Source organism: Anastrepha obliqua, chromosome 1 (genome assembly GCF_027943255.1).
Source record: "Anastrepha obliqua isolate idAnaObli1 chromosome 1, idAnaObli1_1.0, whole genome shotgun sequence".
In the NCBI taxonomy this organism is placed as follows: domain Eukaryota; kingdom Metazoa; phylum Arthropoda; class Insecta; order Diptera; family Tephritidae; genus Anastrepha; species Anastrepha obliqua.
Window position 1 is genome coordinate 40622628 of NC_072892.1, and position 60948 is coordinate 40683575.

The window sequence follows — 60948 nt, forward strand, 5'->3', positions numbered from 1 at the left end:
TCTTACTAGCTCGTGGGCTACCTCCGTTCCGGGAAATTCCGGGAATATTTCGATACCTTTTAACCGTAATTGAATCTACCTAGAGTTGGTTGCAGACTTTATTCAAAAGTAATCCAATTATACTCAAAAAACTAATAAATTTCGTTCATTTCTTAGCAACTTGCAACATTTTTAAAGTGCGCTGCATAATATGTACCTATATATGTTGATATATATGTGCATATGTATGTATATATTTGCCCTTCTATTGTAATTTTATCTCCACAAATCACAAAAACAAAAATTCCTGCAGCGCTTGCAGCCCTTTTCTTTTGTTTGTGCCTTAATAACATTTCTGCTAATTCGCCAAAAATTCCCCAAAGGCCCGAAACCAAGCAATCACCCATGCGTACAAACCAGAGAGGTCAATTGTAGTGAGAGAATGATTGATAGCGGGATTTCGGGATATTTTTAATATCATATCGAATTCTCGGGGTTTGCTCCGAATAAGGAAAGAATTAAGTGAAAATTCCATCAGCTTCCAGTTATTTCATAAAAATTAAATGCATGACGTCCTGTTATGATATAAGAAAATGTTGAAAATTAGAGTAAAACAGGTTACTTGTAAAGGGTGATCAGATTGAAGATACTGTTTCAAATAGGGTTTTTTGACATATCATGTCAAGTCTATATGCTTTGTTAAATGAGCTTCGGTTGTGGCATTGGAGGCCACGATTACTAAAATTATTCACGAGATACCGACCGAAATCCTCCAGCGAGTCATTCAAAATTTGTGTTTACGGATGGCCAAATTGCGGCACATTTGCGGCCAACATTGGAAGGGATTATCTTTGAAAAATAAATGTCATGAATAGTTCTAGACAAAAAAATAAAGATTGTTCAATCAATTCGATTTTTCGTTGTTTTATTTGAATTTAAAATTCGATACCTTTAAATTGTTCACCCTTTATATTTAGACAGATGAGATGGCTTTATTTCTCTGTGCTAAAAATGGTAACTTCTTCTGAGTGTAAGAAATGTAGCTCCATGACTCGCATCTGTCGATTTAATGAGCAGTGCACTCTGAGAGCAGGTCAAAAATAAGACTTGAGTAGCAAATCTGTGGGCGATTGCAGCTCTTCTTATCAAACTTTCCTTGGTTTGTCGTTTTCTAAATTATTGCTAGAATTTGATGCACCAGTCTAATATGTTTCAGACCGCAGCCAAGTAGGTCAGACCCAGTTCATTAGCGATGCTTCGTTGTCTAGGTTGAATTTTCCGGTAATTGTACCAAAACTCGATTACTTCCCACTTAGGTTTTAAAGTCGATTTTTAAGTTGAGACTGAGATAGTGTCTAAAAGGGCGTTAAATACTCTTAAATAATCGATCTTAAGCCTCTAGTCTAAAATATCGGACACTTGGGGTTTATTTTGATATATTTAAAATGCCTGGATTAGAATAGCAAAGCATAGCAAAATGTTTTCATTTTATTGCACATAAAATGTACCAACGAAAAAGCCATTTTGCAAGTAAAAGTTTCATATTGAGTTTTTGCACAGAACAAAAAGGCGAGTTTTTGTGGACTGATTTAATGTGAGAGCAGAATCTTATTCCAAGACTTTCCTGTACTTTAAACAAAACAAACTTGCGATTTATTCCGGGACTCATATCTACTAATTCTAGTACTATGTGCATGTTTTTACACTAGGGCAGGTCAAATTCCTTCTCTACATCGTTCCTGGCAGATTAGGATTCTAAAACCAGTTATAAGAAAAAGAATTCCAATTCTTTTTAGAATGAGAATCTGTTGGAACGATGTTGGAAAAAATCGCTCCATACATATTGACCCGTCCTAATATACATATGTATATACCAGCGGCCGCCGTAGCCGAATCAGTTGTTACGTAACTACCATTCGGAATTCAGAGAGAATGTAGGTTCGAATCTCGGTGAAAGATCAAAATGAAGAAAAAGTTGTTTCTAATAGCGGTCGCCCCTCGGCAGGCAATGGCAAACCTCCGAGTGTATTCTGCTAGGAAAAAGGCTCCTCATAAAAATATCTACCGTTCGGAATTGGTTTAATTTGTGGAACAACTTCACGAGGAACACCACAAATAATAGAATGAGTTCGGCCAAACACACAGAAAGGGTGTATGCGCCAATTATATACAGTGGGGTGCACAAATGAGTACATGTTTGTACTCCGTACACTTCCAAGTGCATAACAGTAACAACAATATATATATATACTAACAACAGTAACAACAATATATATATATACTAGCAAACCCGGCCCGCTTCGCTGGGCACACTAAGATAGAATAGATATGGTTTAGAACAGAAAAGATATGGTTTTGGTATAATCAATATTTTTTTTTTCTATTTGTTTTTGAGTAAATATAAAATATAAATTGAAAATCAAGAAAAAAGAAGATTGTTTTTAAATATCAAATCAACGCAAATGAATAACTAAGAAACAATCGTCTTTTTTCCTGATCATCCATGAATTTTTCGTTTCAATTTATATGTTTTACTAAGCATTGGAGTTTTTTAACCATTATCCATTTATATTTTTCAAAAAAAAAAAAACGAAAACAATTTTTTTTTCCACGAACACATAATTTCATTTCAACATTCGGATTTCGCATTAAATTCTCAAATTTCGTAAGAAATTATTCACTGTTCCAAATCCACTCCAAAAAAACTCACAAACAATTTTTACACTTTGCACTTACGTCTTCTCCTTATGGCATCCAAATCAGAAAGAAATATTGACACATTGTAACTCACACTGTCAATTTGACAGTTCAGTTCCGCCCCAAGCGTTAAAAAAGTAAACGACATTATGGCTGGTTCAAAAGAACGCTGTACGCGTTGCCAGTGTTCCGAATTACTACCAAACTTTATGAAACCCATTTTCAATACTTACTTAACAATGTGTGTAAGTTTGGTTTAATTCGGTGCAAAGACACGGCGGGTCCACGTTTTGGCATATATTTCGAGACCCTAATCATCAATAGGTATGAAAATTACCCCGTATTAAAGCACTTATCAACAGCTTTCATTTGATACCCATATTGTACATACACAACCAAAGGTTACCCAGGTCCACGTTTTGACCTATATCTCGAGACCCCAGTCACGGAGCGGCATGAAAAATACTCTGTACTAAAGCATTCACCAACAGCTTCCATTTGATATCCATATTGTACAAACACATTCTAGGGTCCACGCGTTGGTTTCTATCTCGAGACCCTAGTCACGGAGCGGCATGAAAAATACTCTGAACTAAAGCATTCACCAACAGCTTCCATTTGACACCCATATTGTAAATACACATCCGAAGGTTACCCGGGTCCACGTTTTGTCCTATATCTCGAGCCCTATCCACCAATAGGCATCCAAACTATACGTAAACCATCTTCAATACCTACTTAACAATGTGTGTAAGTTTGGTTTAATTCGGTACAAAGACACGGCCGGTTAGCGAACACACACAAAAAGTTGACTTTATTTTATATATAAGATATATTAGGGAGGGTCGATTTAAAAATCGCTCATTGCTCTGTGAAAATCGTATTCTAGGGATCGAAATAAGAAACTTTGCCGAAGGAACCATACCTCTAAAACGAATTCTGATGTCCCCCAATTTCAAAATATCACCATTTTTGGTCTTTACATGAAAAAAATTAGCTAAATGGCTATGTTTTTTCTTTATTTTTATTTATTTATAATAATATTTATTATTTATTCATAATAATATCTATTTTTTCTCTTAAGAAATGTATTTAGTCAGAACATATGTAAATGAAAAAATTAATTTAAGTGAGTTATAGAAAAGAAACTAAAAAGTTCGACACAAATTGGTGGACATCAGAATTCGTTTTAGAGGTATGGTTCCTTCGGCAAAGTTTCTTATTTTCATCCCTAGACTATGATTTTCACAGAGCAATGGGCGATTTTTTTGCCTCCCCACAAATCCACCTGGCGTAATGTATATATAATATAAACCAGCCCGAGACGGTAGTTGGCTTTTATGAGCGTTGCTTCAAAAAACATTGATATCCCGAAATTTCGGGGCTGGCATCCCTAGTGCAAGAGTTGTCAGTGCCAGCCCACATGCGTACCAAAATGTTGCACGCTTATCGTGCAACGCACACAACATTTATATGTTGCATAATCACAGTCATCATTTTGAAAATGAGCAACCTGCAGCCGCAACAGCAACAACAATAACTTGCCATAACAAATGGCAATCAATGCACACTTATCCGCGGCCTTTAATGGACGTCTTTGATTGTTTTCGCATGCAATCTTTGTCTGTTGTTGTTTTTTTTTTAGTTTAGTTTTCTTTTTCTAGTTTTGTTTTGTTTTATTGTTTCACTTCTTTTATGGCATCTTTACATGCATTTTTGGCAATTGCTTTGGACACTTTTGCACTGCTGCTTTCGTTCACTCTGACTCGCTGCATTTCGGACTTTCGCTGTTGACTACTGATGTTGCTGTTGATTAAGTTCCAACGAAAAAATTCTTGCTGCTTGCTGTGTTGATTTCTCCGAGTTATTTGCTGGTTTCGCTGCTGTTGGCTTTCAAATGATTTTTGTTGTTAGCCTTGTGGTTGTTGTATTCTTTTTTCTTAGCGCATAATCTGCTTTCGGGCTACGCCAATTTGGTTACTTCGATAGGGTTAACCACGCACTCCAGCCCACTGCCACTCCGCCTTTTGCTGTCATGTCAAGTTATCTCGGTACCAATGCACTGACAACATAATATTATGGCCAATTAGTGGCCAAAATTTATACGCAACCTGCAATTCGCACAAAAGTTTCGGCTACCCATTTTTTTTTTTTTGTTTTTTTTTTGTTTTTGTTATTACTTATTCTCGTTGTTATGTTATGCGACTGTAGAAATAAAGGCGCAGGCGTTGTTGCAATGCAACGCAGTCGAATATTCCTTGGTCTTTCTTGCACTTCTTTTTTCTTTTAATTTCTTTTATTTTCACTCTTTTTCAGTACTTGTGCCCTCCAGCATTTCTTACCTTAATTAGCGCTTAATGCTGCAATTTTGTACAATTTTCCACAACTGTTGCAATAGCGCATAATTCGTTCAATCCTACGCGCCGCCACAAGCAACGTCTGTTTGCTTTTTGTTGCTAATTAATTGCTCTATTGCGAGAGTGGCTCAGCGTTCACCTTTTATCCGTAGTCGATCGTTGGATCTTGCATTTTCTTCATTATTCGCTTCACGTGATTTTTTTTCTTACTACTAATCTTACACATACATATATACGCATATTAATATCTATTTATTGCACATTTCAAATCAACATTTGCCACACATTCGAGCCACACCTTGAAGCATCAGCTAGTTGACAATCAATTAAGTCAGTCAATGGCCAAGTAACCCAATTCATTTAGAATATGTCGCCTCGCGTACAGCTGCGCACACGATGTGTCACAGATATAATAGCGATCAATCAATCAAATCAATCACGTGACTTGCATTACCAACAGTAAAGTGGACACGTGAAATCCATTGAGAAGCAGAGTTTATGGTATGCTATTTAAATCTGTAATGGTGTCCATCAGCTGGATCGGGATTGGCGCGGTGGTGGACCGAAACTCTTTTTAGAAATAAACTAAACTAAATAGTGTTTGAGTAAAATAAATCCATTATTTAAATGGTTTAAAACTATTTTATGGTCGATCTTTAGCTCCTGGGCGATGCTACGACTACTAAGTTGCCGCTCAACTCGATTATTTCTGTAATTTTATCGATATTTTCGACATTATCGAGATTTTCTTCAACATCAAAAATGCCTGAACGAAATCGATGAAACCAAATTAAAGGTAATAAGCTGTTACAGTATCGGCACCATAAACACCATTCACAATTTCAGCGGCCTGGCTTTAATTTGCGCCTTTATCAAATCATCAACCCTGCGACTAGGAGTTGCCTCCATAGCTATGTGGCCTTGTTCGTTACTACCTACCATCCAGTTTGTTTAGGATCATGCTACAAAAATTGGAGAAGTTTTTTTTCATATACGAAAAATTAATCATCCTATTTTGTTTTTGAATAACTTTTTTATCAAATAACGAAAATGATTATGAATGATGGAAATTTCTATTTTGACCTTTACACGCTCTCCATTGGTTGTTTGTTTGTATACGGCACCTGCCTAGTCCACTAGTCTCAAATACGACACCATTCGCAAACATTAAATAGATAGGATGATTAATTTTGTGCCACCTCGTAGCTTTCGTCCCTCGGCATGCAAGCACAAGCTTCAATTCCTCTTTTGCCCTGAAAGCTCTCCTATAGATCCCTCTTTATATAGGACAGCAATAAGATGCAAACAAAGAAAGCTCGAAAACACCTTAAAATGGTGTGATCCAAAAAATATATAAAGTATGGGTTGGGGAATAAGTTCATAGCGATTTTATATGTTCTTTTCTTTTACAGCGATTTGTTTGCTGTTTAGCAAAGGGTAAGTATTCATTCAATTGAACTCTTTCTGCACTACGAAACTATGTTAATTGTATTTTTGAGTTGTTTCATTTTTTATTAGTTTTGAGGATTAGAAATGGAATACCCAGAAGGCAAAAATGAAAAGTTTCGACACCTGCTCTTCTTTGCTTTTCATCGAGGTCAAAAAGCTGCCGAAGCAGCCCGGGACATTTTTGGCGTGCATGGAGAAGGTGTCATAGGCGAGTCTATAGCACGGAAATGGTTTGCAAAGTTCAAAAATTACGACTTTGACGTCGATGACACGCAGTGGAAATGAAATCACTTATGAAGGAGAACGATCGCCAAAGTAGTCGCGAATTGGCGGAAAAAATGAACTGCGATCAGAAAACGATTCTGAATATCCTTAATTCAATGGGATTTACCGAAAAATTGGGAGCCTCGCGGGAGAAAGTCGCGTTCAAACTGCTTCTCAGCATCTCGCCCGCCATCGAGCAACGCGCGGTCATAAACCCGGCTTTTTGTACCGAATCGTCACGGGAGATAAGAATCGGTGCCTATACATCAATATGAAGCAAGGAAAGAAGTGGGTGGCTCCAGGAGACAGGCCAAAGTCGAGAATCAAGCCGGATCTTCATCCAAAGAAGATCATGGTATGTATTTGGTAGGACTGGGAGGGCATGGAGCACTGGGATATGCTCGAAAATAATTCCACGGTCAACAAGGAGTTCTACATTGCCCAGCTACACCGCGTGAACGAGTCTATTCGACCGAAAAGATCTAATCGACATGGTCAAACTATACTTCTTCACGACCACGCCAAGCCCCGTGTTGTACAAGTCGTCAAAGCCGCACTACAAGAGCTCGAATGGGATTTCCTTCAGCATCCGCCGTATTGTCCGGACCTTGCACCGGCCAATTACTATCTTTTCCGCTCCCTGTCAAACCATATGAAGGGTGTTACCTTCGATAACAAAGAGGTCCTTAAAAACTGGTTTAAAAACTTCTTGGACACGATTTTTGGCGGAACGGCATCAACACATTGGTCGAGAGGTGGGAAGAGGTTGTAAACAGCAACGACGAATATGTAATTCATTAACTTATTAATATAATTATTTTTGTTTTTGTTTACATAAAAATTTGCGCTAAAAACGATACGAGCTTATTCCTCAACCAATACATACATATACATATATGTAGATATAAATTAGCGGGTAGGTTTCCACTAATATGAAAAATAACTGTCTCTCTCATGATCGATTATACGCATAGAGAAACGATAGCTGACAGTTATCGATGAGTCGAGTTTCTTCGTCATTCCTATAACTGTGATAAGAACCATTCATAGAAAAGTGCCTCCGTTTGGCATCAATCTTTATTAGCAGTGTTCTTTTCTGGTTGCTTACAATTAACTAACTTTCACAGTGCATGAACGCTATCAATCCGAAAAGGTTTCGTGTTGAGAAAGTTTCCAGAACCTCGCGAGATCTCAAGAAGGCCTCGCAATTTTACTAGTTACTTGAGTACTTGAGATTAAAGTTGGTATACTAAAGGGCGCTAAGAATTCTGCAACGTCTATTGAGCGCTCTTATGAAACTACTGTTGTTCTCCTCAAACAACAATTCGAATTTAATATATAACAACCATAAGTCCAACCATAAGCACACTCAGAAAAGATTAGGGAGTTACAAAGGGCGAAGAAAAAGAAGAGCACTTCACGCAAGGATCTAAGTGGAATACCTGTTTTCGAGGTTTAGTGATGTCTTATGAACCTTATAAACGAAGGGATTAGAGAATAACAGGAGAAACACTTTTTTTGAGGTAGAATGCTATAGGTATACAGGGTTTGATTGAAAAGTAATGACCCTTATTTTTTTTAAACAGTTTTATGAAACCTTTTGGCTTATACAACTAATATTCTTCAAAATAGGACCATTGAGCGTCAATACACCGCTGGTAGCGATCCTTCCACTGCAGGAAACATTTTTTAAACTCATCCGCCGGAATCGCGTTCAATTCGGCTGGCAAAGTTTTTTGGATCGCCTCGATGGAGTCGAAACGCCTCCCCCTCAGCTTTCTCTTCAGGCGCGGGAACAAGAAGAAGTCCGGAGGGGACAGGTCTGGGCTGTAGGGCATGTTCGTCACTTTCCAATACTTCACGACTCTTTTCCACACGCATTTGCTTTTGTTCATCAGTCAAAACCTTTGGAACCAATTTGGCACACACTTTGCGCATTTCAAGTTTTCCGGTCACGATTTCCCGCACATTTTAATAAGTTAAATTTAACTCTTCACTGATCTCACGTAGACTAGCACGACGGTCAATGTTCAAAAATTCACGAACCCGGTTCACATCTTCGTCTGTTTGCGCCGTCGAAGGTCTTCCAGATCGCGGTTCGTCTTCGACGTCCTCCCGGCCTTCCTTGAACGACTTGTGCCACCGTTTTACCTGGCCACTGGACAGAGATTGGGCCCCGTAAGCCTCCTTGAGTAGCCCAATGGTTTCGGTACTCGTTTTGTTTAGCTTTACGCAAAATTTGATCAAGTAACGTTGCTCCAATGATCGCCGCATTTTCGCCACTGCAAAATCCTAACACACTTTTAAAACAGCTTTCACGCGCGGAGCGATGTTGACTGCACCGCTGTTGCCAGCGAACTGGGACCGGTTTCTAGTGGAAGGGAGAGGTCCAATCATTTTCCCCCACCAGCCGATTCGGTTGATCGCTTGGCAGACACTCCGCGCGGGAAGGCTCATTACTTTTCAATCAAACCCTATATGTGATGTCTTTTGGGAGTAAACTAGGCTAGACTTCTACCAACTTTGGCCAACGACAGTTAATATCAAGGCTTAGATAGCATTTCTGCCATGTAAAGAGTTGAAGAGTGTATTTTAGTTTCGCACGAGAAACCATGCCCTATCCCGGGTAAAAACAAAAATAAAACAACCTCATCTTCGTTCTCCCGTTTGAGACGCATTATATGAGACTTGGCTTTGTTTTAGCGTTGGATGTTTTTATAGCTCATTCCTTACTTTAGCTCATCCGATTAAAGACAGGATAGGTTCCCTATTGCAGACAGTAAAAAGCACTCACTTATCATTGTAAGAATAATAGCAACATTTTTATTACATATGTATATTCTAAATGAGGTCCGACCCCTTGCAAATGGCAATAAGTTAAATGAAGATTTGAGAAAACTCTCGGCAGTCGATTGATTCCATGGTCAAGGGTTTCTCCGGGCTACTCTTTCTAGGTCAAAATTCACCTAGGGCAGAATGCCTCGCAATCACTGAGTAGATTTACCCAATGAGATCTGCTAGGATTCTCAAGACCAAAATTCAGATTTTTTGGACATCGGCAAATCTCTTAGACTATCAGCGTGTCGTCCATAACCATTCGCTTGAAGATAGTTGCATTGAGCGCTTCGCTGTCACCAACGAAATATGGAAGAGAGTTGCAAAGAAAAATATATATTCATGCAATTACAAATCGGAAACCATTTGTTTTTTTCAAATACTCTTCCGGCAGCCAAAGCCGGAAGTACACGGGCTCGAAACCTTGAACGGAACACGATATAATAGAAAAAAGTTTTTTCTAACATCGGTCATCCCTCTGTAGACAATGGCAAACCTCTAAGTATATTTCTGCCAAGCTCCTCATAAAAACCATTGACCGTTCGGAGTCGGCTTAAAACTTTAAGTCCCTCCATTTGTGGAACAACTTCAAGACGCACACTCCAAATAAGAGGCTCCTCATCTCCCACACCCAATAAAGAGTGTGAAAGCCAATTATATATACATATATATTCCCTCAGATGATATGATATGGATTCCACTTCGAAAAACCTCCTCTTAAGAAAACACCATCCACAAACAAAAATTGTTCACCTCTTCGTGAAGACGGAAGTACAACCCAGAACAGGAGAAACTCTGAAAGAGTTATGTCTAAGCTATAGTATGAGTAGAATAAGACTCATTATAGAATAAGACTGATGAATATCAGTGCAATGCGATGAAAAACCCCATTTTAAAATTGTAACAACTCTTCGGACGTAAAAAAGGCGTTCGACGTCTTTCTGTTTCAATTCGTTCTGCAAACAACTTCGACATCTGTGGATCGTTTCCAAGATTTTCAAACAAATAAAAGGAGATTATTTAGTGTTGCCCAATAAATCTGCAAGTTCTCGTTTGGTCTGCTATTTGGTCGTCTGAGATATTTCTTATCGAAATCACAACCTGTTCTTCTTGGGCTCGTCAATAAATTTACCTATTCTAGTCAAGGAGCACTATGAGATCTCTTGTTGAGAGCCGTTTCCTTATTGTCATCGAGTTTGCAACGACGGCACCGAGTATTATACGTCTTTTTACCCTAAGAGTGGTGGTTAGTTTGAAAATATCCCTTCTTAACATTTTAAGAAAGTTCTATTTGCTTTTGATTTGTCGTAGTTAGGCCAAATCTGTGTTCCTCCTTCATTCGGCATTCGTCTCAGTCAGGCAAGTGTAGTTCCCTTTTAATCGCTCTAAATGGACAGACGAATGTCACTGTTTCGTATTCATTAGGAAAGACTCCGCTTTTGATCATTTCTTTAGCTCTCTAGTTATAGTTGGTATTCCTATGGCCGGGAACTAAGACAAATGTTATATCTATTCAAGCTTAGCGTCAGTGTGTACTTTTATGGTTATTCTGGAATTTGTAATTCGTACTTGCATCGACGAGAGTGCTGCTTTGCTATCTGATAAGATTCGTACTTCTTGCATTTCTGCTCTGTTGTTTTCCAATACTCTATTACAGATGCATGCAACTCACGAATAAACTACAGCACCTACGGATTTGCCCAGTTTCAAGTACTTTTATTTTATTTTATTTTTGTTTTTTTAATTTTCATCACTTTTTTATAAAAATATAGTTCATTCTGCAACAAGCACCGTATAAATCAAGGTTTCAGAATTTCAAACCTGAGAATTGATAAAATAAAAAATTTAACTTTTAATATAATAAAGTACAAGTTTGAAGTGAAAATCGTGCATTCGTACTAAAATTTATTGGGCTAAAAGACTTGGAAACCAATGTTTTTTAAAAAAAATTCTGAATAAAACGGAAACTGGCGATGGATAAGTCATACACTGAGGAAACCACCAGATAGCATCACGAGAATGGCACTGGACTGGAACCCGCAAGAGTTGTTTTGTTAGCAATAAGTTATGCTTTGAAAAAAAAAGGAAAAAATATAGTCAAAATGCTTAGGTTCTGGATTCTTATCCAGTTACTATTGAGCTGATCTCAAATAACTTCAATATCCTTGCCTGGGCAACCTAAAAGCGACAAAGATATCTGGTCCTTTTTCAAAGCTTTGGAGTATTTGCAAATTCGAAATCTGATGCAAGCAGCCCAATCATCACTTATTTTCTCTACTATCCGACTTCTCAAAGTTTGCATACTAAAATCCCTTACGCTCAATCTTCTCACACGGAATAACATCTGTTCTCTCTTCAACTAACGCGCCCAATTGCAGCTTGTCTCTTTTTTGCTTTAGGTCAAAATAGTAGCATCAGAGTTTGTCTCAACAGGCTTGGCCCACACTGCTAATAAACCATCTACAATGACAATAATTCCCAAGGAATTTTACATTAATTTCATTGTGAGAATCGATAAATTCAATTAATGAAAAAATCCAAGTCAATCACATGGTTTCCTCTGTAAATCAATCGATGTAATGAACAATCAATCAATCAATCTAACAATCAAAGTGTCAAAGGTGTTGCCGCGTGCGCTAACAGAACTAATGGAATACAGTAACAAGAAAAGCGAAAAGCGGAAAGCTTTTCGAGTGAAAAGTAGAAAAGAATTGATGAAAGATAACACCCATTAATTCAATAATTCCATACACGAATGTCACAACAATCGATTTAACTAATTTGTTAGAAAAAAAATAAATGTGAAGTTGTAGAGAAACTAAATAAGAAAAAAAATAAGGAGAGTAAGAACAACGGCGGCCGCCGTAGCCGAATGGGTTGGTGGGTGACTACCATTCGGAATTCACAGAGAGAACATTGGTTCGAATCTCGGTGAAACATCAAAATGAAGAAAAACATTTTGCTAATAGCGGTCGCCGCTCTTTAGGCAATGACAAACCTCGGAGTGAATTTCTGTCATGCAAAAGCTCTTCATAAAAAATATCTGCGGTTTGGAGTAGGCTTGGGACTGTACGCCCCTCCATTTGTGGAACAACATCAAGACGCACACCACAAATAGAAGGAGGAGCTCGGCCAAACACCCAAAAAGGGTGTACGCGCCAATCATATATATATATATTGTATATATATAAGAACATAGAATTTTTATAAGTAGGAAATGAGAATTTACGCTACATTTTCTGCAGTAGCAGAGGTGCTGATACCGGTTTGAATCGTATATTTTAACGCTTAGGTTAGGTTAGGTTGACCGGGCTGGCTGAAAGCCATCACATACACCTTTGGTCCGTAATGGTACATTTTTCTAATAGCGGTCGCCCCTCGGTCAGGCTATTGTAAGCCTCCGAGTGTATTTCTGCCCTGAAAAAGCTCCTCATAAAAATATCTACCGTTCGGTGTGGACAGTATTTTAAAAATAGAAGAAGACTTGTGGAATATTTTGGCTTCACTGGAGCGAAGAAGCATTCCCATCATGTATGGATCATAATTTCATTAATGTGGCTGTCTCAGCTAAAATTTTCATGATGGTTTCTGAATTTAACTAGGGTTATCTCTCACGGCCGTCATAGCCGAATGGGTTGATGCGTGACTACTATTCGTAAGACGTAGGTTTGAATCTCCGTGAAACACCAAAAAGAAGGAAAAGTTTTTCTAATAGTGCTTGCCCCTCGGCAGGCTATGACAAACCTCCGAGTGTGTTTCTGCCATGAAAAAGCTTCACATAAAAAATTATTTGCCGTTTGGAATTGGCTTGAAACTGTAGGTCCCTCCATTTGGGGAACAACATCGAAGGATAAGCTCGGCCAAATACCCAAGGTGGGTGTAAGTGCCAATTATATATGCATATACATATCTCGGATGATATTCGCCTTAAAAGTTCTCGAAACGGATTAAAACGTTGCGTTGGTCATCGCCCCGATACGCCAAAAGTATTTACGGTTCCAATTGGTAGTGTGGAATGGACACATTACCCAACTTGGTGTGGTTCGAGGCCTGTGCAAACCTCTGCGGTATATTTAGTCCAACACTCGGTTCTAATGCAACTTCACATCGATCCAATCTCTCCCCATGTTTGGCCGCAATAAAAGGTCTTCCCACGGCAGTCGATCTTACTGAAGCTTAATTTCCTAATGAAAATCCCTTCTAGACTGAAATGGCTTGAAGAAGATCCAACACCCAACACACATATATATATACACGGACGGATCTAAAATGGACACCGGTGTAGGATCAGGGTTATATTGCGAAGAGCTTTCTATCAGTGAATCCTTTAAACTACCGGATCACTGTAGTGTTCTTCAAGCGGAAATAAACGCTATTCATGAAGCCTTAAAATGGTTAGAGATGAACAGAATATCATCAACAGATATCTGCATTCTATCAGACAGCCCAGATGCCCTACGGGCCCTGGATGCATTCCAAATAATATCAAGGAGTGCCTTACGTTGTCGCCAATCTCTTAATGAGATGACCAAACAATATCGTATCATCTTATGCTGGGTTCCAGGCCACAGGAATATACCAGAGAGCTGTAGAGCTGACCAACTTGCAAGAGAAGATATCTATATGCCAAACATAAGTAATGTTTTGGAGGAACGTCTCGCAACTTTTAAGCTTCTCATTAAGAACGCACTAATCAGTTTTGCAAATCAAAGATGGATTAGCATCAATACCTATGAAATTTCTAGGCAAGCATGGCCAAGGCTAAATCTACGTCTGTCCAAGAGTATTATAAAATTGAGTAGACTCGGCCGCCGTAGCCGAATGGGTTGGCTCCTCCGAGTGTATTTCTGCCATGAAAAAGCTCCTCATAAAAATATCTGCCGTTCGGAGTCGGCTTGAAACTGTAGGTCCCTCCATTTGTGAAACAACATCAAGACGCACACCACAAATAGGAGGAGGAGATCGACCAAACACCCAAAAAAGGGTGCACGCGCCAATTATATATATATATGTGCGAGTGTGACATTACGAGCAAATTTCACGATATTTTTTTCATTTTTACAAGGAATTCAACATATTTCAATAAAAAACTGAAATAAACAATTAATATTTTCAGTTTCGATGCTTTCATTCTTAGCAAACAAATGTTTCAGCAACATTTGCACATAGCAACATTATTGTTATACACAGCTAAGACAAGCACCCCAAAATATAATTTCTGCTTGGCAATATGGCGCTCCCAAAACATCCCAAAACAAATTTCTTGTGACAGTTTGACACTGGTCTAAAATTTTCACCGGATCAAAAATTTACTACAGATGTTTGTCGCCTTGCGAAGGTCATTATTCAATTCAATAACACTTACCGGCAAAATAACTTCGGCAAAAGCTGCACAGCATCGTAGCATATTATCAACAGCAAATCAGTGGAATCTCGATTATAGCACATCCTGCAACATGTCTAAAACTGCATTGGTTATACTCGCTCCCGGGTCTGAGGAAATGGAATTCGTTGTAGCCGCTGATGTCTTGCGTCGTGCCGGGGTAAGTGCAAAAGAGGCGAACAGTCGGGCAACAAATAATAGATGCTTTAATTTGAGTTATTTTTAAATGCATATAACTTAACGCCAAACACTTAGGTTAAGGTAACCGTGGCAGGCCTGCTCGGTGCGGATGCAGTGAAATGCTCCCGTGATGTCTGCATTGTGCCCGACACATCTTTGGAGATAGCAAAGGGCGGTATATTCGATGCTATCGTTTTGCCCGGAGGGCTTGGTGGCGCAAAGGCAATGTCTGAGAATGCAGTGCTTGGCGCACTGCTCAAAGAGCAAGAAGCAGCTGGACGTATTGTGGCAGCTATTTGCGCTGCCCCTACCGCGCTTGTTGCGCATGGCATTTGCTGTGGCAAGAGTTTGACTTCGTACCCTTCGGTTAAGGATAAATTGGAGGGATCGTACAAGTAAGTGCATTGAATTGAATTTACAGTTTGGTTTTAAACATTTTTTTTATTTTAACTTTTTTACGTTAGATATGTTGACAACGAAAAGGTGGTACAGGATGGTAACTTGATTACCAGTCGCGGTCCTGGCACAGCTTTTGATTTCGGTTTAAAACTTGCAGAAGTTTTAACTAGTGCCGATAAAGCTAAAGAGGTGGCCAAGGGAATGCTCTTGGCATAAAGCTGCATAACAGCGAGTGATAGAAGGTGTACCTAGTTGAACTAAAAACTGTTTTGTCTAACTTTATTTATGGAAGAGATATTAAATATTTCTATAAAATTCGAATAAAAAAACGCTTAAGGATATATTACGATGAAATAAGAGCTTATAGATTTAATGTGTGCTGCAGTGGGAAACGCATATTAAAGTGTGTAACAATAGATTTTTTAAATTAGCAAGAGAGATTTTTAAGATATTTTCTTAACACACAGATGCTCAAGAGTATTGCGTTCGGAAACATGATCTGGTTTTAATGTTGAATTTGTAGCTTATCGAACTCAAATGAATATGCGCATACATGGAAAATACAAACGGCATAACAAAGTATGATTTCAGCATAAAAAGTAGAGCGGCATAGTCAGAATATACTGAATAAATTTTACAGCTATGTTGAGTATTCAGAGGAAATTTGTTGCCACGTTAATATTAAAAGAGAATACGCTTATCTTAATTTATCTGCACTCAAACAGGCAACTTCAGTATTTTGTCGAAAGTGCAATCAATTGATTTTTTAATATCATGCGAAGCTTCTGCACATATATGCATACTTATGTAAAGCGGCGTTCGATCCGTCGAGTTCTGACATTGAAGTGTTATTGATGAATGTCGCCCACAGCTTCAGTTTTAGTGTGGGCAAAGTTTTAGCCTGAGAGCAGAGTTTTCTAATTGTGCTTTATGTCTGATAGTGTAGAAGGCTTTTCGATAAGTCTACGACTACCAGGGCCAAGATTTCAGTAGTGGAATCAATTTGAATGCTTTCCACTTTTCGGCAGTAATAAGATAAGCTGATCATTAACCATCAGGTGGGTAGCCCTACTGAAGTAGTTAACATCCACTGTTCACAGATTTTTTAAACGATTTTGAATGCTTTCATCTTCCGAAGACCAGTTTAAGCAGCCTCCTGCTTTGAAGAATATTGTCCGTATCTACAGATGGATACAATTTAAATTGCTGTGAAAATACCTACGCATTATTCGATAGGTGTCTAGCGTTGATCAACAGCTTTTCTAGAAGCTATCACCCATGCAGACATGTGCTAAAGCCTGATGTGCTAAAGCACTGCACCGGACAGTAAATATACAGACGTTAACGACATCCATCGGGAGACTCTTATCCGTTATCGACATTCAACCACGCACCTATTGCAGAAGAAGAGCTTCAGCTTCCTCGCGAGACACGCGTAACTTTGGCCCAATTACGTTCTGGTTATCCAGAATCGTTCCCGACATACTCAATATGTGTCCGGCATGTGAAGGCACACCGCACGATACTAACCACCTATTCACACATGCCCTCTCAAATCCACTCACCTAAAACCCCTCTCCCTATGGACCCAACATGTCGAAACTCCACGTTTCTTGCGCCTACCATTAGATCAGTTAGACGATGACGATCGATGACTACTCTACACTGGCTGGGTTTAGTAAACTGCTACAACCACAACAACAACATCTTTCCTACATCAAGGATGGAGTTGCAGATGTTTAAACGTTTCTCGCATTCCGTTCCGTTTTTTTTTCGAGGTCGTCTTTTTTTATTTTCCATCTACTTCATTTTCCATCTTACAGTAGTACGGTGCAATAAATTAAGGAAACAAATTTAAATTTTTTGTTGTTTTATTACAATTTTTATCTGTATTTTCGCTTGTATTTCTTTATTCTTTTTATCATATTTTGTTATTTTGCTGTTATTGGTTGGTTGTTAGTTTCACTTCTAGATTTAATACGTTTTGTTGCTGTTGTTCAAGTTTTTTTATTGATTTTTTTTTTTAATTATATATTTTAATAATCATAATTTTATTATATGTATGTATATAAAGTAAATATATACATATAAATTTATATATATATTAATATATTATGTATTAGAAATATGTATAAATTACTATGCAGATAATTTATTATCTACATATTTTCGTGATAGTTTTTCTTTCAATTCTTCAAGGTTTACAATTTCCAAATGTTTTGCGTTGTGTTGCTGTTGTATATCGCTTTTTTGGTTTTGTATGTTTAAGCTCCCTTCCCTATGCAAAATTACCATGTTTTATAAAATTCTTTGAATGGGATGTTATTTTTTATTTATTTATTTTGTAGTGTTCACATTTCAATGCATTTACTTATTTCAATTTAAATTTTCAATTATGCACAATATTTCTTATTGTATTTTTTAAACTTAACTTAAAATAAATTTGTTTAAAAACTTAAAACAAGTAAAACTTATAAAACTAATCGACGCCTGTGTCCTTATTGAAGAACGCATGGGAGTTATTTCCATGCATGTATGTATGTGTGTACCTAGTATGTATGCAGTTGTCGTTGTTGTAGTGTGGAGTTAAGAGTAAAATTAGTAAATAGTGTGATATAGGAAAATTGTAAGTATATTTTTAAATTTATTGTTTAATATTAGTTTTTTTCAGCATTTACTTTTGCATTTCTTCGAAAGTTTACTTTTTTAATTATTTTTCAAGGCGAAAAGTGAGCAGAAATTCGCAAGCAAAAAGGTAGCGCAGAAAGCACCATACATATTCTCGTACATAGAAGTTATTTATTTCAGCAAAAAATATATATTTTCTTTATTAAATTTTCTGCTTATAAAAAGCAGCGGCCCCGTTTTATAAACCCTATAAAAAAATTATCAAAAATAAAAAAAATGAAAAATTTATATAAAAAACTGATTCCTTCATTTTAAATTGTCAAAAATTTTAAATTTAATCTGAAAAAATATTTTACTAAGTTACCTCGTCATTTACAAACTTTTCTATTTGGAGTTCAGTTGCTTTGAATTAAACATAGAAAAATAAAAACTCACTAACGATAGAAATATGGGCCCGTATTTACTCAGAGCCCTTTCAGAATAGCTCCTTTTCTCGACCACCTGAATGACAAAATATGACAGATTATGGTGCTCACACTCACCAACGTAATCGCCCATATCAGCTGACACGATGAAACAACGTTCTACGATACTACGGAACGGAACAGTTTAGTTTCATCGTGCCAGCTGATACGGGCTTACGTTTACGTTGGTGCGTGTGAGCACCATTACGCAGTTAAGCAACAGCAACAACAGCTATTTCGGAAATCACATAGATGCTTCAAAAAAGCAGCCGATTGACTGTTCACAAGTTTAATAACCTTTAAGGATATAAGCATTTATTTTGATGATCAAGCGACGATGAACGGCTGAGGCTATTGAACAAAGCAGACAGTATAAATTAGTCGAGAAATGGTTTCCATCGCTTGAGAACAATATTAATTAAATCACTGTTCAACTAGCTAGACAGTCAGCCAACGACGAGTTAGTTTTGAGCAAAGATCGTTCTCTGGGTGAAAAAGTTGCTTGGCCCACTACATAACGCCTCAGTTAGCGCTGTCATGTTTCAAGACAAGACGGAATTAGTTGCCATCGTAGGAGCAACTCAAGCTGATATAGCCGTAACACTCAATCGTGGTGACGCTGCTAATCGGGTACTCTCCTCAAAGCCTTTCTGTGCTGTATACAAGCCAACCATTTATATGAACAGCCCACAGAGTCTCATTAATTATTCATTTACTCGGTACTGTTCACTGCCCTTCCTCGCTTTTACTTTTCCTTTCGCTCTTATCCAGTGGTATTACAATACTGTGTCCTATAAACTTGAAGCCCTCCATTTGAGAGGCAACACCATGAAATTTACCACAAACTTTAAAGAGAAACTTGAGCAAAACACCTGTAGAGGATGCATACGCTCGTCTTTTATTATTAGTGAGTGTATTCTGCTTCCCATTTCTAGGAGCGCATTCGCTACATACTTGAGGAGGTTTAAAACTATTCCACTTTATTTTCACTTTTCGGTGATCATTTGTGCATAGAGACTACTGCGCTCAAACCGAACAACGGTCAGGCATAGCTCAGGTTAAAGATCTTTCTTCATTAGCTCACCCCCATGTAGGTGATTATCGGTTCGTCAAACCAGTCACCACGCCTCAGCCCACCAGCCTTACGAGATTGATGGATGTTCAAAAGACAGTCGGATTTACGCTAGCGGCACATTCCGTTGGGACTGTTGTACGTATCTGTTGACACTCTTCAGCTCTATATTACTCACTCTTAGTTAGTGTATTACGGAGCACTGTCTTACACCATCTCACACAACTAAATTAAGAGTGGCGCAGAATGAAATTTGCATAGCTTGTAACAAAAGGTAATGCCCTTTATATACTGCGTCTAAACTGACTTGGTTATGTATTCCTACCCTTATTTAGAGAGATCTCCGATCAGAGGGGCTGCAATCTAACTAGGAACTGGCGTCTTTACTTCCATACACTCTTTCCACCACAGCCCGTTTCACGTTACCAGAACGAACCGGTTTTACATGCCGCCAAATACAGCTAATTGAATTCCCCAACTTCAACACTAAACAGCCAGTTCTGGTCTAAGTGGGACTATTTGTTAATCAGCCAAGTTAACATAACCTATGACTTATGTTGTTATAACACCAACAAAACAAGAGAGGTTAACAGGCAGTCGTTGCCGCTTAATCAGTCGTCGTTCCCTTGCGTTACATCAGGGTTTGTATACGGATAACATTTTTCTGCCGTGATTGCAGGTGTCTCGCTCTCTGACGGTCAACCAATGCCTCTTGATATCACATGCGACTTTTACCCTTTTTGGATGTTTGGCCGAGCTCCTCGTTCTATTTGTGGTGTGCGTCTTGATATTGTTCCACAAATGGGGGAACCTATAGTTTCAAGCCAACTCCGAACGGCAGATTTTTTTATTTTCTTCATTTTGATCTTTCACCGAGATGCGAACCAACGTTCTCTCTGAATTCCGAATGGTAGTCACGCACCAACCATTCGGCTACGCCAGCCGCCTACCCATGTTACACTATCAGAAAAAAAAACGTCTACGTGGATTAGGTATAGCATTGCTATTTACTGCACTCTTTACCCAGCCATGTCGCTAAATTTTTCGTTTCTAACTTTCTGCCCTTTTCTCATGTATTTTATGTGTAGACCCTGGCTCGCACCTAGCTAAAAGCCTTATAAGCCTTATAAGGCTCTCTACCGACCTTCTTTTACTGCTCTTTATTATGATTATTTTTGTTAGTTTTGCTCTTTTTCACCTTACGCCCACGACGATCAGTGATCAAAATTATTCGTTCCCTTCATAGTGTATTAGATATTTTTAGAAATATTTTCCCAAAGCATTTTCGAATTTAACTTCACTCCACCTTCGTAAACTTTTCTTTTCACTTCTGAGTTTGAAAATGTTTAATTTTGTTTTACAATTTAATTTAATTTACTTACAAAATATAATTTTCTTACTTTAAGCATTTCATTGAATTTAGATTATTTTTGAAAAATGTAGTATACAACTGTGTTCGATTTTCGAAAATTGTCTTAATTTTTAATTTTGTATATTATCGCATTTTTCGGCATTTGATTTTTTTATGTTATTATAACCATTTCATTACTTTTTCCATACAATAAATCTACATATTTAACGTTTTTTTCTTTTTGGTACTTTCCGACTTTTTTAATTCTTTTCTTTTACGCTAAGCGTAGTGCTCAAATTGATTTTAATTTTATCTTATGCCAAAATCTAATTATATTAATTCTTTTTTTTCAAATAATGCCACGTTTTATACTATATTATTCAGCGTTGAATTTAATTATTTTTAGCTCAAATTAAAGTATTGAAATCAAGTAGATGTTATAATTTTGTTATTTACCTTTGCTTTCGAACATTTTAACATCAATTTAAGCCAAGTTACAAGGGATTTCCTCCTATAGTTTTCTTTAAATTTAATTTTGTTAATGTTTACGCAAAAAAATGTTCCGCATTTAGTTTTTTGACTTAACTCGCAATACATAATTTTTTAATTATTATATAATTTAATTTATTTATATTTTTCTGATTTTCATTGCGTGTATAAAAATATCAAAAGGGTTGCTTCTTATTTATTTATTTTTTTTTTTTTACTTCATTTTAGTTTTTTTTTTATTATTTAATTTTTTTTCGCTTTTCGGTGCATTTTTTTCTTGAATTTGTTATATAATTTTTTATTCAAATTTGCTGTAACTGTTTTGCATGAAGATTGCATGTGTTGTATAAGTGCTTTCAAATTCAATTGCTTATTCGTCTGCTAAACCACAGCAAAACTTTAATTTATTTCGTTTTTTGTTTGCTTGCCTAAAATATTTAATAAACAAATTATATAGATAAATATACTTTTGAACACGAGTTTAATATAAAGAAAAATAAATTCTCTGATGTATTATTTGTGTGTGTTAATTACTTCAAAAATTTATCAAATATTTGAGGTTAGGTTCGGTACTGCTAAAATTTCCGTTCTTTACTTTAACAAAACATTTTACATTTACACTCGATTTAATATAGTTTTTGAGCATTTAAGGAGCTTTCGAGTTCGAAATGAAGCTACACCCGTTCATTTTTGTCATGCATGTAATACAATTTCGAGTTATCAAATAATTCTCAATAAATATTTGTGATAGAAAAATACGAACATGCGTTAATTGAAGTTCTATTTGAAATAAATAATATAAAAGCTCTGAAATGTTTAGAAAAAACATACAAATAAAGACCATATATAAATATTTATAATTTTTTTAAATATTAAAATGACAGAATTTCTTTTAAAAATAGTCGTCAAAAATTGTTTATTTGTTTGGTCTGATTTTTTTCAAAATTTTAAACCCTAAAAATATGTCCAATGAAAATCAGCAAATATTATAAAAAAATCTTCTCCGCTTCTAAAAACCATAAAAATCTCAGCACTCTCAACTTTTAATAGCTAAAAGATACATACAAACAATTTTGAAAGCAGAAGTTTACTTGAAGTTCGTAAGCTTTGAAAAAAGAAATATATATGTATATGTGTGTGTTTGTGTTAAGAACTTTTCAAAATACAAAACCAAAAACTAAAACTAACACATTTTTAAAGCCCAGTTTGGTAGGATCTTCGAAATTTAAAAACAAGCACCATATGGAAGCGTAAATATCGTTCGACTTTTTTCAATATTCAAAATTTAGCAAGAACGTTATTAGATTTTATTATTATTAGATTATATTAGAACATTATAGATTTTCGAAATTCGAAAACAAAACACAAGTTTTGAGACCTTGAATTATTGTAATATTCATTCATTATTTAAATGGTTTTATTTTTGAAAACATTGAAAATCATTCAAGAAAAATGTTTTTAATTTGCAGTAGATTTCATAAAATGATTTTTTTTCTCTATGAACCACTTAGACCGTTATTTAGTGAGTTTAAATAAAATTTAGATTTTTTTCCTTTTTTTGTTTTTTGTTGTTGAACTCACTATTTCCAATTTATAACCCGAGAAACCTGAAAAAATCCATTTTTCGTTACTACGAAGGAGCGAGAAAGATTTTATATTTCCAGACAATGATTGGGCGTTTTTTTCAATAGCGTATGTCTCTGCCAAAAAATTCATTTTAATTGGTTAAGAATTAACTTTCTTTTACAAACTGCGGTTTATTTGTCGGGAGCGTTTATGATTTACTCACTAGACTTTTCGAAACCAATTAAATTTTGTGCGAAAATATTTGGAACGAAAATTTTCGATGAATGTCAATTTCCCAAAATAAAACGTATATCACTTATAAAAAATTTATTTAAAGAAATTTTAAAATTTAATGTTTTTTTATGAATTTCACACTACTTTCTAGATAAAAAAAATTAATTTGCGCCAAATAAAAAAATTACAAAAATAGTATTTGAGCTAAGGTTAGCAATTTCGAAAAGGCAATTGGGGCTCGGGGTTGCTTAAAAACACTTTTGTTAAGTTTTGAAAAAAGAACTATGCTTATATGACTTGTCAAACCTTAAATAAAATAAATAAATAATTTGCGCGTACACTTCTGTTAGGTGTTTGGCCGAGCTCCTCCTCCTATTTGTGCTGTGCGTCTTGATGTTGTTCCACAAATGGAGGGACCTACAGTTTCAAGCCGACTCCGAACGGCAGATATTTTTATGAGGAGCTTTTTCATGGTAGAAATACACTCGGAGGTTTGCCATTGCCTGCCGAGGGGCGACCGCTATTAGAAAAATGTTTTTATTAATTTTGCTTTCACCGAGATTCGAACCAACGACCTCTCTGTGAATTCCGAATGGTAATCACGCACCAACCAATTCGGCTACGACGGCCTTACTGAACAAAAATGTCAACACTGTTTGTCATTAGCTGCCAAACCATAGTTATCGATATCATGCAGTCAAAGAAAACACCCTTTATGAGTGTATAAAGGGAATAGTCACAATCAACTAATAAAATTGTATCAAAATCTGTGTGCAAATAATTTTTAGCTTTTTTAGTATTGAATAAATTTTCACATTGAAAATCCATTTAAAAAAAATTTAAAGTAACCTAACAAAAAAAGTTAAAACTATTAACATATAACGGCATTTTCAAATTTCGGATATAAAAATAGCATTTTGTATTTGAAAGAATCAAATAATTCAGGAAAGAACTTTGAGCGCAAATTGATATCCGAAACAAACCACTAATCGATGACACTTGATGAGACTGTAACGAGAATAGTTGAGTTAAAATAGAGGCAGTAAATGCGACAATAATTTTTGATTTCGATTCTGCTATGAATTTAAATTTCGAACTGGATTTTTGACAATTTTCTACCCTCTAGATATTAACATTGTGTTTTCGAAATAGGTTTTTTTTTTTTGTTTTCGAAATTTAAAAACCCTTGAAAAGCGTAACCATTTCGCTTTAACTTTTAACGAATATCGCTCGAGTGACCAGATTTAAAAACCAATTGTGGTGTGTAACTCGTTTTGCTTTTCTTTTTGTCATGAAAATTCGTATTAAACCTTTAATTGTCATTCTTAAATCATATATATTTCCGTAAACTTAAAAAACAAAATAAAGATTAATTCGAAGTCACTTCGCAACTCAAAATTAGTGGATTTGATATTAAAAGTTATTTTCAAACGACTACAAAAAATATTAAATGAATGCAAAAAAAGTAAATATTAAAATATGAAAGAAATAATTAAAAAAGGGTAACGAAAATGTATCAAAGTATGTTCAATGTTTCTACTAAACTAATTAACTACTAGAAAAACTATGTGACATACAAATTTCACTTTTCAAATGGGTTCGAAAATTTTTTGATGTTCGAAAAACTTTTCAAATTTAATTAATCCAAATGCATTAGTGCAAAGCCAGTAATGAATTACTCAATTATTAAAGAAGTTATTGAACTTTTTTTCGCAACAAATTTCTGACTAAATTCCAATTGCGTACAATTTCTTTCGTTCCGTTTTCAAAACATTTCCAAATATGCAAAAAAACTCTCTTAATATAATATATTCATAGCTTTACTACAATGCTAATTTTAAACCCACATATCTAATGGTGTTGTGATTATAAACATGCAATCCACAGTGCATATTCTGCTATTTTTTCAGTTATTAAACTCAAATTTAGAATCATTAAAAGGCATTACTATTTACATCTAAATTATAAAAGAAAACATTACAAAAACATACAGTTTTTTATGTGAGACTTTGCATATTCGAACGATTTTGAGCCGATCTTTATGCCGAGATTTATGCTGAAAATAGAATTCGAAGCGCAATTCGTCACCACTGCGTTGGAGCGATTAATTTAAATAGAAGAGGTTAGAATAACTGGAAAATTATTCTGAAAAAAATCAGTAATTTCAATGCTGAAAAATATTTGAAGTAAAAATGTAAACATAAAAACAAACTACATTCGATTGGTTATTCGATGATTTGGTTAATCGGAGATGCCACTGATCTAAATTCTTTGAACTTGAACTTTGGACGCAGCTTTCAAACAATTTAAAGGAGTATTGACTTGAATATTTATGTGTTCGAAAGAAAACTTTTTTTGTGTGTAAGTGGCATGTTTAAAATATTGTCAAAATTAAATGTGCTGCCAAATAACTCGTCAAATTCGTAAAAGTATTGCTGACATATTTACCTAAACACGACACTATTGTAAGACAAATGTAAGAACGATCATTTTATTTGCTTTAATACTTTCGACTTATAAAATTATCTTCTGTAATCTCAAGTTGAAATTTCGAATCGAGTTACAACCGAGTTTTCAATCACCAGATAAGATCGGAAATCTAAGTAAAGGAGAAAAGAAACATAAAACAACAACAAATAACTAACAGACATTTACAATAGTGTACGCTTAAACATTTACGCTTGTTTTCAAGTTTTTTTCTCTTTTTATTGCATTTTTTTTCTTTTCAAACAAAATACACAATTTATAACCTATTAATTTTACTTTTGATATTTATGTATGTATGTATGTGGTATGTAGTATGTTATTAGTTAAATTATACATTTTCGCTGTTTGTACATTATTTTTGCTAAAGTTTTTTATTTCTGTAAATTTTCCTTACTGTCGTTTTTATAGTTTTTTTTTTTATTTTGTGTAGGTTGCAATGTTTCATAATAAATTTTGATATATTTTATTAGCATCGGTTGATTTTCTACTTCCCTCGACTGCACACTTCATTCAGAACTGCTTATAACTGTATTTTGTGTGAACTCACGAAAGTCTTATATAGTATAACGGAACATGTAAAACGTGTAGAAAACACAAAAAAAAATTGTAAATCGTCAATTATGTATTTAGCGCACAGCACAAAACCGTTAAACGAAACAAAATTTAAACACATTTATTTACGAGCAGGTTTCGACAAAATAAAAAAGAAAAATAAAGTGCGCGCATGTAGTTTAAAGACTTCTTGTTTTTGTTTGTTTCTGTTGTACATTAGTTGCATCATTATTTTAAGAAACAGAAATAATAGCAATGAGGCAGGAAAAAGAGATATTAAATTAACTAGTTTTATTTCCTTTCTTTGTTTATTAAATATAGTAATTTATTTATAACTAACTTTAACCATTTCGCAGTTATTTTTTATTTATATATATATAATAATAATAAATTGTAGTATTTATTATTTTCCGTAATGTTTTTGTTGCTTCTGTTTACTCTGTTTTTGCTTTTGTTTTTAATATTTATATTTATATGTAGTTGCAATTGTAACCGTAGTGTAAAAAATAAATTACGCTTGTTTATTTGTTGCCTTTTTATTATTTTTTATTTAATAGTAGTTGTTGTAGTTGCAGTATGTACTAATATTGGTAGTTGTAGCAGTAATTGTTGCTGTTCACTATATGTATGTATTTATTTATTTATATATATATATATGTACGTATGTATGTATATGTAATTTAGCGGTTTAAATTTTTATTTACTTTAATTATTACGTTTACTTTTAACTTTTATTATTATTCTGTATTATTATTATTATTATTATTATTATTAATATTTATTTATGCTGTTTTTTGTTGTTGTAGTTGCTGATACGGCTGTACGCGCCATTACGTCCACTACTGCCATTGCTATTCTGCTACTTTGCTAGTTTTGTGTAGTTGTTCCTGCCGCAGTAAGTAAGAACTCTGGGTAAGCTTTTCTGCGTCGCTGCAGCCACCGCCGCAACCGTTCACGGTGCAGACAAAATCGTCGTCCGGGCGGAATGGTATGTGTCGATGCGTATGCATGCAAGAAACTGTTGCTCATTCAGCTCTTTTAAGTCGCTCCATCCGCCAAAGTGTTTGCACTCACAACGGGGCAAAAGGACCAGCAGCAGGATTAGCAGTAATAGGGGCACCTAGAGCGACGGCAGAAGCCAGAAAACATACAGATGCTGTAGTTTAGAAAACCTTACTAACTTGACTAACACCAAAAATATAGTTGCTAATGCATTGCGATAGTATAGCAGCATGCAGGCGTGTACGCTGTGGCGGTGACTGTGACTGTGACTGTGATTGCAGCAACAGCTGCGGCGTTGTAGGATATTTATGTAGTTTCGATTGAAATTTTGACTGCTGCTGCTGCTGCTTCTTTATTTGTTTTTTCTGTTGTTGCTGGTATTTCATTTGTTGTTGGTGTAGTTTTTGTTGTTTCTCACAATAACGATGACGATGGTGCTGATGACGATGATGGCAGTAATGATCATAAGGACGATCAATATTATATTGTTGACGTTGTTGCCGATCGCAACATCATTCACATTTTATTCGATTCTATTGCATCGATGCAAGGCCAGCCGAGCTGCTGATGTGCGATGAATTACCTAATGTGGATGCCATATCCTGATAGCTGAACTGTTGGCGTGAAAAAACGAAATCCAATTATTTATTTATTCATTTAAAATATGTAGAAGCTTGTTTTTAATTGTAATTTTTATATATTTTATTGTTCGCGTGAACCCTTGTTGGGTGTTTAACCAAGCTTCTGCCCTAATTTGTGGTGTGCGTATTGATTACGTTCCACAAATGGAGGAACCTACAGTTTTATGCCGCTAGTTTTTTTATAAGAAGTTTTTCATGGCAGAAAAACACTCGGAAGTTTGCCATTGTCTACCGAGGGCCGACCGGTAAAAGAGAAACTTTTTTCTATCATTGGCATTTCATGTACAGGGTTTTGAACCCGGGCCCTTCCGAATGGTAGTTACGCACCCACCCATTCCGATATACATGCATGTATATTAATATAGTTTACTGAAATATTGTTAAACAAAAAAAACGAAAATATATTTTTAAGTCTTAGCGTCGCTCACATATCTCTTTACCCCTTTTCACCATTTACTATATCAAACTTTAAGTAATTCATATGGCTTTCAATTCGTTCTTAAAAATCAATTTTTGTTATTTTCATTCCCAAAGTCGGTTTTAATTTGCTATCGCACTCTTCAAAAATAATTTTCGAAAATAAATAAAATATTTCGAATTTCGTAAAAAAAGTTCCGTTATAAAACTGTTGATGTTTTTATTTATGTTGAAAATATTATTTATTTCATTTTCTCAATTCCTTAGTATCAGTTTACGAATTACTTTTGCATTTGAAATTAATTAAATGAAAATGAATTAAAATTAATGAAGTGAACATGAATTTTTAAAAATTCACTTAAAACTGTATTCTTCAATGAAGTCCGAACGAGTTTCATATATATTTTCGTAAACGAAAATTAATTTTTTAATTCTCTTCAAAAAGGATTTTCCCATTTTCGAACATGGAAAGGAAATTTATTTTTTTGTGTTTTGTGAAAAATATTTGTTTGAGAACTGCTTTAATCACTTTTTTACATGTTGATTTTTTTATGTCATTCTCACCAGCCAATATCTTTTCTTGGAATAATTTTGAAAAAATGTCAAGTTTTATTTTCATTAGCGAATATTTTCCGAATATTTTGGTCCATAAAAATACAAAGAAACTATTTTTTCGAATTTCAAGTTTCAAAAATATTTCGATTTAAAACTGTTTTTAATTCATTCACGTTTTTTACTATTAAAAAAAATTAAAAAATATAAAAATATTGTTAATATTAAAGTTATGAAAATTATGGAAATTCACGAAAAATTTATATTTCAAGCTGAAGATTAAAAAAAAATTGGCAAATTCTAGAGAGCGCGAATAACACCGATCTTTGAAGTAAAGAGAATAACTAACTGAATTCAACAAAACCACCTCTCACGAAAAGAAGGTTAGAGTTATTGCGGGAGAACAGGAATACTTTCTATGCGAACGCTGAACACATCGATGAATGCACCTCGGAGGTCATGGAGAAATGCTTCTTCGAGCTGCTGGATGGACTAGCTACTGTTACTCGTTAAATAGGCTGACTGAATTCACAAAAGAGTTGGCTTAGAGATAAATAGGCAGTGGAAGCGATGTCAGAAATATGATTTTTCTAACCATTGTTAAGCTTTTGTAAACCTTTGGAGCCTTTAAGAGCAGCGCAGGCAACCTAAATTGGGGGTATTCGAAATGCTAATCTTTTGACTAAATGGTTTAGAGATAAACATGAATTAAGTTGAGGAAATTGTGGCTGCTTTGAAGTCTTTAAAAGCAGCTCACACGGCTGATTCAACCTAAACAAGCATAACTGATCAACTTTGGAAATTCGAATATATTTGATGGTAAAATTAAGGTCCTTGCCGAAATTTCATATTGCTTAAAATTTATACTATAATCACTTTAATTTACTTTGCATTCAACTCACCTGCGCGAAAAGTGGCTCTTCTGCTATCGAACCCAATGTACCAGCAGGATCTGGCGGCGTCAATTCTACACTTTCTCCTGTAAACTCTGTATCGAAATAACGTGTATCTGTATCAGATACTACTTGTGGTTTAAAAGGCGGTGTTATCTACATGACGATACGAAAATTATATGATAGTTACATTAAAACAAAATAAGTTTTATACTATACCCTTTTATTCACTAAATCCGTCCAATTAATACTCGCAAAGAAGGGATGCGCTTGTATCTCTTTGACATCATCTTGCCCACCACCAAGACGATGGAGTGGATCCTTAGCCAATAGGCCGGCAAGTAAACTACGAGCCTCATCAGTTATTGTGCGGGGGAATCTCACTTCCTCCATTAAGATAAGTGCGAATAGCACATCATGATCTTGATTAAAGAAAGGAAGACGTCCACATATCTGTCGCAAAATAGGCAAAAATAAATAAAGTGAATTACAATTGTAAATTGAAAATTAAAAAATAAAAATACGGGCAAAAGTAATGATTTTAAACGTATGTCCACGAAGCGGCAGAAGAATGTACAAAAACAAGCTACAAACCATCTCATACATGACGACACCAGTACCCCACCAATCGACTGCATGCCCGTAATCGTTGTCCTCTAATACTTCAGGCGCCAGATATTCGGGCGTACCGCAGAACGTCTTCGTAGTACGGCCATAGGTGATATCCTCTTTACACAGCCCAAAGTCGGCAATCTTAATGTGGCCATCTTTGTCCAACAACAGATTCTCTAATTTTAAATCACGATATATAATGCCTTGAGAATGTAAATAACCCAAAGCGGAAATTATCTCGGCACCATAGAATCGCGTACGATCCTCGGTGAAAAGACGTTCACGGCTCAAGTGAAAGAAAAGTTCACCGCCGTTGACGTATTGCATCACAAAGCACAGACGATCGTTGGTTTGAAATGAATATTTAAGTGACTATAAATAGAAAAAGATATTAAAATGTATTTGTGATAAAATTATTTTTTAATGTTGTTTTTATACTTACAATTAGGAAGGGATGATTCGTAGTCTGTAACACACGGCTCTCTGTGATAGTGTGCGCGATTTCATCCCTTTGTATGATAACCTCCTTTTTGAGAATTTTAATTGCATACAGTTTTGCGGTGGCCTTTTCACGACACAGAATCACTTTGCCAAAAGTGCCCTTGCCAAGCACTTTTAAGAACTCGAAATTTTCAAGGGTCTGTACAAACAAAGCAAAAATAACAATACAAATATTAATAAAACCAATTCTTTCTCAAAAGGAAAAGAAAAAAATTATGTTTATAAATTATATCCATGGCAATCATAAGTGCGCAGTACCTTCCGAACGGTTTAGGCACACACAGCTTCTCCGAGGCATTCTTCGACATCATTTGATAGTTACGGTGCACTTTTAAAAGGATTTTTGCGAACTTCAGAAAGTAGTCGAACTTCGTCATGGCTGTTAAGTATGGTTCCTTCACCAATTCGCGAGTTCTTTTGCAATTTTGTAACTTCATTTAATTTGTTTAATCCTTTCCAATTTTTTTAATGCCATTTTATTTAAAACCCTTCTCTAGTAATTTTGTTTAGTTTTTTGTTTATAAATTTTTATTTTGCCCATTTTAACAATACAACAGCAAATTAAATTATTTCTACTGTTTATTTGTTTGCGAGACTACACACGTCGGTGTCGAGCAGGAGCCTAGTGAGGGCAAATACTGAGTCCCGAAGCTAAGAGGTAGTCAAGAGGGATGACCTATTTTCCTTTCCCTATTCTTGTTTTTCTTTCCCCCATATTTCTCTCCTAGGCAGGAGTAAGCTGTCATATGCCCGGTGCCGAGGCTCATCGTGGCTGGAGGTCCAGTTCATCAAATAGGCCCGTCGCAAACGGAGTTACCGAATACCTGGCGATCTTCTGTATTATCTAGCCTTACTTGCATACAGGATCTTTTGTGCGAATGGACCTTCCCTTACTCTGCACTTATGGGACCAAAAATGAAATACTTTTTTCAAACGAAAGTCCAGATCTCTTAAAAAACCGAAAGGAGGTAACCCCTCCAATTCAGCTTCCGTAAATGCTCAATCTATGAGCTGCGGCGCTGCTAAACCTTTGGTAGGACCTGGCCATGGCCCTCCTAAGTACCCAACAGCGGGAGGGTCGACTACGTTTCCACGACAGTCGGTTCTACGTTACCTAAACGACCCGGATTTATATCCGGTTAAGGACTGTCACTCCAGCAGCATTCCGCGTATGTAGGTATGGGGAATGTTTATGCTGCTACAACAACTACTGCTCGTAGTCTTAATAGATCTTCTGCATTGACAGCAGACACCAGGGAAATACGTTTTACTAAGCACAGGCATTCTTCTAAGCTGGCCTATATCAAAAAGTGGCCAACCATTCCGCCTAGATTTGCGGCTGTAGACGAAGATTTCTTATCCGAGAAGGATAAGGCCTCGTTGACGTGAGCCAAGCCCATCAAATTTGATGGGCCTAGTAGTTCTCATTCGTCCAAGGCAAATATCGTGGGGCCAGCGTCTAAACAACAGAGGTCCTCCGAGGAGCAGCATGCCGCTAAAGGGCACAAGGCTGCTAAACATGTTCCAGGACTCTTATAGCTCTGTGGTTAAAGGTGACGACAAGATGGTAGAGCGAAGGACTATCTTGTTTCTAAAAATCAGTGGAAGTTGCTTTGGCCAACGTACATTTCAGCGTTCTGGAGGAAAATCCTGGTCCTCCTCTATCCTGTCCGAAACCGTTTCCAAATGAGATTCGATGGGCAGTTAATAGCTTAAAGCCTCTTGACCACCTGGTCCCGATGGTATTGCTCTAGTAAAACTTTAGCGAATGCTTGATCCAGCGATACCACGGCTTTTGGTAGTTTTTTAAAGTTGCCTCAGAAGTCAAGCTGTCACATATCCGTGATAAATGGAGAGAAACCAACGTAATTTTTGTTCCCAAAACAAGGAAAATTTTGTATGTCCTTCCGAAGGACATTTATTGTTAGCATCAGTTTTTTTGAGATGCGAAAGGATTTTTGTTTTCAGATTACTTGCAAACTGGTAGAACAATATATTCTGAATATTACTGCAACCTTTTAGATCAACTGAAGGAAAAGATTCGTTAAAAAACCCCAGTTTCAAAAGAAAAAAATTCTTTTTCATCAGGACAATGAACCGCGTCACAAGAGCATTTTGACAATGGCTAATATCCATGAATTAAAGTTCGAATTGTTGAAGCATCCACCGTATTCACAAGATTTGGCCCCTAGCGACTTCCATTTGTTTCCAGATCTAAACAAATTCATGCGTGGAAAGCGTTTTTCATCAAATGATGAGGTCATAACAGCTGTGGAAGCGTATTTTGCAGTCTTCCAGATTCTCACTTCAGGGATGCAATTCATAAATTGGAATCTTGTAGGAACAAGTGTATTGATGCTCAGGGAGACTATACTGAATAATAAAGTGTATTTCAAACCAGAAAATTGTATTTTTCGCTCAGTAGCATTGCCAATTCAGCCAATACGAGATGATTGATAGTCTGACAAGTACTTCTAAAAAATTTTGGGACTTCAGGCGCTCGAAGGCGCTACCCGATAGGTCAAAGAAAAACGTCTCTATACTAGTTGCTTTGATCACATGCTAAAAGACGGAATGTACTTCATTTCGACTATTGCAGAAGCTGCAATAATTAGGAGGAGGAAGACTCTGACCGACCTTTGGCGATGCCCTGCATGGGATGCCAGTAGGTTTAGGTACTTTAGCTCATCATTCTTGAATGATTCTGATGATCTTAGAGATAAAAGTATCAGCCATTTAAAACAAAATGTTTTAACGAGGAGTAACAAGTAACCTGCTGCTGTGGCATCGCAATGGATCGGTAACGGGCTACGTGAGTTGGTTTAAATACCGATTGTCAGTTCCACCTACTTTGGTTTTATGTCGATATTTCAGCATTATTTTTTTAATATTATATTTTAATATTCTCATTTTAAGTTTTTCTTCCTTATTTCTTTTACACAGCAAAAAAGAAAAAAACTTTTCCACCCCTTTAATCTTTATATTGGATTCAGGTAATGTGAGATTTTTAAAGCCAGTGCGCCAGATCTTACAGCGAGTTAAACGAGTATGTGTTTATTAGACAGCCATGCGATTTTACTACTTTCGGGGCTTTTTGCACCGAAGCGATATGCAAATGTCAATATTCGCCAATTTTTTATTTATTTGCATTTTTTAGACCATTCACTTTATAATGAGCAAATCTTTACAAGTGCAGAATAGGATGTTTAATTTTATATTGCGAATTTTGTAATACTTACGACTTTCTTAACGCCACCGCTGTTGCGCTTCGTTGTGCCCTGCACAGAGAAACTGTTACGCAGTTCCACTTCGGCAATAGACGCCATATCCACATCAGACATATCTGTTGAGGTCGAAGGCGACATGGCCGTCTCGCCCAACTCACTCAGGCGACTCGCTACGTTTCTGTAGTGAAAAACAAATAAAAATAAACTTATTTGAATACACATTTAGCGTCAAAGGTATTGTATTATATTGCATTTTAATTAATTTATTATTATTATTGTTTTATTTCTTATTTTATAAATTTTTTTGTTTATTTTTTTTAACTCCTTGAGTGGAAATGACGGGCTTGGGCCTTCACGATTTTCTGTATTACATTCGAATTTGACGGGCGTCGCCCGCAATATATTGGGTAGTCGAAAAAGTCTTTTCGTATTTTGTCAATAGATGTCGTTGGAGTCATCTATCTCCAGTGCTACCAATCACATTGTGTCATATCATATGGTGTTAGAAAGGTGACATTTTAAGCTTCATTTAACCAAAAGAGAATTAAATTCGGAGAAGTTGAAAAAAAGTTATAGCTGTGAAAAATGAGTGAAAATAATTAAGAAATTCGCTATATTTTCAAATTTTTGTATAAAAAAGGGAAGAATGCCACGCAAGCCACCAATGAAATTTGTGAAGTTTACGGAGACGATGCTGTATCAGTTCGTGTAGCACAACAATGGTTCGCTCGCTTCCGTTCTGGAAATTTCGATGTGAAAGATGAACCTCGCTCCGGTCCACCTATCGTTGAAAAAGTCGATGAAATTATGGAAAAGATTGACCAGGACCGTCACATAAGCTGCCATGACATCGCCAAGGCACTAAACATTCAACATCAAACGGTTTTGAACCATATAAAAAAGGCTGGTTACAAAAAGAAGCTCGATGTTTGGGTACCACATGAATTGGCTGTGAAAAATTTAATGAACCGAATTAACATCTGCGATGTCGTCGAAGGGCGTCGTCTTCCATCAGGACAACGCTAGGCCACACACATCTTTGATGACTCGGCAAAAACTGGGAGAGCTTGGCTGGGAAGTTTTGATGCATCCACCATATAGCCCTGACCTTGCACCATCGGACTACCATTTGTTTCGGTCAATGCAGAACTCCCTTAATGGAGTAAAGTTGGCTTTAAGAGAAGCCTATGAAAATTATTTGTCGCAGTTTTTCGCCGAGAAACCACAAAAGTTTTACACTGATGGAATAATGTCTCTAGAAGAAAAATGGCAAAAGGTGGTCGACCAAAATGGTACATATTTGGTTTAATAAAGTTCATTATAAATATAAAAATAAATGAGTTGAAGTTTGATTAGAAATACGAAAAGACTTTTTCGACTACCAAATATTTTAATTCATTACTTTATAAACCTATTGTATTATAAAAGAAGAAGTTTTTACTTGTATACAAATATTATATATTCCAAAAAAAACAAAAATATTTAACTTTTATATGATGATAATTCCACCATTCTTTTTTATTTAAATTTTTATTTGCTGTATTTGGTTTTACTTTTCACTTTTTTATTCTTATTATTTTGAATAACTTTTTAAATTTTTTTTTCAATTTTTTTATTCTAATTACTTTTTTATTTTATTTTTGTGAATTGTTTTTTTTTCAATTGCTTTTTTTTATTTTTTTATTTGTTTGTTTTTAACATTTTTATTTAATATTTTTATTTTTAGTTTTTTGTAATTTTTAAACTTTTTTGTTTTATTTTTCTCAATTGTTTTCAGCTTGAGAATTTTCTTCCGTATAAAACAAATATTTGGAATATTTTATATGGAAGAAAATTGTTCACATCGTATGCAAAGAAAAATTGTCAAAAATCACTGAGAATCTTGAGCCACTTGACACTTGCACGATATTACAGGTATACTGAAATTTAATGGGTTATAAAATTGAATACCCAGAATTTTTCAAAAAAATTTTTGTGCATTTTTTATTTTTATTTTTTATTTGCTAAATTTTTGTGAATTTTGTTCATTCGTCGCGCTCCTATAATTTTGAACACAGGTATATTGTATTTTCTTTTCTTTTTTTCTTTTATTTTTGTTTCCTTTTTTCCTTTTTTTAAATTTTTTCCTTTTTTTCAATTGTTATTTGGTTTTTTTCAATATTTTTTTGTTTTTTTATTCTTTTACATTTTTATTCTTGTACTATTTTTATTCTTTTACTTTTTTATTCTTGTACTATTTTTATTCTTGTACTATTTTTATTCTTTTACTTTTTTTATTATTTTACTTTTTTGTTCTCTTTTTCTATTCTTTTATTTATTTTGTATTTATTTATTTATTTATTAACTTTTTCTGTATTTTTTATAATTTTTTTATTACTATTTTAATTTTTTTAAATTAATTTATTTACTTTTTTTATTTATTATTATTATTTTTTTTTACTTATTATTATTATCGTTTTTTATTTATTATTATTATTTTTTATTTATTATTATTATTACTTCTTATTTATTATTATTACTTTTTATTTATTATTATTATTTTTTTTTTTATTTATTTTTTTTTTTTGTTTTGTTTATTCATTCCTATTTTTCATTTTTTAATTTTATTTTATTTTTATTTTTATTTTTTTTTTTATTTATTAATTTGTTTTTTTAATTTTTTAAGGCAATTTTTGTATTCTTGTACCTATGTATGTTGGTGCATTTCACTTAATAGTCTCACCTGATAGCATCGGTCCACTGTTGCCTTTCGATCTCCTTTTCCACACAAAATGTGCGCTCGATCACATTCGTCCATTGTAGACCACGTATAATAAAGGTGAACGGTTTAGGTCTATCGACTGTCATAATTTGACAGCCTCGTACTGTGAATTTGTTTAATGGATCCGCGGTGGCATTATTAACCGGTGGGCTTTTATAGCCCATCAATGTGCCATCGTCGCGCAGTATGAAATAACGTGAACGCCAGGTTTTTATATGTTCGCCGCGCTTCTGTAGCCAACCTTCTTTCACTATAGTCGTATGTTGACCACCCCCGAGCGGTTCATATGTGGGCGAGGTGCCGAGCGCAGCTGTGCTGCTGTTCGGTGCAGCTGTGCCACTAGCAGCCATTGCGTGTATGCTGCCAGTAGTGTTAGTGTTGCTGGGAAAGTAAGTATTGGTAGCAAAACGATGTTGTTGATAATATTGATGTTGCTGCTGTTGTTGTTGCTGTTGTAGACTTATATTGTAGTATGTGGGAGGCAATGTTGTAGGGTTTATAGTTTCTATTGAGGGATCTGTTGTTGTTGCTGTTGTTGAGTAGGCAGTGTTGTTGCTACTATTATTAAAACTGTTGCTGTTGTTATTGTTGTTGTTGTTGTTATTGCCGTTATTGCTACTACTACTGCTGCTGAATGGATTCGAAAAGGTGGCTACAATACTCGAACTCAACAATCCAAGCGCCGACGAGGATGAAGAGACACTTGACGACGCAGAGGCAGATCCTGCTGAAGTGGCCAATGCGGTGGTATTTATGGCCGTCGTTTTGCCACCACTTGTTGCGACTACAGTTGATCGCCGCGACGACGAAAACGACAGGTAATTCGTGGTGAGGCTTTTTCAAATAAACACAGATCACAAAAAAAAAACAAAAAACGCTAAAATAAAAGCGAAGTTGGCTAACAACAACACAAACGATGTGTAGGCATTCAAACCAACGATTAAACGAACGGAACGGTACGGTACGGGGGAATGCAATAGAAAAATGCAAGACCAACAAACAGAGTTGATACGATACCGTAAAAGTAAAGCTAACGATGACGGAGGCGACAATGGGTGATGACAATGCCGCAAGGTAAACACGCACTGTTAAAGTAAACGTGGCGTGCGATTTTTTAGTTATTTGTGCTTTACTACCGAAGAAAGCAGATTTTCCACTGGCACTATAAACAAATATTTCTCAGCACTCCAGCCGTTCTCCTTATTCAGTTGTTTTGTTGTTGCGCTCTTTTTCTTTTCTTCGATTCCACATACTTAGCATTATCGCTCCAGAAAAATTCCAAACTCATACGTCATCGACTTTAGTGACTTTAGTACGTAGAATGCGCGCGCGCGTTTATTCGTTCAGTGCACTTCGGATTCTGAAATGGAAATGAAGAGGAGACAGACATTCAGTTAAAGTCACGCTACCAAAAGGTAAACAAAATTAAATTGCAAAAACGTATATACATATAACAACTACATGCAAGTACTAGCGTACGAATACTAACACTGAGCAGAGTAAGAACAGCGAATGCAACAGAAAGTCATTGATGCGCACCCCACACCGTGCACCGCAGGCCAAACTACACACATCACAATGAAAATCGCAATAACAACGTTAACAGCGGTCGCTATAACTGCAACAGCGCCCATGCATATGTAAGTCAAAGCCACACAAACAACTACAGTATACAAACGCTAACACACTCACACAGGCATACGCGCACACACTGCAACAGACCTTTAAGACGTTAAAACGCGCAACGCGTAAAATTTTAAATGTCGCAAATGATTCATGGCACAAAAATCCCCGCCATGGCCCCAACAGACCGACCACCGCCCTCCAACCCAGTACCATCGCCGCCATCACCGCCGTCACCACTGCCAATAGTGTCCATCAAGCGACGCAAACAACAAAATATTGACGAACCTCACTCTAGCCAGCCAACAGCTGCTGCTGCCGCCGCCACCACTAGTCGCCAAAATTCAAGCAGCCGCCAGCCAAATGCCATCATCAGCCATAAAGCGCCGCTGATCGGATGGCGATCGCTGGCAATTGCAGCATATTGATCCCTAACCCCCCTCAACAACAATTTTGCTATTGTTTATATACATACTCGTACACCCATCGACAAAAAAAACCCCACGCACCACTTGTGAGTATAAATTTTGACAATTAATTTTATTAAATTTAATTTTAACTGATTTCAGAGCAAACATATATTAGTTCATTTTTTAACAAAAGTGATATGAATAAAAGTTTCAAATAGTTTGCGGAATTGGGAAAAATCCATCAAAATTTCAGTTTTATAGACCATTCAAGTTTAGAATAAAAAAGCCAATGCTTGCAGTGTCTAAAACCTCGCATAAATTAAAAAAAAATGTATTATTGTTGGTATTGCGCATTTCCTTCCATATGAAAACTCATTTTTCGTTTTTATACGAGGGGTGCCTTTTATATGTCGGGATTAGAGAACAAAAACGAAATTTAATCATCGAAAATCACTTTATTGTTTTTCAAAATATTCTCCATGAAGATCTATACACTTTTGCATGCGTTTGAACCAATTGTCGAAGCACTTTTGCCACTCTGAATGAGGTACCTCCAAAACATGCATTCTGAATGCCGCAACCGCTTCTTCAGGTGTCAAAAAACGTTGACCTCTCAGTTTGTTTTTTATGTACGGGAATAAAAAGAAGTCATTCGGTGCCAAGTCAGGACTATACGGCGGATGACGCATTAATTCGATGTTTTGGGTGCTCAAAAATGCAGTTGTTTGAGCCGATGTCCTGGTGAAGAGTGATCCGTCTTTGGCGATTGGTTTTCCTAATTTCTTGGAAGACAACTGGCAAACACATGGTTGTGTACCACTCAGAATTTACTGTTCTGCGTTGTTCTAGTGGTACGGTTGCGACATGTCCAGTTTTCCCAAAAAAAACAGGCGACCATTTGCTTGGAAGTGCATCGTGCGCGAACAACTTTTGTTGGATTTGGCTCATCTTGAAACACCCATACAGTCGACTGCTGTTTACTTTCGGGCTCATACGCGTAAATCCATGATTCACCACCTGTCACGATGTCATAGACGTGTTTCGAAGCCCCGCGATCGTATTTTTTGAGCATTTCCTTCGACCAATCGACACGAGCCTTTTTTTGAGCGATTGACAAATTGTGTGGGATCCAACGCGAACAAATTTTTTTGACAGTCAAATGTTTATGCACTATTGAATGTATGCTGGTCCCACTAATGCCTAAGCTCGTCTCAATCTCACGATAGGTCACATGACGATCTTGCAATATCAGTTCGCGCACAGCATCAATGGTTTTCGGAACAACAATTGATTTTGGACGACCTTCACGAAATTCGTCTTGGAGTGAACTACGACCACGATCATACCATCGATAAACACTGGTCCTTGATGGAGCTTCATCGCCAAAAACTGAATTAAGTTCATCCATGCAATGTTGCTGAGTTAATCCACGTCGAAAGTTGTAAAAAATAATCGCACGAAAATGTTCACGATTTAATTCCATTTTTGGACCGAGATGAATCTTTTAAGTTACTGTAAATCTGGTAGGAAAACGGGTCGAGGAAGCTAGCACCGCCACAACGTCAAAATCAAAAACTTTTTGTGCCCAATTTATGGGCTATTTATGGGCTAATTTTGGGCCGCGACAAAAATTTTTGGGCTCTTCTCAATCTAGAATCATTGACACTTCAAAGTGGCGGTGCCAGCTGTAAAATAGCCAGCACCGCCACAATGATAACTCGAGAACGGTTGGTCGTAGAAAAATCTCAAGGATATCAGAATTTTGGGCTATTTATGGGCTTTCAAATCCATATAAACAAATTTTTAAAAAGTCACCCTCTCTGCATAAACTGACACCCCCACATGCATATGTCCTGTAAATAATAATGAAAACGACAAACTAAAATTTTTTCACAGCACTATTATCAAAGTTACTTGCTACTCAACACTATTCAGTTGCAAAAAAAAAATTTTTATATTTTTTTATCAATTTTCTTCACGCAAGTTGAGGAGGGGGGTGTTAGTGTACACAGAAGGGGTGGTTTTTTTTTGTTTTGTTTGTATGCATTTCAAAGCCCATAAATAGCCCAAAATTTTGATATGCTTGAGATTTTTCTACGACCAACCGTTCTCGAGTTATCATTGTGGCGGTGCTGGCTATTTTGCAACTATTATCGCCACAATGATAACTCGAGAACGGTTGGTCGTAGAAAAATCTCAAGCATATCAAAATTTTGGGCTATTTATGGGCTAATTTAGGCTGCAACAAAAATTTTTGGGCTCATCTAATTCACGAGTAATTGCCAGTTTTACATATCAGCTGTAAAATAGCCAACACCGCCACAATGATAACTCGAGAACGGTTGGTCGTAGAAAAATCTCAAGCATATCAAAATTTTGGGCTATTTATGGGCTTTGAAATGCATACAAACAAAACAAAAAAAAACCACCCCTTCTGTGTACACTAACACCCCCCTCCTCAACTTGCGTGAAGAAAATTGATAAAAAAATATAAAAATTTTTTTTTTGCAACTGAATAGTGTTGAGTAGCAAGTAACTTTGATAATAGTGCTGTGAAAAAATTTTAGTTTGTCGTTTTCATTATTATTTACGGGACATATGCATGTGGGGGTGTCAGTTTATGCAGAGAGGGTGACTTTTTAAAAATTTGTTTATATGCATTTAAAAGCCCATAAATAGCCCAAAATTCTGATATCCTTGAGATTTTTCTGCGACCAACCGTTCTCGAGTTATCATTGTGGCGGTGCTGGCTATTTTACAGCTGGCACCGCCACTTTGAAGTGTCAATGATTCTAGATTGAGAAGAGCCCAAAAATTTTTGTTGCAGCCCAAAATTAGCCCATAAATAGCCCATAAATTGGGCACAAAAAGTTTTTGATTTTGACGTTGTGGCGGTGCTAGCTTCCTCGACCCTAGGAAAACACGTGGCCGCCGCCTCGGCTCAGACTAAAAAGTATGGCGCTATGGAAAGACCGGTGCTTTGGCCACGCTTCCATTTTGCACTCTCTGAATAGTCATAAACAAGAAATAGACTATTCTATCCCTAGACTCACCTTTGAAAGGCTCTTCAAGACGAGTATACCGTCAAGCATACAACAAGGCCATGGAGAAGGGGGGAATTAAACTTTTATACAGATGGCTCCAAGCTAGACGATAAGGTTGGCTACGGAGTTTTCTCGAAGGAATTAGGACTGGAACTATCCGTTCGACTACCAGACTACTGCAGCGTCTATCAGGCAGAGGTACTAGCTATAAAAGAAGTGGCTACATACCTAAACACGCACGCCGTAACAAAAACGATTATAAATATATTCTCGGATAGCCAGGCGGCCATCAAATCAATGAATGCGGCTTTACTAAGATCGAAGGTTGCACAGGAATGCCGGGCAGCGCTAAATGACATTAGTGACGTATTCAAGGTCAGCCTTATTTGGGTTCCGGGACATAGAGATATTGAGGGAAACTGTAAAGCAGATGAGCTAGCCAGAAAGGGTACCGCTCTCCAACTGCTGAGTGATAAAAGTACCATCGGAATACCCATGGCCACGAGTAAACTAATAATAAAAAACCACTTTATCCAAGAGGCCAATAGGTCATGGAGAAATGAAGATACGTGTCTAACAGCTAGGCTACTATGGCCGCAAATAAACAAGAAAAGAACAAAGGAATTGCTTAGTCTCTCAAGAGACAATATCTCGAAGGTCGTGGCTTGTTTAACCGGTCACTGGCTATTTGGCAGGCATTCCTCGAGACTAGGAGTTTTCTCCCATGAATATTGCAGAAGTTGTAGAGATGAGGAAGAGGAAGAAACAGTTGAGCACTTCCTTTGCAATTGTCCAGCCCTAGCTAAAATCAGAGCAGGTTGTCTAGGTAAATACTTTTTTAATTCTCTTACAGAACTGTCTGGCGTGGGGTTGGCATCAATACTACGCTTCATAAGAGCCACGAAATGGTTCCACGAAGGAAGATAAATGAGGTTCCCGTGTAGCACAGTGGTATCACAACGGACCTGTAAGGTCTAAGTGAGTTGGTCGTGCAGACCGACTACCACCATAACCTAACCTAACCTACTGTAAACACAAATAGCGCGGGTATTTCAAAACGTTCTGAGTACGTAAAAGCCAAAAAAAGTCAAACTTTGCGATACAGCTGTCAGTTGCCAGATTGCAACACCAGGGTTACCAAATCCTGCCAAATAAAAGGCACCCCTCGTATGAAGGAAAAGTGCCATACCGTAAGAAAAACAAGGTTATCCAAAAGTAACGCTATTTTTGAGCACTTCAAGCCTAGACTTTATTATACTAGAATCGAATGTTATAGCCCATTCAAAAGTGTTTTAAAAATTCTGATTAAGATGGAAATTTTATGAATGAATTTTTATGAAAATTCAGTGAATTTTTCTGAATATCGTACAAAATTTGGAACTTTGATTCATTAGGCTTTGGTTAAAGAATAAGCCATATTTTTATGGAAAAATAGTTAATATTAAATTTAAAAAATATTTGTCAAAATTTATAATCACAAGAGGTGAGTGGGTTTTTTTTTGTCGACGGGTGCCTATGTATACGTATGTACATATTTTTAGATTTAAATGCAACCGCGAAGCGATATCTCCGTCCTCTGTTTCCACAAAACAATCCATAATTTGACTTAATCGCTTATATTTTCACTGTAAAAGCCGCAATGATGTTTTGATGAATTTTTCAATTTTATTTCTCTTTTCTTCTATTTCATTTATTTTTATCATATTCAAAAAATAAAAGGAAATAAAAATAACTAGCGGTTTAGCGTATTGTCATGCTACATACAGACGCGTTAAAGTGTTTGTAAATATGAGTACATATGGACGTGTATGAGCAGCCGTAAGTACGATAAGAGCATAAAGGAGATCCGAGAAATTTAAGCAATTCGTGGTGAGAAAGATTTGAGAAATCTAATTTTTGTGATAAGTTTATTTTCAACTTTCCAACAATATTAAAAACATGCATCAAATTTTCAACAGAATTTCGAACTTTTTACTCAGAATTTTAATTTTTTTCTATTGCAACATAGCTCAGTCATTTATAATCTAGTAAAGCACAAGTTTGAGGTTGCAGAAAATTACCATTGATTTTTAATATATATATATATATATATGTATTTTTTTTTTTGTACATATTCTTCCAATCAACGCTTAAAGGGAAAGAAATGCAATTTTCAACAATTGCAAACTTGCTCTGTGTTATACTTGAACCAGAAAAATTCTAAAAACTCTAAAAATTCAGGTTAAAAAGGTGAAAGTTTTGATGAACTTTCGAAAATTGTGTTCAAAGTTGGAAACTTTCCATTATATGGTACAACTGGTTAGGGCAAGTATAAGACCGCTCGAGCGTTTTCACTTAGTTTGACCTCTACACAAGTCCAATCAATGAGAAGTATTTAGTATAATATATTATAATATAAGGGAGATAGAGGGGTGAATCCCCATTCTAAAACTGAATAACGCAGGCTTACACTTTTTAAGAAATTTATTGTTGAAGTTGTTTAATTCAGCGAAAAGTTATCTCATTTGTAAATCTGTAATACTTTTTGCTTAAGTGTAGAATAGAGAAACATTTATATACCTTGTTTTTTATGGAAAAAATTTTCGCAGGACAAAATTTAGAATAAAAATTGGATTATAGAAACAAGTAAAAACACGCACGTGACTGTATATTTATGAATTGAAGTGAAGTTTAGAAAAAAATGTATAATGTGCCAAACTATAGGGAATTTCACTTTGAAGGCAAATAATTGCAAAACTATTATTTTCGGAATATTGGGAGTTATAAAGATTGTTCATGAACCACTCCCAAAATTGCTCATGCACCCGACCCCAAACAATCATCACCATACAATTGGATTATCCATTGAAACATTTCCATCAAAGTTTTACCAACTGTAAAATTGTTTTCGCTGTCTCTTTGGATGTTTTCACCACTACACATGCAATAACCTCGCCAACTCCATTAGTCCAAAGTCTTAACATGCTTGGACAGTACCTTACTTAGTGAATGTTCTACCTTTTCGATGCTAGCAATTTCAAATAGATGGGTTCACTATAAATAACATTTTTTAAAAAGTCTCTGTGTATATATTTTACTTCGAGAACTCCTACATTACAACTTCTTTACATTAAGGAAAAAATTTGTTTGATATGTATAGACTTTGTTCGATACAAAAGCGCGAAAATGGAAACCAACACATATAAACTTATTTAAATATGATATATGTAAGAGTATGCCCTGTAAACAAATTAACCCTTTCACTCTTCTACACTCGCTAAGTTCATCCGTATGGTATTTATTGACTTAACAGAATTCACGTCAAGGCGTGAATATTTCTCACTACAGTTGTATACACACATACATGCAAACATATGTATGTACATAGTATCTATATTTCTCATTGCGTCAATTGTTTTTGGATACTCACATTTCAAAGCGGAGCAATGACGCCACCGATCTTTCCAACTCAAATAAAAGTGAAATGCTGCAGTTCATTAGCTATATTATTAATATGCAGTATGCATAAAATTTGTTTTGTTTTTTTCTTTTTTAATGTAAATTACAATTTGCAAAAGCAAATAGCAAAGACGTCAGGATACGCAAATAAGTATGAAGTTTCCACTCAAAACATTTTGCTATACCTAAAGTAAATTTAATGTAGCAGTATTTTCCTCACAAGTTTAACGTTTTAATTTTCTATTCGGAAAAAATCATTTATGAAAATCATTTTAAGGGAAAGCTATAAACCCTAGATATAAACCAACTTAGATTAACAGTAAGAATTTGGAAATCCGTTGTAAACAAAACTTTCGATATGTCCAATACTCGGATTGGAAGAACAAAGAAAGACATATTATAAGAAAAAAAGAAATCCGATAGCTAATGTACCCGAAATCAAAATTATTTTTAACGAAAGCGAATTATACTCCTATACAAATAAACTTACAATAGATTTGAAGGTTTCAAGGTTTTACTTTCGTAAAAAATTATTGAATACTGTATACTGTATACTGCATACTGTAAAATATATTACTTACTCTCTTCCTACGTAGAAAATAAAATAAATAAATAAAAACACAACAACAACCGCAATAAACAAAAATCCGGAAAAAAGCAAAAAACACAACAACCACATTTAACCAATATCCTAAAACAAAAGTCAAACTCATTTCATTACCAAACAAATGTACAACACCAGCATTACATTTATGGTAAATTTAGTCATTTTTCATTCGTTGTAATACTCGTAAGGGCTTACTTATTGTGGTAGTAGTTCTGTGAAAAATAAAGAGTGGAGTTTTTCATACAAAGGAAAGTCGCAAAGAAATTTAAATGAATTCAGCAGAATGGCGCACAATGGCGACCTTTTGTACACAAAGTGAGGTAATCGTATTATAAACCAGTTCGGTAATGGCAATTGGTTACCTCGGAGCTGCTGAGCTGGCCCAGTTAGAGTTTTCTTTGTGAAGTGGAATGCTTCAGAACCCACGTCGTGAGACAGAATCAGAAACAATTAAAAAGTTCTTGAAAAATTGGTTTAAAATGTGTGTGACATGAAAGAAATCGTCTTGCACAAATAAAGAGAATGTTTACGCTTTCTAATAAAATGAGTTTTGCTCACCAGCTTTTAACTACTCTCTTTCCACTAACAACTCAAAACAAAAACAAAAAAAATTAGCACAAACCGATGTCCGAACAGAGAAGTAAAACTGATTTTATTATCAAAGAAATGTGTAAAACAAGTACAGCAGTTTATGGTAAATTTAACCATGAAGGGCTTACTTAATGTATAAATAAATATGTAACGCAAAACCAGGAGGGAGTTTATCATACAAAGAAGTCAAGACAAAATTTCAGTGGAAAAAAGGAAAATACAAGCCATTGTTTTAGTGTTGTCAAATGTCATTACCCCGACGCCTACGTAGACTAGTGACCTTCAATTAAATACCAAGAATTGGCAACAAATTTTCAATGTACATATTGAAATGGGTAAAGTAAGGTTTTAGTAAATTGGCATATCGCCTAATACAGGGGAGAGTCTACAGTGAATACAATTGTTTATTGGTAAGACATTGTAAGTACACATACCTGTGTACATATATAGCACATGTCTGGTTCGAAAAAAGGAGTGCAGAAATTCAGATTCGCTACAAAATACAAATGCAATAATAATAGCAATAACATGGCGCATCCAACCTTGTTAAAATGTATGTCCATCTGCTCTTTCAGTTTTAGTGGGCGTCTTAGTATTGTTCTGAAAATTGTGGGAACTGCACTTTTATTGGTTGATTGTAAAACATATTTGATTATTTGGAATATAAAATTTACGCAAAAATTGTGCAAGCAAAAATAACACCATACAGCATAAAGGAAAATAAAAAGGTGACAACAATGGATTTTGGTAGAGGGGCAAAATAAAAATAGAATAAATAAAAATATAAAAATATACATATATATATATATATATAAATATCTATATATAAATGCACATTTTTATGGTAAACAACTACGTGATCCTTACATTTTAGATATTCTTGTGTGATGTGTTTAGAAATTCCACGTGAATAAATATTAACTCTCTAACTCCTCAATAGATGGGCATTTTTTGTCTTTCCATGAAAAGTAGTATTCTGAGTATTTCCAGAACAGAGGAATACAACCCGTTAAAATGTACCACAAAAATATTTCGCATAAAATTCTTCCCCGGAATATATTCAGAAAATTCAAAATTTAAGTTTATTTATCAAAAGTGATATTATCGCCTTCGAAGTACTCCCCATCAATTGCAACGCAGTTATGCCACCGTTTAATCCAGCTCTCGAAATATTTTTGGAACTTTATTTACGGTTAGACCGCGTTCGCCGTAGTGGTTTTTTGGATTGTGGATCAAACAGAAAAAAATCGCAGCAAACCACATCTGATGAATTCGATGGCTGTTGAATGGTGTTCATTTTGATCTTGGTCAGAAATTAGGAGATAATGATGGCACTGTGCGACGGTGCGTTGTCATGGTGCAAAATCCAAGAGTTGTTTTCCCCCGAATCCTTTCGGTTTTAGCGAATTGCTTCAGGTAAACATCTCATAAAGCCAAAATAACTGCCAGAGCTTCTGGCAAAAATTCGCGATGTACAATACCGCTGGAATCCATAAAAACCGTGAGTATCGCCCAAATAACTCTCTGACATTCTGGCAAAAATTCGTGATGTACAATACCGTTGTAATTCATAAAAACCGTGAGTATCGCCTTTTTTTGACTGAAACGACGTGGTTTAGTTGCTTTTGGCTCGTTTAAAGCTCTCCACTCTCTGCCAGCTTTTTCATAGTTAATTTGCTATATTGATCAACTTGTCTGTTCTTTTATTGATGTTCTCATCAGTTTTCGATATTGATGGCCTGTCACTGCGTTAGTCATCCTCTACGGACTCATGATCTCTTATGAAGCGTTCCTACCACTCGTAAACGCCTTTTTTCTTTAGAGTATCAATACCTAAACAGTTTCCCAACATTTCTAAGGTCTTCGCACCATTAAATTCATTTTTAATACAAACTAGTTGTTACAAGTTCAAAACCATTTTTAAAACGAGAAATAATCGAAAAAATGCGCAGAGGTAGATTTACTCCAGATGGTGTAACTTTTACAAAAGTCAAGTAATGCCGATAAAATTTTTGATCAAGGTGTTAAGCCTCTTAACCGTTAAGTGTGCGATTTTCTTCTTATTTGCTAAGAAAATATATATATTTATTAATTAAAAACCTATTTAGTGCACTAGTAATAATAAAAAATTTATTTAAACCTTTTCAGATATTATTAAGCGAAAAATGGTAGGTACAATAGAGAAAAATGCTAATTATAATACCTCAAGAGGTTAGTTTATCTTTGAAATTGTTGTTGTGTTATTAAATTAGAGGTGTTTTGCTATAAAAAAATGTGCACAAATCTACCAGGAAAATATAGTTTTCAATTGGTGACATCACTTCAGTTGCGATAACAACCATAGAAGTAAGGGTAGGAGTTGCCAGCTGTTAAAATATGTGTTCCTAATGCTTTAAATTTATAATAGAAGATTAAAACTTAATGATTGTAAGAAATATCAGAAATAAATCAAAACGGAAAATGTGTTTAAGGGTTGATTTCGAAATATTGAAAACAAAATTGTTTGGTTTAACTTCAAAATATTTAAATTCCTCACCCTCTTTTAAAGTAGTCTAGAAATTTCTACAAAATGGTATGTCTCGAAAAATAGCGGGCTAAATTATTGTAATGATATGAAGCTATTTCAGGCACTACAGTTCGGCTGCCCCTGGTTCGAAATCCACGCTAGACATGAAACATCAAATAGTAGTGTATTTCTGTGAGTGTAAAAAACCATATACCATGCAGAGCCCCATAACACCACCACCACCATTTCTAGGACAATATCAAGACACATACCCCAAATTGAGCGAGATCAAGCATATCCACTTCATGGCCAATAAAGAAGGATTTGCAGAAGAAGCTGAAGGCGATGCCAAAATCGGTTTACGAAAGGTGTTTATCACGTGTTATCAAGGAAATTACTTTGAATGGAAGAAAATGGCCGCTCGCTATTAGAAAAACCTTTTTCCTTTGATGTTTGAGGCCGGTAATGGGTTTCGAACCCGGATACTACCGCATTATAACAACCCACAAAGCCTTTCGAATATGGCGACCGTCAAGTGGCTCTAAGTAGACGGAAAATATCACATAAGGGCATATCAATTGAGCTTCCCGAACTGCATTAGACTTTTTTCTTGGTTAAATAGGCGCTCCTAGAAGGAATTAGGAGGAATAGACGACACAATGGAAATTAAAGAAAACAATTAACAAAACTTTCGTTCTCGTAGTTGGTTATCGGTAATCTGCTACAGCAACACCAATCCGCCAAACCTTGATTTTCATAAGGGTCTGCAATGGTTTTTTGTGTTTTGTTTCCATCTGGGAAGCGTCCCTCTGATAAATGTTGGTTTGTTTCGATATCTTTTCCATAGAGCCACGTCTCGTCAGTAGCAATGATGCCTACTTCTTGGTCCAACGAAAACGTTTGAATTATTTAATATATTTTTAATATACAATAGTAAAACTAATTTGTATAGGAAACGAGTACTAGCTGTCGGGTCCTATGCCGACAGCATTTTTTAGCGACATTAATGCATTGCTAGTTGTACGAAAAATCAGCACTCAATGAAAACATTTTAGTAAAAAATATGCAAGTTTTTGCTTAGCATCTGTCCAACAAGAAAATAGCCATTGAGCTGTGACAACTGTCAAAACAAGACGTGAAAAAAGAAAACTTCTCGGAATTTTAGCTTCAGTGAAATGGTTTCTACTACCTTGATAGACACACACAGATAAGCGGGCGTATGTTCTCAAATAAAATAAAAATCCAGAGAAACTTTTGCAAAAATTTAGAAAAGATTATTGACTTAAGACGTTTTTCTGACTTGTGCACGACCTTCTCATTGTTTATTAATTTTTTTGGTTGGTAACCTCAATCATTCCTTTTTTAACAAATTATGGCTAGTCATAACAAACGTGGCAAAATAACTCTTTTCACCACACGGTGTCAATTTAATTTCGAAACGTGATGCGGTAAGGTGAAATTAGTGTGAACCAGCAATAAGTATTGCAGTTTTTTTTTAAATAAAGCTACCATCGAAAAGTAATTTACATGCCTAGCGCATCCGCCCCTGCAATTAATTACCGAAGTTCTTCAATTCAGCAGGCTCTCAAAAACACTTTCTTTGCAACATCCGACGATGACTTAAGTAAAAGCTCCTAACGTTTTCAAATGTCAACTTGACTACAAGTGGATACCGTTTGCTTTCGGAAATGTATTTTAGTGAACTCAAATTAAACTAATTCCGGGAAAATACCATTTACAAATGCCTATACATATGTATGCACATTTAGTAAATGCACACTAAAGTTATATTTATGCTAAGTACATACGAGTACAACACGTCATTCGCCATAGTTGCGTCGGCAGTAAAGTAAACACCGCCACACAGTGACTTGCCAGTTACACACTTTGCCGTTTTTTTTAATTATTTTAGTTTTTGCGCAATTTTTCCATCCAACACTTACTTGTTGTTGTGTATTTGTGCACTCCGTAGTCCAAAACAAAACAAGTTGAATAAAAAAACAACAATAACACACACACATATGTATACTGTTTTTTTGTTGTGTTTTAGTTTCTCAACACGTTGCAGTTGCTGTTGTTGTTGTTGTTGTTGCTGCTGCTGCTGTACCATGGAAAATGCTGACGACTCTGTTGTTTTTATGACAATGCAATTTAAGCTTTCAATGGCGGTCACAAAAACAACTGCCCGTCACCAAAGTACACGCACAAACATTCGCGCCACCACCCACCACCACTACCACGCCGCAATTACCGCTACCGCCGTAATATTGAAGTGGAGAGTAAGTACGAGTAATCGTAGTACACTCAGTCGAGACGTAGTTGTTGTAGTTGCCGATGATGTAAAAGCACAAAATCAACAAAATAATTACAAATGTGGACAAAATCGCAACTGTCAGCGCCAATAGTTTTTCTTATTTACATTAATAATTGCTTTAGTTAAATATTTTTGTTATTATTATTGTTGCTGTGGCTGTTGGTTTTGGTTATGTTGAAGTTGAAATATGTTGAAGTTTGCAATTTCACAATATTGCAGTTTATCAACCCTAAAATGAGCAACGAGCAGCGCCACAAATAATAATCAACAATTTCATATGCGCGTTCGTTCGTTCGTTTGTTTGTTTGTTTTGCAAAAAGTCCACCTGATTTCTTGACAACGCACATACTATATACATCTGCCGGTATATGCACACAGTGGTGTGCAAATCAAATGCAACTGAACAATCATGCTTTGCGTTCCACTTCATTTCATTAATTTCATTTCATTCATAAACACAAAGAAATGGGCAGGAAATTACTTTTTCGAATAACTGCCAGACTGAACGTAATTGCAAGAGCAGTCATACTATCTACGTGGAAGTTTTATTATTTAAAATTCACTTGCAAGCTAATTTTCGAACACCTTTTTATTGGTTGTACTCGCACTTAGTACTTTTTAAAATTAAGTTTCGACTGACTATATCATCGGAATTTCTGTTATTCCTACTGTAGTTGTTGTTGTTCTTGCGATGAAGTGGCAGATCTCTCCCTAAACATAGACGCGGTTTGTTTCGACAACGAAGAAATTACTTCTCTCATATCTCGAAATGATATAATGGAAGTTAAAATGAACATTCATAAGCACCACTGTTCAAAAAATTTCGAGTTGGAGGCGATAACGCTTTTCGAATTTTGCGCACATTTCTTAGGAGCCGCTTGTTTTTTATGTGAAAAAGTGCGACTGGTTTTCCAAAGCAAACCCCTTCTCCGCGTGTAGACATCAGACTAAAAGAATTTCATTCAAGCTGAGCAAACATTCATATATTTGTATCGGGTGTTTTTTCAAGAACAAAACCGAAATATTATTTGAATGTATTTTTTATAATCTGGTAGATAATTTCATGGAATTTATTTTTTGAATATGATACCCGGCATATGTTCGAGTTGCATGGACCATTCGATTAGCGGTATGGCGTTAATGGTGGTTTGAATATTGCAATAAATCGGTTGTTGAACGCGCTATCCGAGTTGCATGGACCATTCGATCAGCCGTATAGCGTTAATGGTGGCTTGAATATTGCAATAAATCGATTGTTAAACGCGCTGTATAACAAGTTGCGACGTCTTGTTGGAACCGTATGTAGTCAATGATTCATTTTTGGAATTTAAAATTTGGTCAGCATGGCTCGATAGCGCTCGCCGCCTACTATGAAATAATGGCAGCTGCTTCCTCTTTTGTTATGAACTTCGCGAACGGATTTATTTATTTATTTTTTTTTTTTGTTTTTTTAAGTAAATTTCCACAATTAGAAAGCATTGTTTTGGCGTTAAATTTTTCATGATGGCCTGCCAAACCTTACTGAACAGAAATACCAACACAGCTTGCCATTCTCAGCTGTCAAACCATAGTTATCGATATCGATATCGATAGCTCTCTTGCAACTAAGAAAACCCGATAGTTATATTAGTATGCGCATTAGGGTGGAGTGAATATTTTTTTTAAATTGCTTGTGATAGATCTGCAGAAACTGGCTTTCTATTTCAGAAATAAATGTGCAAAATATATTATTTGTCTAATGGTATGTTAAGAAAGAGAGGCACACCTCATAATTAATTAAAACCACACCTTAAATTCAACCTTTTAATTTCCACTTCTCAAAATTATGTACGTGCATGCTTGCATACCTTTATACATATACTTGATTTCATAACGTTTTCGTGGCCTTCTAAGGTAACTTATAAAAAAACAAGTAATAAAATTAAAACGCATTGAAAAACCTTGCATAGGCAATTGAGAATACAAATTGTTATAATTTGCGCTACTTTTTGTATGCACAGCACTGTACATGCATATGTAAACATATGTACACATAGATGGGTGTTTTCGGCTATCTTCGCAAAATTACCTTCACCGCTTATCAGCAATTATATTACAGTCGACTCATTTTGTTTACAACAGCCAGATCAAGTCGCTAAGCGCAGGGCAGATTTGGGTGCAATATACCATATTTATGGAAAATTAAAAAATGCAACTATGTACATGATTTGTTTTTGTTTTTGTATTTATACTCGTAGCTTAAAAACACGCTGCTACATACATATTTTTTCCTTTTAAATAGCTTTTCAATTCGCGCTTGTTTATTTTTACTTTTATTTGTTATTGTTTTTGTATTTATCAAAAACACGTTAAATATGTGGCACGAGGCAAAGCGCACGAGAATCGCTTTCGATTGCACCTGAATTGCATTGCATTGTTGTGCGAATTGTCATTAGCAAATAATTCGAATGTAGGTGATGACAATCAGCAATGCTGTGTGAGAGTATGGCTCAGCGAGGGGGTGATAGCAAAAGCAAAAGTAGAGCGCCCTGACGGCAGTGGCCGTGTATATATTTATGTACGCACATAAATACTTGCAAATATACTTGCACACATCCAAACACACAAATAACAACTCCACTTACACACACACGTGTCCTCCTCTCGTATGTTTGATCGACACTTTGACCGATTTGTTCATCAACCACTTGAGCGCAATTGAGGTATTCAGGTGTACGAGTAATTACAACAATAACAATGTAGAGAGATCAAATATGATTTTAGTATTTCCAAAATTTTCTCAACCGACGTAGAAAATTGTACTCAGTTACCTCTAAGAGAATACTGAGCATTTACACTGACTTAAGGGGTTATATACCTTGTGTTTTTCAAAAAAATCAAAATAAATTTTATTTCTTTATCGTAAAGTACAATCCCTTGAGAACATTTTCCAAAAATTTCATAGAGATCTGAGCAATAGATCGAAAGTTACAGCGTTTTAAATTGTGCGTCGTCACGTCCTGAGCGTACGGCCTCATGCGGCGCTTGAAACTTTAAACGCGATTATCTCAAAAACGTGTTTTTCCAAAAATGCTTTTGCGGTGGACGCGATTGCAAAAAAAGTATTCAACCGATTTTTATAATTTTTTTTTTAAATTGTTCGTAATTGATGTCGCCTCTTAGTGAACGATCAACTTTTTATGTATAAATTTTTATTTTGCAGATATAAATTTTTTAATGCCAATTTTAGGACTGTAGAAGTGGAGTTTTTTAAAAACATGTTCCTATTTTCACAAAAATCAAAATATTTAATATATTGATCGTTCACTAAGAAGATATAACCCTATACTAATGAAATCTTTTCGATTTTTTGATTTCAGTTGACTTGGTGGACTTGAATCGCGTCCACCGCAAGCCTCTTCCAAAAAATGGGTCTTGGGGGAAAACGCCATAACTCCGCCATTTTTAAATATTTTTACACAAACAAAGCCTTTTTTTTTCTTTAAACATTGTAATATCCAATAATAAAAACTTTTATACAATAAAATTATTGCTACATATCTTTAAAAAAAACCCAACTTTCGCTAATTTCACCGGGCCACAAGGTATATAACCCCTTAACAAGATTTAGCAATGTTGCTACAACAACGGTAAAAACATATGTAGATTTTTTCATTCATAAAATAACAGTAAAACTGAACTAACTACAAAAAAAATTTAAATTTGTACTTTTGATATGAGCCGCCTTTTTCGCTAACACCCTTCAGGTTAGAGTTTCCTTTTTAAAAGCTTTATTTTGACAGCTTTCACAGTTCGATGGCGTATCTTTTGAAACATGTTAACTAAAAAATATAATTCGATATCGCTCGACTGTCGCAAAAAATAATTAAAATTGCATTGAGATTCACTCGGAAAGAAATTACAGAATCTGTCCTAAATAAGTGCTTCCACCAAGATACTGCTACATGCCACACGAAGCAATCAATCAGCTGTAAACGAAATTAAAAGGGAAGGATAATTTCACAATTTTTCACATCAATTTGTACGTGAAGATTACCCGATTCAAAGACTTTTAAAAATTTTCTGTGAGGCCGTCTCAAAGATACAGTTTATGTGAATAAGAAAAAAACAGTTATGCCTAAATGTCATTGAAAATTTTAAATGTCTGTAAGGGAGTACGCCTGAGAGAATTGGAAAATATCCTTGCCATTTATTAACTCTCTACTCCAGACTCTGTGAATATAAATATAAAGAATTCAAATTCAAAAATGTATTCAAGCCCCAACTCCACCTGTGCACCCAGTATCAGCTGTTAATATTGCACAATAGGCTAGTATTCTAAAAGTTAGACCTTTCCCAACCTTCATAAAATGCCTTTTATGCCAATGACTTTTAAGATTACTATTAACGAATAAGGTGGCATCTAGGAAAAAATAGGAAATATGAAATCGCACTTACATACATTGAAGGATTTCCCATCATACGGGAAATTTCTTAATTCGACAAATCGCCTTAATTTATCTAGTTTTAAACTAATTCATTTCCGTTTCCACGACTGCCTGTTATGGATTATTCGTGGAGTTAAGATTTTCCGTTCCAGTGTCGATTAATATTTCTCGCTTCAACAGCGCCATCTGTTTTGTCTGTGAACGCAAAACGACTGATTAACAAATTTCATATTTTTTTCTTTTTAGTAATATGAATTGTGATGCTTCTCAGGTAAGTTCACAAGAACTACTTGCATACGAGGTTTGTTCAAAAAATAAGGCGAATTTTCAAATTTCACGGGCTACGTACATTCGACTTTCGATTATTATTTTTTTTTATGTTGGTACACTCGTTTCGAAGATATGTTCACGGTTTTAGCAATACAACATGTTTAGTTTCTTTGTCAAAGGCATAAATACACAAGTGTTTTGCGTGTTCGGCGATTTGTGCTATGGACCTCTTGGCTCTCACCCTATGCCACTGTCAACATTTCACGTGTTTTTGAGCACTTAATTCCATTTTTTACACAAAATTTGATGCAACTTATTTGATCAATTTTTTTCCAAAAATGCGAAATGCACCTATTATAACGAAAAAAAGAATCAACAAGAAAGTTATAGCCTCATTCATTTGTTTGAAGAAGCAGCAGGTATTACATTTGAAAGAAAAGGTTTCATGCTATACAACTGGAACTTCCATAGCAGTGACAGTGTCCTTATAAAAAAGATAATAGCTCCACGGTAGACAGTGGACAGTTTCACTTGTCTTTTTAAGAACGCCCGCCTCCGGGGTAGCCATCCAACCTAACGAAATAACCAAATCTATGATTGGCATGCCAAATGCCACAATCAATCCGATTTTTTTTAATAGGTTAATCTTAGAAATATCATAAACAAGCAGAAATATCACGGAACATAGTATCACGGCAGGTCTCCCTCCCTACAGGAAATTTTGGAAGCATATTGAGCTATGTAAGCATTTAAGTGGAATTGATGAATGTAAAATGACGCAAATTCAAAATGAGTTTCTTTACCAAAAAGATAACCGCCTACCACTACTATCTGATCATCAGCACTCTGTGATTCACACAACAATTACGTTGCACAATTTCAGCCTCGACATTTTTTTTGTGTAATAAATTAAAATCTGCAAAAAAAATCTATTAATGACTTTTGAGGTAACGTAAACAGTATATTTGCGCGTGACACAAACTTATACATTTTATTTATAACTTCTAAACTGTTAATTGTTTCTAGGAACTGTTGTACAATAAATCCAGTATAGCTTTTTTTCATATCACCCGAAGCTTTGCACTGAAGACTAAAAACCACATGCATGTAAATAACTGATATGTGCCCATTGAAAGTGACAAGTCGAATGATTATTTTTTATTACGAAAATTCATAGCAAAAAAGCACCATAGTTGCAACTAACGTGGGCGGAGGAACAGCCCGGCGTAACAGTTAACAGTTCCTCCATGAAATATAAAGATATATGGTAAAGTTAATAAAGTCATCAGAAAATGTTTCAAATTAAACTACATAGACACAGAGAAGGAAAATTGAGAACGCTCGATGGCCACTATTTCCAGTGAGTCAAACAAGTTTTGACTCAATGAACCTTTTCAGAATATTCAATATTCGCAATGTTTTTCATGCCAATTTTTTTCGTTAATATCGTATATAGTATGTACATACAGTTTATACCGCAACAAAAGCAACATTTCTAAAGTTTCAAACTTTAAAAAACATTGGGAAAAAGTTGATACTATTTTCAATAAAATTTCGAACTTTTTGCTCAGAATTAAACATTTTTTTTTTGTATGCAGTTTTATAGCTCATTTAATTCTATAATGCTTGAAGGGACCGCCAGCAGAAAAATTATTAACAATTAACAGGAATTTTTAGCAGTTTCAAACTTGGCCTTTGTTACTCTTGAATTAAATTAGTTAAGAATTTGCATACCAGAATAAATTCTTGTGAATTCGTAACAGTTTTAAACCTCGATTTATACGGCTTTTATTATATTTTCATATTTATTATGTATATTAAAAAAAATAGCACGAAAATCTTCTCAAATATTGTAAAAAACATTTTTTTAACTCACTGTATATATAAAAAACGTGAAATATAAAGAGATCTTACATGTAATACTTTTTCGTGAATTTATAAAAATTTTTGAAGAACTGATTGAATTTTTACAAAAAAAAATTTTTTTTAACTTTAGCTAAATTATGTTGCATAGAAAGAGAGAAAATACATTTATGGGTGCTTGTAGAACTAGAAAGTAAGATTGCCTCCAATCACAGTACATCACAGGGTGACCTTGCATTATCAACAATCAGCATCAGAGGGACGAAGAATAAAGTATCACCATCGAAAGTATTGGACGTAAGTTTTTCGATGCACCTCTGTCTTGATATTCGACATTGGAAATTTTAGTCAATAATGGAATGAGTATTTTCAAGAGTTAGTCACTACCCAGTAGGTTCCCAATATAAATGGAGGTCACTGTTTATTCCTATCAACCCTTATTCATATCAAAAAACCAAAACTGGATTTTTGAGAGAGGTAATGTGGGGGCGTCCGCCGTAGACGAATGGGTTGGTGCGTGACTACCATGCGGAATTCACATAGAGAACGTAGGTTCGAATCTCGGTGAAACACCAAAATTAAGAAAAACAAGCAATGGCAAACCTCCGAGTGTATTTCTGCAATGAAAAAGCTCCTCATAAAAATATCTGCCGCTCGGAGTCGGCTTGAAACTGTAGGTCCCTCCATTTGTGGAACAACATCAAGACACATGCCTCAAATAGGAGGAGGAGCTCGGCTAAAGACCCAAAAAGGGTGTACGCCCCAATTATATATTTATATAATGTGGGGTGAGAGTCGTCATAGGAATTCTAACATGGCATTGCAGATAGAATTATTATTTTACTAATCTGAGAATATATGGTATGCTAATGGAACTTGAAAGTTCTATAAAATAAAATATACTAAATATTATACATATATAAAAATATTTATTGTATAAAAATATAATATAAAAATACTAAAATTTAATGAAGAAGTAAGACTCAGAGAAATACTCTGAATTTATAAAGAAGGCACAATAGATATTTCAGATCGCTAAATCCTCTCATAATAATAGTAAAGTAAGTGATGATGAGACCACTTTGAGAAAGCCATGGGTTAATTCTTAAAGAATACAGGCCCCAATAAGTAAAAACAAAATATGTAATTTAAGAATCTTGCAGATTCTTACAGATTATTCAATTTGAGCTACTCCACGGAAAATTTTCCGTGCTTACATAGCTTGTTTCAATATAGAATCTTCTAGATTACTTTTATAAAAAAAAGAATTCATTCGACTAAACACTCGAACATAATTCGGATTTATAACCGACCAAGGACTGTCACTCCTGCAGCATTCCCCAAATATTTAGGAGGCGTGTGTATGTTATTACAACACCAAAACCAGCATTAGATCTTATATTCTTGAATACGCTATTGCTAGGTAATATAGGGTTTTTCAGTAAGAGCGCTTCAACTTTTGAACTTTTTTGAATAAAACACAAACGGTTTGACTTTTTTAACTAATTTTTTTTTTATTATCGAGTTTGAACATATACATTTAAGTATGAAATTCGATTTCTTTTGCATAACCACCGCGTGCACGTTTTACGAAGTCCAATCGTTGAACCCAATTTTCGACCACTCTTTTGCATAAATCGGCCGAAATTCCAGCAATTTCGCGTTCAATATTGGCTCTGAGCTCACAAATCGTCGCCGGCTTGTTACTGTAGACCAATGACTTCACATAACCCCAAAACGGGACGGCTTGTTAAATGGACCGTAAAATGGCCGTAATGCTCTTAAAGTAGCAGCAACAGAACGATTATTTTCGTAAAAAATTTGCAAGATTTGCAATCGTTGCTCAAGTGTGTAGCGTTCCATGATGAAATGTATACTAATGAAGTTTACAAATGACAAGTGAAAAATAAAAGATATTGCGTCGTTCGTCCTCCCTATCGGAAAAAAGTTGAAGCGCACCTATTGAATAAAAAAAAAAAATAAATAAATAATTGGCGCGTACACTTCTGTTAGGTGTTTGGCCGAGCTCCTCCTCCTATTTGTGGTGTGCGTTTTGCTGTTGTTCCACAAATGGAGGGACCTACAGTTTCAAGCCGACTCCGAACGGCAAATATTTTTATGAGGAGCTTTTTCATGGCAGAAATACACTCGGAGGTTTGCCATTGCTTGTTTTTCTTAATTTTGGTGTTTCACCTATTGAATAACCCTATATAAATACTACTCTTCTAAAACTCGACAGAAACAGAAACATGGTGATCTTTGCGAATGATGTAGTAACCCGTAGAATCCCGTAAAGAGCACCAATGACATTCAATTTATGAGCAGAAAGCAGTAACTTAATGAAAAGATTAAACTAATGTTGCCCACATTTCGAACGAAGACTTCAAATTTCAATTAAAATAGTCTAGCAAGAAAAGAGCTTCTCTTAAAGTGGTAAAAACTGAGTTGCTTAAATAAACTGGGACCGTGAACGTTTCGGCAAACGTACGAAACGCAATTTGGTGAGTCCTTTGAACAGAATGGGATCATATATATAGCTAGTTTCAATATTAAAATGAGGATTGATGTTAGAAATAGTTAATTTTGTTTTACAACCAATAGATATCAATGTTCTTCGAATTCTCCATCCTTTGTAAGTGCTTTTCAATGAAGAACCCGAGGTGGTTTTTTTGGAAGCAAAGAAATCGGATGTTCGCTCAAGAACATCAAGATTAATTCTTTAGAAAATAGTTTCATGTTTTTGAACTGACTCTATAATCAAAAAACGATCACAAAATCATGATTAAAGGATTCGTTTATGCGTGAAAAGTGGAAAATTCGAAACCTCCACATATTTCAAGACACCTTTTTGGAAAGTAACGTT

The 60948-nt window shown here is 35.5% G+C and overlaps 3 protein-coding genes across 3 annotated transcripts; 2 read left to right on the forward strand and 1 right to left on the reverse strand.

The window, feature by feature from the left end:
• The first annotated feature begins 14859 nt into the window (after positions 1 to 14859).
• LOC129235810 (protein dj-1beta) lies at positions 14860 to 15900 on the forward strand. The gene is made up of 3 exons (XM_054869851.1): positions 14860 to 15124; positions 15220 to 15539; positions 15609 to 15900. Exons 1-3 carry the CDS (start codon positions 14900 to 14902, stop codon positions 15757 to 15759), a joined length of 696 nt encoding a protein of 231 aa, XP_054725826.1. The 5' UTR covers positions 14860 to 14899; the 3' UTR covers positions 15760 to 15900.
• Positions 15901 to 24988: 9088 nt separating this feature from the next.
• On the reverse strand, positions 24989 to 37461 carry LOC129240571 (RAC serine/threonine-protein kinase). Its single transcript, XM_054876475.1, has 7 exons — positions 36954 to 37461; positions 34244 to 34409; positions 30946 to 31143; positions 30486 to 30875; positions 30111 to 30344; positions 29901 to 30047; positions 24989 to 28002 (listed from the first exon to the last, which is right to left on the reverse strand). Exons 1-7 carry the CDS (start codon positions 37340 to 37342, stop codon positions 27922 to 27924), a joined length of 1605 nt encoding a protein of 534 aa, XP_054732450.1. The 5' UTR covers positions 37343 to 37461; the 3' UTR covers positions 24989 to 27921.
• Positions 37462 to 38556: 1095 nt separating this feature from the next.
• Positions 38557 to 39043, forward strand: LOC129248802 (protein piccolo-like). The gene is made up of 2 exons (XM_054888446.1): positions 38557 to 38632; positions 38689 to 39043. Exon 2 carries the CDS (start codon positions 38753 to 38755, stop codon positions 39041 to 39043), a length of 291 nt encoding a protein of 96 aa, XP_054744421.1. The 5' UTR covers positions 38557 to 38632; positions 38689 to 38752.
• Positions 39044 to 60948: the final 21905 nt, after the last annotated feature.

Excerpts from the sequence above, each read along its gene's own strand:
- LOC129240571 (XM_054876475.1), bottom strand. The coding sequence starts at position 37,342 with ATGGCTGCTAGTGGCACAGCTGCACCGAACAGCAGCACAGCTGCGCTC. Across the intron at positions 30,345-30,485 it reads GTGTCGTCATGTATGAGATG|ATATGTGGACGTCTTCCTTT; the intron begins GTTTGTAGCTTG and ends ATTTTGCGACAG. Across the intron at positions 30,048-30,110 it reads CGGATTTAGTGAATAAAAGG|ATAACACCGCCTTTTAAACC; the intron begins GTATAGTATAAA and ends ATCGTCATGTAG.
- LOC129248802 (XM_054888446.1), top strand. The coding sequence starts at position 38,753 with ATGTCGCAAATGATTCATGGCACAAAAATCCCCGCCATGGCCCCAACA.
- LOC129235810 (XM_054869851.1), top strand. The coding sequence starts at position 14,900 with ATGTTTGTCGCCTTGCGAAGGTCATTATTCAATTCAATAACACTTACC. Across the intron at positions 15,125-15,219 it reads ATGTCTTGCGTCGTGCCGGG|GTTAAGGTAACCGTGGCAGG; the intron begins GTAAGTGCAAAA and ends CCAAACACTTAG. Across the intron at positions 15,540-15,608 it reads AAATTGGAGGGATCGTACAA|ATATGTTGACAACGAAAAGG; the intron begins GTAAGTGCATTG and ends TTTTTACGTTAG.